Below are 72,089 nucleotides of genomic sequence, written 5' to 3'. Positions count from 1 at the left end.
CATGGTGCCATTTGTATTTAATTCCGATGCAATTTCTGTGTTTCATCGTCAATAAGAAGGTAAGAGGGATACAGTAAACCTGAAGTGAAGCATCGGAATTTATAACTAGTGTCACAAGAATGGTTCAAAACATAGACAATAGGAAGAGTCAGTCTTCTTGTACTTAAGTCGGCATTGTGCCTTTTGTATTTAATTCCGATGCAATTTTAGTGTTTCATCGTCAATAAGAAGGTCCAACAGATACAGTAAACCTAAGTGAAGCATCGGAAACTATAACTAGTGTCACCGGAATGGTTCAAAACATAGACAGTAGGAAGAGTCAGTCTTCTTGTACTTAAGTCGGCATTGTGCCTTATGTATTTAATTCCAAAGCAATTTCTGTGTTTCATCGTCAATACGAAAGTCCAAGGGAAACAGTAAACCTGAAATGAAGCATCGGAATCTATAACTAGCGTCACAGGAATGGTTCAAAACATAGTCAGTAAGAAGAGTCAGTCTTCTTGTACTTAAGTCGGCATTGTGCCTTTTCTCTTTAATTCCGATGCAATTTCTGTGTTTCATCGTCAATAAGAAGGTCAGAGGGATACAGTAAAACTGAAGTGAAGCATCGGAATCTATAACTAGTGTCACAGGAATGGTTCAAAAGTTAGACAATTGGAAGAGTCAGTCTTCTTGTACTTAAGTCGGCATTGTGCCTTTTTTATTTAATTCCGATGCAATTTCTGTGTTTCGTCGTCAATAAGAAGGGTCATGGGATGCAGTAAACCTGAAGTGAAGCATCGGAATCCATAACTAGTGTCACAGGAATGGTTCAAAACATAGACAGTAAGAAGAGTCAGTCCTCTTGTACTTAAGTCGGCATTGTGCTTTTTGTATTTAATTCCGATGCAATATCTGTGTTTCATCGTCAATAAGAAGGTCAGAGGGATACAGTAAACCTGAGGTGAGGCATCGGAATGTATAACTAGGGTCACAGGAAAGGTTCGAAACATAGACAGTTGGAAGAGTCAGACTTCTTGTATTTGAGTCGGCATTGTGCCTTTTGTATTTATTTCAGATGCAATTTCTGTGTTTCATCGTCAATAAGAAGGTCAGAAGGATACAGTAAACCTGAAGTGAAGCATCGGAATCTATAACTAGTGTCAGAAGAATGGTTCAAAACATAGCCAGTAGGAAGAGTCATTCTTCTAGTACTTAAGTCGGCATTGTGCCTTTTCTATTTAATTCCGATGCAATTTCAGTGTTTCATCCTCAATAAGAAGGTCAGAGGGATACAGTAAACCTGTAGTGAAGCATCAGAATGTATAACTAGTGTCACAGGAATGGTTCAAAACATAGACAGTAGGAAGAGTCACTCTTATTGTACTTAAGTCGGCATTCTGCCTTATGTATTTAATTCCAAAGCAATTTCTGTTTTTCATCGTCAATAAGAAGGACCAAGGGAAACAGTAAACCTGAAGTAAAGCATCGGAATCTATAACTAGTGTCACCGGAATGGTTCAAAACCTAGTTAGTAAGAAGAGTCAGTATTCTTGTACTTAAGTCGGCATTGTGCCTATTCTATTTAATTCCGATGCAATTTCTATGTTTCATCGTCAATAAGAAGGTCTGAGGGATACAGTAAACCTGAAGTGAAGCATCGGAATCTCTAACTAGTGTCACAGGGATGGTTCAAAACATAGACAGTAGGAAGAGTCAGTCTTCTTGTACTTAAGTCGTCATTGTGCCTTTTGTATTTAATCCCGATGCAATTTCTGTGTTTCATCGTCAATAAGAAGGTCCAAGGGATACAGTACACCTGAAGTGAAGCATCGGAATCTGCAACAAGTGTCACAGGAATGGTTCAAATCATAGACAGTAAGAAGTGTCAGTCTTCTTGTACTTAAGTCGGCATTGTGCCTTTTCTATTTAGTTCCGATGCAATTTCTGTGTTTCATCATCAAGAAGAAGGTCGGAGGGATGCAGTAAACCTGAAGTGAAACATCGGAATCTGTATCTAGTGTCCCAGAAAAGGTTAAAACATAGGCAGTAAGAAGAGTCTGTCGTCTTGTACTTAAGTCGACATTGTGCCTATTCTATTTAATTCCGATGCAATTTCTGTGTTTCATCGTCAATAAGAATGTCCAAGGGATACAGTAAACCTGACGTGATGCATCGGAATCTATAACTAGGGTCACAGGAATTTTTCAAAACATAGACAGTAGGATGAGTCAGTCTTCTTGTACTTAAGTCGGCATTGTGCCTTTTCTATTTAATTCCGATGCAATTTCTGAGTTTCGTCGTCATTAAGAAGGTCCAAGGGATACCGCAAACCTGAAGTGAAGCATCGGAATCTAAAACCGGTCTCACAGTAAAGGTTCAAAACATAGAGAGTAAGAAGAGTGTGTCATCTTGTATTTGAGTCGGCGTTGTGCCTTTTGTATTTAATTCCGATGCAATTTCTGTGTTTCATCGTCAATAAGAAGTTCAGAGGGATATAGTAAAACTGAAGTGAAGCATCGGAACCTGAAACTAGTGTCACAGGAATGGTTAAAACACAGACAGTAGGAAGAGTCAGTCTTCTTGTACTTAAGTCGGCATTGTGCCTTTTCCACTTAATTCCGACGCAATTTCTGTGTTTCGTCGTTAACAAGAAGGTCCACGGGATACAGTAAACCTGAAGTGAAGCATCGGAATTTAAAACCGATCTCACAGGAAAGGTTCAAAACATAGAGAGTAAGAAGAGCCAGCCATCTTGTATTTGAGTCGGCATTGTGCCTTTTGTATTTAATTTCGATCAAATTCTGTGTTTCATCGTCAACAATAAGGTCAGAGGTATACAGTAAACCTGAAGTGAAGCATCGGAATCTATGTCACAGGAATGGTTAAAACATAGACAGTAGGAAGAGTCAGTCTTCTTGTACTTAAATCGGCATTGTGCCTTTTGTATTTAATTCCGATGCAATTTCTGTGTTTCATCGTTAATAAGAAGGTCCAAGGGATACAGTAAACGTATAGTGAAGCATCGGAATCTAAAACTGGTCTCACAGGAAATGTTCATAACATAGTCAGTAAGAAGAGTCAGTCTTCTTGTACTTAAGTCGGCATTGGGCCTTTTGTATTTAATTCCGATGCAATTTCTGTGTTTCGTCGTCAATAAGAGGGTAAAAGGGATGCAGTAAACCTGAAGTGAAGCATCGGAATCTAAAACCGGTCTCACAGGAAAGGTTCAAAACATAGAGAGTAAGAAGAGAGAGCCATCTTGTAATAGACTCGGCATTGTGCATTTTGTATTTAATTCCGATGCAATTTCTGTGTTTCATCGTCAATAAGATGGTCAGAGGGATACAGTAAACCTGGAGTGAAGCATCGGAACCTATAACTAGTGTCACAGGAATGGTTCCATACATAGACAGTGAGAAGAGTCAGTCTTCTTGTACTTAAGTCGGCATTGTGCCTTTTGTATTTAATTCCGATGCTAGTTCTGTGTTTCGTCGTCGATAAGATGATCCAAGGGATACAGTAAACCTGAAGTGAAGCATCGGAATCTATAACTAGTGTCACAGGAACGGTTCAAGACATAGACAGTAAGAAGAGTCAGTCTTCTTGTACTTAAGTCTGCATTGTGCCTTTTGTATTTAATTCCGATGCTAATTCTGTGTTTCGTCGTCGATAAGATGGTCCAAGGAATACAGTAAACCTGAAGTGAAGCATCGGAATCTATAACTAGTGTCACAGGAATTGCTCAAAACATAGTCAGTAAGAAGAGTCAGTCTTCTTGTACTTATGTCGGCCTTGTGCCTTTTGTATTTAATTCCGATGCAATTTCTGTGTTTCACCGTCAATAAGAAGGTCCAAGGGATACAGTAAACATATAGTGAAGCATCGGATTCTAAAACTGGTCTCACAGGAAATGTTCAAATCATAGTCAGTAAGAAGAGTCAGTCTTCTTATACTTAAGTCGACATTGTGCCTTTTCTACTTAATTCCGCTGCAATTTCTGTGTTTCGTCGTCAATAACAAGGACCACGGGATACAGTAAACCTGAAGTGAATCATCGGAATCTAAAACCGGTCTCATAGGAAAGGTTCAAAGCATAGAGTGTAAGTAGAGCCAGTCATCTTGTATTTGAGTCGGCATTGTGCGTATTGTATTTAATTCCGATGCAATTTCTGTGTTTCATCGTCAACAAGAAGTTCAGAGGGATACAGTAAACCTGAAGTGAAGCATCGGAATCTATAAGTAGTATCACAGGAATGGTTCAAAACATAGACAGTTGGAAGAGTCAGTCTTCTTGTACTTATGTCGGCATTGTGCCTTTTCTATTTAATTCCGATGCAATTTCTGTGTTTCGTCGTCCATAAGAAGGTCCAAGGGATACAGTAAACCAGAAGTGAAGCATCGGAATTTATATCTAGTGTCACAGGAATGGTTGAAAACATAGACACGGAAGAGTCAGTCTTCTTGTACTTAAGTCGGCATTGTGCTTTTTGTATTTAATTATGATGCAATTTCTGTGTTTCGTCGTCAATAAGACGGTTCAAGGGATACAGTAAACCTGAAGTGAAGCATCGGAATCTATAACTAGTGTCACAGGAGTGGTTCAAAACACACTCAGCAAGAAGAGTCAATCTTCTTGTACTTAAGTCGGCCTTGTGCCTTTTGTATTTAATTCCGATGCAATTTCTGTGTTTCATCGTCAATAAGAGAGTCCAAGGGATACAGTAAACATATAGTGAAGCATCGGAATCTAAAACTGGTCTCACAGGAAATGTTCAAATCATAGTCAGTAAGAAGAGTCAGTCTTCTTATACTTAAGTCGGCATTGTGCCTTTTCTACTTAATTCCGATGCAATATCTGTGTTTCGTCGTCAATAAGAAGGTCCACGGGATACATAATCCTGAAGTGAAGCATCGGAATCTAAAACCGGTCTCACAGGATAGGTTCAAAACATAGGGAGTAAGAAGGGCCAGTCACCTTATATTTGAGTCGGCATGGTGCCATTTGTATTTAATTCCGATGCAATTTCTGTGTTCCATCGTCAATAAGAAGGTAAGAGGGATACAGTAAACCTGAAGTGAAGCATCGGAGTTTATAACTAGTGTCACAAGAATGGTTCAAAACATAGACAATAGGAAGAGTCAGTCTTCTTGTACTTAAGTCGGCATTGTGCCTTTTGTATTTAATTCCGATGCAATTTTAGTGTTTCATCGTCAATAAGAAGGTCCAACAGATACAGTAAACCTAAGTGAAGCATCGGAAACTACAACTAGTGTCACCGGAATGGTTCAAAACATAGACAGTAGGAAGAGTCAGTCTTCTTGTACTTAAGTCGGCATTGTGCCTTACGTATTTTATTCCAAAGCAATTTCTGTGTTTCATCGTCAATACGAAAGTCCAAGGGAAACAGTAAACCTGAAATGAAGCATCGGAATCTATAACTAGTGTCACAGGAATGGTTCAAAACATAGTCAGTAAGAAGAGTCAGTCTTCTTGTACTTAAGTCGGCATTGTGCCTTTTCTCTTTAATTCCGATGCAATTTCTGTGTTTCATCGTCAATAAGAAGGTCAGAGGGATACAGTAAAACTGAAGTGAAGCATCGGAATCTATAACTAGTGTCACAGGAATGGTTCAAAAGTTAGACAATTGGAAGAGTCAGTCTTCTTGTACTTAAGTCGGCATTGTGCCTTTCCTATTTAATTCCGATGCAATTTCTGTGTTTCGTCGTCAATAAGAAGGGTCATGGGATGCAGTAAACCTGAAGTGAAGCATCGGAATCCATAACTAGTGTCACAGGAATGGTTCAAAACATAGACAGTAAGAAGACTCAGTCCTCTTGTACTTAAGTCGGCATTGTGCCTTTTGTATTTAATTCCGATGCAATATCTGTGTTTCATCGTCAATAAGAAGGTCAGAGGGATACAGTAAACCTGAGGTGAGGCATCGGAATGTATAACTAGGGTCACAGGAAAGGTTCGAAACATAGACAGTTGGAAGAGTCAGACTTCTTGTATTTGAGTCGGCATTAAGCCTTTTGTATTTATTTCAGATGCAATTTCTGTGTTTCATCGTCAATAAGAAGGTCAGAAGGATACAGTAAACCTGAAGTGAAGCATCGGAATCTATAACTAGTGTCAGAAGAATGGTTCAAAACATAGACAGTAGGAAGAGTCATTCTTCTAGTACTTTAGTCGGCATTGTGCCTTTTCTATTTAATTCCGAAGCAATTTCAGTGTTTCATCCTCAATAAGAAGGTCAGAGGGATACAGTAAACCTGAAGTGAAGCTTCAGAATGTATAACTAGTGTCACAGGAATGGTTCAAAACATAGACAGTAGGAAGAGTCACTCTTTTTGTACTTAAGTCGGCATTCTGCCTTATGTATTTAATTCCAAAGCAATTTCTGTTTTTCATCGTCAATAAGAAGGACCAAGGGAAACAGTAAACCTGAAGTAAAGCATCGGAATCTATAACTAGTGTCACCGGAATGGTTCAAAACATAGTTAGTAAGAAGATTCAGTATTCTTGTACTTAAGTCGGCATTGTGCCTATTCTATTTAATTCCGATGCAATTTCTATGTTTCATCGTCAATAAGAAGGTCTGAGGGATACAGTAAACCTGAAGTGAAGCATCGGAATCTCTAACTAGTGTCACAGGGATGGTTCAAAACATAGACAGTAGGAAGAGTCAGTCTTCTTGTACTTAAGTCGTCATTGTGCCTTTTGTATTTAATCCCGATGCAATTTCTGTGTTTCATCGTCAATAAGAAGGTCCAAGGGATACAGTACACCTGAAGTGAAGCATCGGAATCTGCAACAAGTGTCACAGGAATGTTTCAAATCATAGACAGTAAGAAGTGTCAGTCTTCTTGTACTTAAGTCGGCATTGTGCCTTTTCTATTTAGTTCCGATGCAATTTCTGTGTTTCATCATCAAGAAGAAGGTCGGAGGGATGCAGTAAACCTGAAGTGAAACATCGGAATCCGTAACTAGTGTCCCAGAAAAGGTTAAAACATAGGCAGTAAGAAGAGTCTGTCGTCTTGTACTTAAGTCGACATTGTGCCTATTCTATTTAATTCCGATGCAATTTCTGTGTTTCATCGTCAATAAGAAGGTCCAAGGGATACAGTAAACCTGAAGTGATGCATCGGAATCTATAACTAGGGTCACAGGAATTTTTCAAAACAAAGACAGTTGGATGAGTCAGTCTTCTTGTACTTAAGTCGCCATTGTGCCTTTTCTATTTAATTCCGATGCAATTTCTGAGTTTCGTCGTCATTAAGAAGGTCCAAGGGATACCGTAAACCTGAAGTGAAGCTTCGGAATCTAAAACCGGTCTCACAGTAAAGGTTCAAAACATAGAGAGTAAGAAGAGTCTGTCATCTTGTATTTGAGTCGGCATTGTGCCTTTTGTATTTAATTCCGATGCAATTTCTGTGTTTCATCGTCAATAAGAAGTTCAGAGGGATACAGTAAAACTGAAGTGAAGCATCGGAACTTATAACTAGTGTCACAGGAATGGTTAAAACACAGACAGTAGGAAGAGTCAGTCTTCTTGTACTTAAGTCGGCATTGTGCCTTTTCCACTTAATTCCGATGCAATTTCTGTGTTTCGTCGTTAATAAGAAGGTCCACGGGATACAGTAAACCTGAAGTGAAGCATCGGAATCTAAAACCGATCTCACAGGAAAGGTTCAAAACATAGAGAGTAAGAAGAGCCAGCCATCTTGTATTTGAGTCGGCATTGTGCCTTTTGTATTTAATTTCGATCAAATTCTGTGTTTCATCGTCAACAATAAGGTCAGAGGTATACAGTAAACCTGAAGTGAAGCATCGGAATCTATAACTAGTGTCACAGGAATGGTTAAAACATAGACAGTAGGAAGAGTCAGTCTTCTTGTACTTAAATCGGCATTGTGCCTTTTGTATTTAATTCCGGTGCTAGTTCTGTGTTTCGTCGTCGGTAAGATGATCCAGGGGATACAGTAAACCTGAAGTGAAGCATCGGAATCTATAACTAGTGTCACAGGAATGGTTCAAAACATAGACTGTAAGAAGAGTCAGTCTTCTTGTACTTAAGTCTGCATTGTGCCTTTTGTATTTAATTCCGATGCTAGTTCTGTGTTTCACCGTCAATAAGAAGGTCCAAGGGATACAGTAAACATATAGTGAAGCATCGGATTCTAAAACTGGTCTCAAAGGAAATGTTCAAATCATAGTCAGTAAGAAGAGTCAGTCTTCTTATACTTAAGTCGACATTGTGCCTTTTCTACTTAATTCCGCTGCAATTTCTGTGTTTCGTCGTCAATAACAAGGACCACGGGATACAGTAAACCTGAAGTGAATCATCGGAATCTAAAACCGGTCTCATAGGAAAGGTTCAAAGCATAGAGTGTAAGTAGAGCCAGTCATCTTGTATTTGAGTCGGCATTGTGCGTATTGTATTTAATTCCGATGCAATTTCTGTGTTCCATCGTCAATAAGAAGTTCAGAGGGATACAGTAAACCTGAAGTGAAGCATCGGAATCTATAAGTAGTATCACAGGAATGGTTCAAAACATAGACAGTTGGAAGAGTCAGTCTTCTTGTACTTATGTCGGCATTGTGCCTTTTCTATTTAATTCCGATGCAATTTCTGTGTTTCGTCGTCCATAAGAAGGTCCAAGGGATACAGTAAACCAGAAGTGAAGCATCGGAATTTATATCTAGTGTCACAGGAATGGTTGAAAACATAGACACGGAAGAGTCAGTCTTCTTGTACTTAAGTCGGCATTGTGCTTTTTGTATTTAATTCCGATGCAATTTCTGTGTTTCGTCGTCAATAAGACGGTCCAAGGGATACAGTAAACCTGAAGTGAAGCATCGGAATCTATAACTAGTGTCACAGGAGTGGTTCAAAGCACACACAGCAAGAAGAGTCAATCTTCTTGTACTTAAGTCGGCCTTGTGCCTTTTGTATTTAATTCCGATGCAATTTCTGTGTTTCATCGTCAATAAGAGAGTCCAAGGGATACAGTAAACTTATAGTGAAGCATCGGAATCTAAAACTGGTCTCACAGGAAATGTTCAAATCATAGTCAGTAAGAAGAGTCAGCCTTCTTACACTTAAGTCGGCATTGTGCCTTTTCTACTTAATTCCGATGCAATATCTGTGTTTCGTCGTCAATAAGAAGGTCCACGGGATACAGTTATCCTGAAGTGAAGCATCGGAATCTATAACCGGTCTCACAGGATAGGTTCAAAACATAGGGAGTAAGAAGGGCCAGTCACCTTACATTTGAGTCGGCATGGTGCCATTTGTATTTAATTCCGATGCAATTTCTGTGTTTCATCGTCAATAAGAAGGTAAGAGGGATACAGTAAACCTGAAGTGAAGCATCGGAAATTATAACTAGTGTCACAAGAATGGTTCAAAACATTGACAATAGGAAGAGTCAGTATTCTTGTACTTAAGTCGGCATTGTGCCTTTTGTATTTAATTCCGATGCAATTTTAGTGTTTCATCGTCAATAAGAAGGTCCAACAGATACAGTAAACCTAAGTGAAGCATCGGAAACTCTAACTAGTGTCACCGGAATGGTTCAAAACATAGACAGTAGGAAGAGTCAGTCTTCTTGTACTTAAGTCGGCATTGTGCCTTATGTATTTAATTACAAAGCAATTTCTGTGTTTCATCGTCAATACGAAAGTCCAAGGGAAACAGTAAACCTGAAATGAAGCATCGGAATCTATAACTAGTGTCACAGGAATGGTTCAAAACATAGACAGTAAGAAGAGTCTGTCCTCTTGTACTTAAGTCGGCATTGTGCCTTTTGTATTTAATTCCGATGCAATATCTGTGTTTCATCGTCAATAAGAAGGTCAGAGGGATACAGTAAACCTGAGGTGAGGCATCGGAATGTATAACTAGGGTCACAGGAAAGGTTCGAAACATAGACAGTTGGAAGAGTCAGACTTCTTGTATTTGAGTCGGCATTGTGCCTTTTGTATTTATTTCAGATGCAATTTCTGTGTTTCATCGTCAATAAGAAGGTCAGAAGGATACAGTAAACCTGAAGTGAAGCATCGGAATCTATAACTAGTGTCAGAATAATGGTTCAAAACATAGACAGTAGGAAGAGTCATTCTTCTAGTACTTAAGTCGGCATTGTGCCTTTTCTATTTAATTCCGATTCAATTTCTATGTTTCTTCGTCAATAAGAAGGTCTGAGGGATACAGTAAACCTGAAGTGAAGCATCGGAATCTCTAACTAGTGTCACAGGGATGGTTCAAAACATAGACAGTAGGAAGAGTCAGTCTTCTTGTACTTAAGTCGTCATTGTTCCTTTTGTATTTAATCCCGATGCAATTTCTGCGTTTCATTGTCAATAAGAAGGTCCAAGGGATACAGTACACCTGAAGTGAAGCATCGGAATCTGCAACAAGTGTCACAGGAATGGTTCAAATCATAGACAGTAAGAAGTGTCAGTCTTCTTGTACTTAAGTCGGCATTGTGCCTTTTCTATTTAGTTCCGATGCATTTTCTGTGTTTCATCATCAAGAAGAAGGTCAGAGGGATGCAGTAAACCTGAAGTGAAACATCGGAATCTGTAACTAGTGTCCCAGAAAAGGTTACAACATAGGCAGTAAGAAGAGTCTGTCGTCTTGTACTTAAGTCGACATTGTGCCTATTCTATTTAATTCCGATGCAATTTCTGTGTTTCATCGTCAATAAGAAGGTCCAAGGGATACAGTAAACCTGAAGTGATGCATCGGAATCTATAACTAGGGTCACAGGAATGGTTCAAAACGTAGGCAGTAAGAAGAGTCAGTCTTCCTGTACTTAAGTCAGCATTGTGTCTTTAGTATTTAATTTCGATGCAATTTCTGTAATTCATCGTCAATAAGAAGGTCCAAGGGATACAGTAAACACATAGTGAAGCATCGCAATCTTAAACTGGTATCACAGGAAGTGTCCAAATCATAGTCAGTAAGAAGAGTCAGTCTTCTTGTACTTAAGTCGCCATTGTGCCTTTTCTACTTAATTCCGATGCAGTTTCAGTGTTTCATCGTCAATAAGAAGGTCCAAGGGATACAGTAATCATATAGTGAAGCATCGGAATCTAAAAGTAATCTCACAGGAAATGTTCACAACATAGTCAGTAAGATGAGTCAGTCTTCTTGTACTTAAGTCGGCATTGTGCATTTTGTATTTAATTCAGATGCAATTTCTGTGTTTCATCATCAATAAGAATGTCAGAGGGCTACAGTAAACCTGAAGTGAAGCATCGGAATCTACAACTAGTGTCACAGGAGCGGTTCAAAACATAGTTAGTAAGAAGAGTCAGTCTTCTTGTACTTAAGTCGGCATTGTGCCTATTCTATTTAATTCCGATGCAATTTCTGTGTTTCATCGTCAATAAGAAGGTCAGAGAGATAAATTAAACCTGAATTGAAGCATCAGAATGTATAACTAGTGTCACAGGAATGGTTCAAAACATAGACAGTAGGAAGAGTCAGTCTTCTTGTACTTAAGTCGGCATTGTGCCTGATGTATTTAATTTCAAAGCAATTTCTGTGTTTCATCGTCAATAAGAAGGTCCAAGGCAATCAGTAAACCTGAAGTAAAGCATCGGAATCTATAACTAGTGTCACAGGAATGGTTCAAAACCTAGTTAGTAAGAAGGGTCAGTCTTCTTGTACTTAAGTCGGCATTGTGCCTATTCTATTTAATTCCGATGCAATTTCTGTGTTTCATCGTCAATAAGAAAGTCAGAGGGATACAGTAAACCTGAAGTGAAGCATCGGAATTTCTAACTAGTGTCACAGGGATGGTTCAAATCATAGACAGTAGGAAGAGTCATTCTTGTTGGACTTAAGTCGGCATTGTGCCTTTTGTAATTAATTCCGATGCTATTTCTGTGTTTCATCGTCAATAAGAAGGTCAGAGGGATACAGTAAACCTGATGTGAAGCATCGGAATCTATAACTAGTGTCACAGGAATGGTTCAAAGCATAGACAGTAGGAGGAGTCAGTCTTCCTGTACTTAAGTCGGCATTGTGTCTTTAGTATTTAATTACGATGCAATTTCTGTAATTCATCGTCAATAAGAAGGTCCAAGGGATACAGTAAACACATAGTGAAGCATCGCAATCTTAAACTGGTATCACAAGAAGTGTTCAAATCATAGTCAGTAAGAAGAGTCAGTCTTCTTGTACTTAAGTCGCCATTGTGCCTTTTCTATTTAATTCCGATGCAGTTTCAGTGTTTCATCGTCAATAAGAAGGTCCAAGGGATACAGTAATCATATAGTGAAGCATCGGAATCTAAAAGTGGTCTCACAGGAAATGTTCACAACATAGTCAGTAAGATGAGTCAGTCTTCTTGTACTTAAGTCGGCATTGTGCATTTTGTATTTAATTCAGATGCAATTTCTGTGTTTCATCATCAATAAGAATGTCAGAGGGATACAGTAAACCTGAAGTGAAGCATCGGAATCTATAACTAGTGTCACAGGAGCGGTTCAAAACATAGTTAGTAAGAAGAGTCAGTCTTCTTGTACTTAAGTCGGCATTGTGCCTATTCTATTTAATTCCGATGCAATTTCTGTGTTTCATCGTCAACAAGAAGGTCAGAGAGATACAGTAAACCTGAAGTGAAGCATCAGAATGTATAACTAGTGTCACAGGAATGGTTCAAAACATAGACAGTAGGAAGAGTCAGTCTTCTTGTACTTAAGTCGGCATTGTGCCTTATGTATTTAATTTCAAAGCAATTTCTGTGTTTCATCGTCAATAAGAAGGTCCCAGGGAAACAGTAAACCTGAAGTAAAGCATCGGAATCTATAACTAGTGTCGCAGGAATGGTTCAAAACATAGTTAGTAAGAAGAGTAAGTCTTCTTGTACTTAAATCGGCATTGTGCCTATTCTATTTAATTCCGATGCAATTTCTGTGTTTCATCGTCAATAAGAAGGTCAGAGGGATACAGTAAACCTGAAGTGAAGCATCGGAATGTCTAACTAGTGTCACAGGGATGGTTCAAAACATAGACAGTAGGAAGAGTCAGTCTTGTTGGACTTAAGTCGGCATTGTGCCTTTTGTAATTAATTCCGATGCTATTTCTGTGTTTCATCGTCAATAAGAAGGTCAGAGGGATACAGTAAACCTGAAGTGAAGCATCGGAATCTATAACTAGTGTCACAGGAATGGTTCAAAGCATAGACAGTAGGAAGAGTCAGTCTTCTTGTACTTTTCTCGGCATTGTGCATTTTCAATTTAATTCCGATGCAATTTCTGTGTTTCGTCATCAATAAGAAGGTCAGAGGGATACAGTAAGCCTGAAGTGAAGCATCGGAATCCATAACTAGTGTCACAGGAATGGTTCAAAACATACACAGCAAGAAGAGTCAGTCTTCTTGTACTTAAGTCGGCATTGTGCCTTTTGTATTTAATTCCGATGCAATTTCTGTGTTTCACGTCAATGAGAAGGTCCAAGGGATACAAGTAACCTGAAGTGATGCATCGGAATCTATAACTAGGGTCACAGGAATGGTTCAAAACATAGACAGTAGGAAGAATCAGTCTTCTTGTACTTAAGTCTTCATTGTGCCTTTTGTATTTAATTCCGATGCAATTTCTGAATTTCATCGTCAATAAGAAGGTCAGAGGGATACAGTAAATCTGAAAAGAAGCATCGGAATGTATAACTAGTGTAACAGGAATGGTTCAAAACATAGACAGTAAGAAGAGTCAGTCTTCTTGTACTTAAGTCGGCATTGTGCCTTTCCTATTTAATTATGGTGCACTTTCTGTGTTTCGTCGTCGATAAGAAGGTCCAAGGGATACAGTAAACCTGAAGTGATGCATCGGAATCTATAACTAGTGTCACAGGAATGGTTCAAAACATTGACAGTAAGAAGAGTCAGTCCTCTTGTACTTAAGTCTTCATTGTGCCTTTTGTATTTAATTCCGATGCAATTTCTGTGTTTCATCGTCAATAAGAAGGACAGAGGGATACAGTAAATCTGAAAAGAAGCATCGGAATGTATAACTAGTGTAACAGGAATGGTTCAAAACATAGACAGTAGTAAGAGTCAGTCTTTTTGTACTTGAGTCGGCATTGTGCCTTTTGTATTTAATTCCGATGCAATTTCTGTGTTTCATAGTCCATAAGAAGGTCCAAGTGATACAGTAAATCTGAAGTGAAGCATCGGAATCTAAAACTGGTCTCACAGGAAATGTTCACAACATAGTCAGAAAAAGAGGCAGTCTTCTTGTACCTAAGTCAGCATTGTGCCTTTTGTATTTAATTCCGATGCAATTTCTGTGTTTCATCGTCAATAAGAAGGTCAGAGGGATACAGTAAACCTGAAGTGAAGCATCGGAATCTATAACTAGTGTCACACGAATGGTTAATAACATTGACAGTAAGAAGAGTCAGTCTTCTTGTACTTAAGTTGGCATTGTGCCTTTTGTAATTAATTCCGATGCAGTTTCTGTTTTTCATCGTCAATACGAAGGTCAGAGGGAATCAATAAACCTGAAGTGAAGCATCGGAATCCATAACTAGTGTCACAGGAATGGTTAAAACATAGACAGTGGGAGGAGTCTGTCTTCTTGTACTTAAGTCGGCATTGTGCCTTTTCTATTTAATTACGATGCAATTTCTGTGTTTCATCGTCAATAAGAAGGTCCAAGGGATACAGTAATCATATAGTGAAGTATCGGAATCTAAAACTTGTCTCACAGGAAATGTTCACAACATAGTCAGTAAGATGAGTCAGTCTTCTTGCACTTAAGTCGGCATTGTGCATTTTGTATTTAATTCAGACGCACTTTCTGTGTTTCATCATCAACAGGAATGTCAGAGGGATACAGTAAACCTGAAGTGAAGCATCGGAATCTATAACTAGTGTCACAGGAATGGTTCAAAACATAGTTAGTAAGAAAAGTCAGTCTTCTTGTACTTAAGTCGGCATTGTGCCTATTCTATTTAATTCCGATGCAATTTCTGTGTTTCATCGTCAATAAGAAGGTCAGAGGGATACAGTAAACCTGAAGTGAAGCATCGGAATCTCTAACTAGTGTCACAGGGATGGTTCAAAACGTAGACAGTAGGAAGAGTCAGTCTTGTTGGACTTATGTCGGCATTGTGCCTTTTGTAATTAATTCCGATGCAATTTCTGTGTTTCATCGTCAATAAGAAGGTCAGAGGGATACACTAAACCTGAAGTGAAGCATCGGAATCTGTAACTAGGGTCACAGGAATGGTTAAAAGCATAGACAGTAGGAAGAGTCAGTCTTCTTGTACTTACGTCGGCATTGTGCCTTTTCTATTTACATCCAATGCAATTTCTGGGTTTCGTCATCAATAAGAAGGTCAGAGGGATACAGTAAACCTGAAGTGAAGCACCGGAATCCATAACTAGTGTCACAGGAATGGTTCAAAACACACGCAGCATGAAGTGTCAGTCTTCTTGTACTTAAGTCGGCATTGTGGCTTTTGTATTTACTTCCGATGCAATTTGTGTGTTTCATCGTCAATAAGAAAGTCCAAGGTATACAGTAAACCTGAAGTGATGCATCGGAATCTATAACTAGGGTCACAGGAATGGTTCAAAACATAGACAGTAGGAAGATCAGTCTTCTTGCACTTAAGTCGGCATTGTGCCTTATGTATTTAAATCCCATGCAATTTCAGTGTTTCGTCGTCAATAAGACGGTCCAAGTGATACAGAAAAACCTGAAGTGAAGCACCGGAATCTAAAACCGGGCTCACAGGAAATGTTCACAACATAGTCAGTAAGATGAGTCAGTCTTCTTGTACTTAAGTCGGCATTGTGCATTTTGTATTTAATTCAGATGCAATTTCTGTGTTTCATCATCAATAAGAATGTCAGAGGGATACAGTAAACCTGAAGTGAAGCCTTGGAATCTATAACTAGTGTCACAGGAATGGTTCAAAACATACACAGCAAGAAGAGTCAGTCTTCTTGTACTTAAGTCGGCATTGTGCCTTTTGTATTTAATTCCGATGCAATTTCTGTGTTTTACGTCAATAAGAAGGTCCAAGGGCTACAGGTAACCTGAAGTGAGGCATCGGAATCTATAACTAGTGTCACAGGAATGGTTCAAAACATAGACAGTAAGAAGAGTGAGTCTTCCTGTACTTAAGTCGGCATTGTGCCTTTTCTATTTAATTCCGATGCAGTTTCAGTGTTTCGTCGTCAATAAGACGGTCCAAGTGATACAGAAAAACCTGAAGTGAAGCACCGGAATCTAAAACCGGTCTCTCAGGAATGGTTCAAAATATAGAGAGTAACAAGGGCCAGTCATCTTGTATTTGAGTTGGCATTGTGCCTTTTGTAATTAATTCCGATGCAGTTTCTGTTTTTCATCGTCAATAAGAAGGTAAGAGGGAATCAGTAAACCTGAAGTGAAGCATCGGAATCTATAACTAGTGTCACCAGAATGGTTAAAACATAGACAGTGGGAGGAGTCTGTCTTCTTGTACTTAAGTCGGCATTGTGCCTTTTCTATTTAATTACGATGCAATTTCTGTGTTTCATCGTCAACAAGAAGGTCCAAGGGATACAGTAATCATATAGTGAAGCATCGGAATCTAAAACTGGTCTCGCAGGAAATGTTCACAACATAGTCAGTAAGATGAGTCAGTCTTCTTGTACTTAAGTCGGCATTGTGCCTATTCTATTTAATTCCGATACAATTTCTGTGTTTCATCGTCAATACGAAGGTCAGAGGGATACAGTAAACCTTAAGTGAAACATCGGAATCTCTAACTAGTGTCACAGGGATGGTTCAAAACATAGACAGTAGGAAGAGTCAGTCTTCTTGTACTTCAGTCGGCATTGTGCCTTTTGTATTTAATTCCGATGCAATTTCTGTGTTTCATCGTCAATAAGAAGGTCAGAGGGATACATTAAAACTGAAGTCAAGCATCAGAATCTATAACTAGTGTCACATGAATGGTTCAAAACATAGACAGTAAGAAGAGTCAGTCTACTTGTACTTATGTCGGCATTGTGCCTTTTGTATATAATCCCGATGCAATTTCTGTGTTTCATCGTCAATAAGAAGGTCCACGGAATACAGTACACCTGAAGTGAGGCATCGGAATCTATAACTAGTGTCACAGGAATGGTTCAAATGATAGACAGTAAGAAGAGTCAGTCGTCTTTTACTTAAGTCGGCATTGTGCCTTTTCTATTTAATTCCGATGCTATTTCTGTGATTCATCATCAAGAAGAAGGTCAGAGGGATGCAGTAAACCTGAAGTGAAGCATCGGAATCTATAACTAGTGTCACAGAAAAGGTTCAAAACATAGACAGTAAGAAGAGTCTGTCGTTTTGTACTTAAGTCGACATTGTGCCTTTTGTATTTAATTCCGATGCAATTTCTGTGTTTCATCGTCAATAAGAAGTTCTGAGGGATACAGTAAACCTGAAGTGAAGCATCGGAATCTATAACTAGTGTCACAGGAATGGTGCAATGCATAGACAGTAGGAAGAGTCAGTCTTCTTGTACTTCAGTCGGCATTGTGCCTTTTCTATTTAATACCGATGCAGTTTCTGCGTTTCGTCGTCAATACGAAGGTCAGAGGGATACAGTAAACCTTAAGTGAAGCATCAGAATCTATAACTAGTGTCACAGGAATGGTTCAAAACATACACAGCAAGAAGAGTCAGTCTTCCTGTACTTATGTCGGCATTGTGCCTTTTGTATTTATTTCCGATGCAATTTGTGTGCTTCATCGTCAATAAGAAGGTCCAAGGGATACAGTGAACCTGAAGTGACGCATCGGAATCTATAACTAGTGCCACAGGAATGGTTCAAAACATAGACAGGTGGAAGTGTCAGTCTTCTTGTACTTAAGTCGGCATTGTGCCTTTTGTATATAATTACGATGCAATTTCTGTGTTTCATCGTCAATAAGAAGGTCCAAGGGATACAGTAAACCTGAAGTGATGCATCGGAATCTATAACTAGGGTCACAGGAATGGTTCAAAACATAGACCGTAGGAAGAGTCAGTCTTCTTGTACTTAAGTCGGCATTGTGCCTTATGTATTTAATTCCGATGCAATTTCTGTGTTTCATCGTCAATAAGAAGGTCCAAGGGATACAGTAAACCTGAAGTGAGGCATCGGAATCTAAAACTAGTGTCACAGGAATGGTTCAAAACATAGACAGTGAGCAGAGTCACTCTTCCTGTACTTAAGTCGGCATTGTGTCTTGCGTATTTAATTTCGAAGCAATTTCTGTGTTTCATCGTCAATAAGAAGGTCTAAGGGATACAGTAAACACATAGTAAAGCATCGCAATCTAAAACTGGTCTCACAGGAAGTGTTCAAATCATAGTGAGTAAGAAGAGTCAGTCTTCCTGTACTTTAGTCGCCATTGTGCCTTTTCTATTTAATTCCGATGCAATTTCAGTGTTTCGTCTGCAATAAGACGGTCCAAGTGTTACAGAAAAACCTGAAGTGAAGCACCGGAATCTAAAACCGGTCTCTCAGGAATGGTTCAAAATATAGAGAGTAAGAAGGGCCAGTCATCTTGTATTTGAGTCGGCATTGTGCCTTTTGTATTTAATTCCGATGCAGTTTCTGTGTTTCATCGTCAATAAGAAGGACAGAGGGAATCAGTAAACCTGAAGTGAGGCATCGGAATCTATAACTAGTGTAACCGGAATGGTTAAAACATAGTTAGTGGGAGGAGTCTGTCTTCTTGTACTTAAGTCGGCATTGTGCCTTTTCTATTTAATTCCGATGCAATTTCTGTGTTTCATCGTCAATAAGAAGGTCCAAGGGATACTGTAATCATATAGTGAAGCATCGGAATCTAAAACTGGTCTCACAGGAAATGTTCACAACATAGTCAGTAAGAAGAGTCAGTCTTCTTGTACTTAAGTCGGCATTGTGTATTTTGTATTTAATGCAGATGCAATTTTTGTGTTTCATCATCAATAAGAATGTCAGAGGGATACAGTAAACCTGAAGTGAAGCATCTGAATCTATAACTAGTGTCACAGGAGCGGTTCAAAGCATAGTTAGTAAGAAGAGTCAGTCTTCTTGTACTTAAGTCGGCAGTGTGCCTATTCTATTTAAGTCCGATGCAATTTCTGTGTTTCATCGTCAATATGAAGGTCAGAGGGGTACAGTAAACCTGAGGTGAAGCATCGGAATCTCTAACTAGTGTCACAGGGATGGTTCAAAACATAGACAGTAGGAAGAGTGAGTCTTCATGTAATTAAGTCGGCATTGTGCCTTTTCTATTTACTTCCAATGCAATTTCTGTGTTTCGTCATCAATAAGAAGGTCAGAGGGATACAGTAAACCTGAAGTGAAGCATCGGAATCCATAACTAGTGTCACAGGATTGGTTAAAAACATACACAGCATGAAGTGTGAGTCTTCTTGTACTTAAGTCGGCATTGTGCCTTTTGTATTTACTTCCGATGCAATTTCTGTGTTTCATCGTCAATAAGAAGGTCCAAGGTATACAGTAAACCTGAAGTGATGCATCGGAATCTATAACTAGGGTCACAGGAATAGTTCAAAACGTAGACAGTAGGAAGAGTCAGTCTTCTTGTACTTAAGTCGGCATTGTGCCTTATGTATTTAATTCCGATGCAATTTCTGTGTTTCATCGTCAATAAGAATGTCCAAGGGATACAGTAAACCTGAAGTGAGGCATCGCAATCTATAACTAGTGTCACAGGTATGGTTCAAAACATAGACAGTAAGAAGAGTCAGTCTTCCTGTACTTAAGTCGGCATTGTGTCTTTCGTATTTAATTTCGATGCAATTTCTGTGTTTCATCGTCAATAAGAAGGTCTAAGGGATACAGTAAACCCATAGTAAAGCAACGCAATCTAAAACTGGTCTCACAGGAAGTGTTCAAATCATAGTCAGTAAGAAGAGTCAGTCTTCTTGTACTTAAGTCGCCATTTTGCCTTTTCTATTTAATTCCGATGCAATTTCAGTGTTTCGTCGTCAATAAGACGGTCCAAGTGATACAGAAAAACCTGAAGTGAAGCAACGGAATCTAAAACCGGTCTCTCAGGAATGGTTCAAAATATAGAGAGTAAGAAGGGCCAGTCATCTTGTATTTGAGTCGGCATTGTGCATTTTGTATTTAATTCCGATGCAGTTTCTGTGTTTCTTCGTCAATAAGAAGGTCAGAGGGAATCAGTAAACCTGAAGTGAAGCATCGGAATCTATAACTAGTGTCACAGGAATGGTTAAAATATAGACAGTGGGAAGAGTCTGTCTTCTTGCACTTATGTCGGCATTGTGCCTATTCTATTTCATTCCGATGCAATTTCTGTGTTTCATCGTCAATAAGAAGGTCCAAGGGATACAGTAATCATATAGTGAAACATCGGAATCTAAAACTGGTCTCACAGGAAATTTTCACAACATAGTCAGTAAGAAGAGTCAGTCTTCTTGTACTTACGTCGCCATTTTGCCTTTTCTATTTAATTCCGATGCAATTTCAGTGTTTCGTCGTCAATAAGACGGTCCAATTGATACAGAAAAACCTGAAGTGAAGCACCGGAATCTAAAACCGGTCTCACAGGAAATGTTCACAACATAGTCAGTAAGATGAGTCAGTCTTCTTGTACTTAAGTCGGCATTGTGCATTTTGTATTTAATTCAGATGCAATTTCTGTGTTTCATCATCAATAAGAATGTCAGAGGGATACACTAAACCTGAAGTGAAGCATCGGAATCCATAACTAGTGTCACAGGAATGGTTCAAAGCATACACAGCAAGAAGAGTCAGTCTTCTTGTAGTTAAGTCGGCATTGTGCCTTTTGTATTTAATTCCGATCCAATTTCTGTGTTTTACGTCAATAAGAAGGTCCAAGGGCTACAGGTAACCTGAAGTGATGCATCGGAATCTATAACTAGGGTCACAGGAATGGTTCAAAACATAGACAGTAGGAAGAATCAGTCTTCTTGTACTTCAGTCGACATTGTGCCTTTTGTATTTAATTCCGATGCAATTTCTGCGTTTCATCGTCATTAAGAATGTCCAAGGGGTAATAGTAAACCTGAAGTGAGGCATCGGAATCTATAACTAGTGTCACAGGAATGGTTCAAAACATAGACAGTAAAAAGAGTGAGTCTTCCTGTACTTAAGTCGGCATTGTGCCTTTTCTATTTAATTCCGATGCAGTTTCAGTGTTTCGTCGTCAATAAGACGGTCCAAGTGATACAGAAAAACCTGAAGTGAAGCACCGGAATCTAAAACCGGTCTCTCAGGAATGGTTCAAAATATAGAGAGTAACAAGGGCCAGTCATCTTGTATTTGAGTTGGCATTGTGCCTTTTGTAATTAATTCCGATGCAGTTTCTGTTTTTCATCGTCAATAAGAAGGTCAGAGGGAATCAGTAAACCTGAAGTGAAGCATCGGAATCTATAACTAGTGTCACAGGAATGGTTAAAACATAGACAGTGGGAGGAGTCTGTCTTCTTGTACTTAAGTCGGCATTGTGCCTTTTCTATTTAATTACGATGCAATTTCTGTGTTTCATCGTCAATAAGAAGGTCCAAGGGATACAGTAATCATATAGTGAAGCATCGGAATCTAAAACTGGTCTCGCAGGAAATGTACACAACATAGTCAGTAAGATGAGTCAGTCTTCTTGTACTTAAGTCGGCATTGTGCATTTTGTAGTTAATTCAGATGCAATTTCTGTGTTTCATCAGCAATAAGAATGTCAGAGGGATACAGTAAACCTGAAGTGAAGCATCGGAATCTATAACTAGTGACACAGGAGCGGTTCAAAACATAGTTAGTAAGAAGAGTCAGTCTTCTTGTACTTAAGTCGGCATTGTGCCTATTCTATTTAATTCCGATACAATTTCTGTGTTTCATCGTCAATACGAAGGTCAGAGGGATACAGTAAACCTTAAGTGAAACATCGGAATCTCTAACTAGTGTCACAGGGATGGTTCAAAACATAGACAGTAGGAAGAGTCAGTCTTCTTGTACTTCAGTCGGCATTGTGCCTTTTGTATTTCATTCCGATGCAATTTCTGTGTTTCATCGTCAATAAGAAGGTCAGAGGGATACATTAAAACTGAAGTCAAGCATCAGAATCTATAACTAGTGTCACATGAATGGTTCAAAACATAGACAGTAAGAAGAGTCAGTCTACTTGTACTTATGTCGGCATTGTGCCTTTTGTATATAATCCCGATGCAATTTCTGTGTTTCATCGTCAATAAGAAGGTCCACGGAATACAGTACACCTGAAGTGAGGCATCGGAATCTATAACTAGTGTCACAGGAATGGTTCAAATGATAGACAGTAAGAAGAGTCAGTCGTCTTTTACTTAAGTCGGCATTGTGCCTTTTCTATTTAATTCCGATGCTATTTCTGTGATTCATCATCAAGAAGAAGGTCAGAGGGATGCAGTAAACCTGAAGTGAAGCATCGGAATCTATAACTAGTGTCACAGAAAAGGTTCAAAACATAGACAGTAAGAAGAGTCTGTCGTTTTGTACTTAAGTCGACATTGTGCCTTTTGTATTTAATTCCGATGCAATTTCTGTGTTTCATCGTCAATAAGAAGTTCTGAGGGATACAGTAAACCTGAAGTGAAGCATCAGAATCTATAACTAGTGTCACAGGAATGGTTCAAAACATACACAGCAAGAAGAGTCAGTCTTCCTGTACTTATGTCGGCATTGTGCCTTTTGTATTTATTTCCGATGCAATTTCTGTGTTTCATCGTCAATAAGAAGGTCCAAGGGATACAGTAAACCTGAAGTGATGCATCGGAATCTATAACTAGGGTCACAGGAATGGTTCAAAACATAGACCGTAGGAAGAGTCAGTCTTCTTGTACTTAAGTCGGCATTGTGCCTTATGTATTTAATTCCGATGCAATTTCTGTGTTTCATCGTCAATAAGAAGGTCCAAGGGATACAGAAAACCTGAAGTGAGGCATCGGAATCTAAAACTAGTGTCACAGGAATGGTTCAAAACATAGACAGTGAGAAGAGTCAGTCTTCCTGTACTTAAGTCGGCATTGTGTCTTTCGTATTTAATTTCGAAGCAATTTCTGTGTTTCATCGTCAATAAGAAGGCCTAAGGGATACAGTAAACACATAGTAAAGCATCGCAATCTAAAACTGGTCTCACAGGAAGTGTTTAAATCGTAGTCAGTAAGAAGAGTCAGTCTTCCTGTACTTTAGTTGCCATTGTGCCTTTTCTATTTAATTCCGATGCAATTTCAGTGTTTCGTCTGCAATAAGACGGTCCAAGTGTTACAGAACAACCTGAAGTGAAGCACCGGAATCTAAAACCGGTCTCTCAGGAATGGTTCAAAATATAGAGAGTAAGGAGGGCCAGTCATCTTGTATTTGAGTCGGCATTGTGCCTTTTGAATTTAATTCCGATGCAGTTTCTGTGTTTCATCGTCAATAAGAAGGTCAGAGGGAATCAGTAAACCTGAAGTGAAGCATCGGAATCTATAACTAGTGTAACAGGAATGGTTAAAACATAGTTAGTAGGAGGAGTCTGTCTTCTTGTACTTAAGTCGGCATTGTGCCTTTTCTATTTAATTCCGATGCAATTTCTGTGTTTCGTCGTCAATAAGAAGGTCCAAGGGATACAGTAATCATATAGTGAAGCATCGGAATCTAAAACTGGTCTCACAGGAAATGTTCACAACATAGTCAGTAAGAAGAGTCAGTCTTCTTGTACTTAAGTCGGCATTGTGTATTTTGTATTTAATGCAGATGCAATTTCTGTGTTTCATCATCAATAAGAATGTCAGAGGGATACAGTAAACCTGAAGTGAAGCATCTGAATCTATAACTAGTGTCACAGGAGCGGTTCAAAGCATAGTTAGTAAGAAGAGTCAGTCTTCTTGTACTTAAGTCGGCAGTGTGCCTATTCTATTTAAGTCCGATGCAATTTCTGTGTTTCATCGTCAATATGAAGGTCAGAGGGGTACAGTAAACCTGAGGTGAAGCATCGGAATCTCTAACTAGTGTCACAGGGATGGTTCAAAACATAGACAGTAGGAAGAGTCAGTCTTCATGTAATTAAGTCGGCATTGTGCCTTTTCTATTTACTTCCAATGCAATTTCTGTGTTTCGTCATCAATAAGAAGGTCAGAGGGATACAGTAAACCTGAAGTGAAGCATCGGAATCCATAACTAGTGTCACAGGATTGGTTAAAAACATACACAGCATGAAGTGTGAGTCTTCTTGTACTTAAGTCGGCATTGTGCCTTTTGTATTTACTTCCGATGCAATTTCTGTGTTTCATCGTCAATAAGAAGGTCCAAGGTATACAGTAAACCTGAAGTGATGCATCGGAATCTATAACTAGGGTCACAGGAATAGTTCAAAACGTAGACAGTAGGAAGAGTCAGTCTTCTTGTACTTAAGTCGGCATTGTGCCTTATGTATTTAATTCTGATGCAATTTCTGTGTTTCATCGTCAATAAGAAGGTCCAAGGGATACAGTAAACCTGAAGTGAGGCATCGGAATCTATAACTAGTGTCACAGGAATGGTTCAAAACATAGACAGTAAGAAGAGTCAGTCTTCCTGTACTTAAGTCGGCATTGTGTCTTTCGTATTTAATTTCGATGCAATTTCTATGTTTCATCGTCAATAAGAAGGTCTAAGGGATACATTAAACCCATAGTAAAGCAACGCAATCTAAAACTGGTCTCACAGGAAGTGTTCAAATCATAGTCAGTAAGAAGAGTTAGTCTTCTTGTACTTAATTCGCCATTTTGCCTTTTCTATTTAATTCCGATGCAATTTCAGTGTTTCGTCGTCAATAAGACGGTCCAAGTGATACAGAAAAACCTGAAGTGAAGCACCGGAATCTAAAACCGGTCTCTCAGGAATGGTTCAAAATATAGAGAGTAAGAAGGGCCAGTCATCTTGTATTTGAGTCGGCATTGTGCATTTTGTATTTAATTCCGATGCAGTTTCTGTGTTTCTTCGTCAATAAGAAGGTCAGAGGGAATCAGTAAACCTGAAGTGAAGCATCGGAATCTATAACTAGTGACACAGGAGCGGTTCAAAACATAGTTAGTAAGAAGAGTCAGTCTGCTTGTACTTAAGTCGGCATTGTGCCTATTCTATTTAATTCCGATGCAATTTCTGTGTTTCATCGTCAATAAGAAGGTCAGAGGGATACAGTAAACCTTAAGTGAAGCATCGGAATCTCTAACTAGTGTCACAGGGATGGTTCAAAACATAGACAGTAGGAAGAGTCAGTCTACTTGTACTTATGTCGGCATTGTGCCTTTTGCATATAATCCCGATGCAATTTCTGTGTTTCATCGCCAATAAGAAGGTCCAAGGAATACAGTACACCTGAAGTGAGGCATCGGAATCTATAACTAGTGTCACAGGAATGGTTCAAATCATAGACAGTAAGTAGAGTCAGTCTTCTTGTACTTAAGTCGGCATTGTGCCTTTTCTATTTAATTCCGATGCAATTTCTGTGATTCATCATCAAGAAGAAGGTCAGAGGGATGCAGTAAACCTGAAGTGAAGCATCGGAATCTATAACTAGTGTCACAGAAAAGGTTCAAAACATAGACAGTAAGAAGAGTCTGTCGTCTTGTACTTAAGTCGACATTGTGCCTTTTGTATTCAATTTCGATGCAATTTCTGTGTTTCATCGTCAATAAGAAGGTCAGAGGGATACAGTAAAACTGAAGTCAAGCATCAGAATCTATAACTAGTGTCACAGGAATGGTTAAAAACATAGACAGTAAGAAGAGTCAGTCTACATGTACTTATGTCGGCATTGTGCCTTTTGTATATAATCCCGATGCAATTTCTGTGTTTCATCGTCAATAAGAAGTTCCAAGGAATACAGTACACCTGAAGTGAGGCATCGAAATCTATAACTAGTGTCACAGGAATGGTTCAAATCATAGACAGTAAGAAGAGTCAGTCTTCTTGTACTTAAGTCGGCATTGTGCCTTTTCTATTTAATTCCGATGCAATTTCTGTGATTCATCATCAAGACGAAGGCCAGAGGGATGCAGTAAACCTGAAGTGAAGCATCGGAATCTATAACTAGTGTCACAGGAATAGTTCAAAACATAGACAGTGAGAAGAGTCAGTCTTCCTGTACTTAAGTCGGCATTGTGTCTTTCGTATTTAAATTCGATGCAATTTCTGTGTTTCATCGTCAATAAGAAGGTCCAAGGGATACAGTAAACCTGAAGTGATGCATCGGAATCTATAACTAGTGCCACAGGAATGATTCAAAACATGCACAGGTGGAAGTGTCAGTCTTCTTGTACTCAAGTCGGCATTGTGCCTTTTGTATTTAATTACGATGCAATTTCTGTGTTTCATCGTCAATAAGAAGGTCCAGGGGATACAGTAAACCTGAAGTGATGCATCGGAATCTATAACTAGGGTCACAGGAGTGCTTCAAAACATAGACACTAGGAAGAGTCAGTCTTCTTGTACTTAAGTCGGCATTGTGCCTTATGTATTTAATTCCGATGCAATTTCTGTGTCTCATCGTCAATAAGAAGGACCAACGGTTACAGTAAACCTGAACTGAGGCATCGGAATCTATAACTAGTGTCACAGGAATAGTTCAAAACATAGACAGTGAGAAGAGTCAGTCTTCCTGTACTTAAGTCGGCATTGTGTCTTTCGTATTTAAATTCGATGCAATTTCTGTGTTTCATCGTCAATAAGAAGGTCCAAGGGATACAGTAATTATAGTGAAGCATCGGAACCTAAAACTGGTCTCACAGGAAATGTTCACATAATAGTCAGTAAGATGAGTCAGTCTTCTTGTACTTAAGTCGGCATTGTGCATTTTGTATTTAATTCAGATGCAATTTCTGTGTTTCATCATCAATAAGAATGTCAGAGGGATACAGTAAACCTGAAGTGAAGCATCGGAATCTATAACTAGTGTCACAGGAGCGGTTCAAAACATAGTTAGTTAGAAGAGTCAGTCTTCTTGTACTTAAGTCGGCATTGTGCCTATTCTATTTAATTCCGATGCAATGTCTGTGTTTCATCGTCAATAAGAAGGTCCAAGGGATACAGTAATAATAGTGAAGCATCGGAACCTAAAACTGGTCTCACAGGAAATGTTCACAACATAGTCAGTAAGATGAGTCAGACTTCTTGTACTTAAGTCGGCATTGTGCCTTTTGTATATATTCCCGATGCAATTTCTGTGTTTCATCGTCAATAAGAAGGATCAAGGGATACAGTAAACACATAGTGAAGCATCGTAATCCAAAACCGGTCTCACAGGAAATGTTCAAATCATAGTCAGTAAGAAGAGTCAGTCTTCTTGTACTTAAGTCGGCATTGTGCCTTTTCTATGTAATTCCGATGCAATTTCTGTGTTTCGTCGTCAATAACAACGTCCAAGGGATTCAGTAAAGCTGAAGTGAAGCACCGGAATCCAAAATCGGTCTCTCAGGAAAGGTTCAAAACATAGAGAGTAAGAAGAGCCAGTCATCTTGTATTGGAAAAGGCATTGTGCCTTTTGAATTTAATTCCGATGCAGTTTCTGTGTTTCATCGTCAATAAGAAGGTCAGAGGGAATCAGTAAGCCTGAAGTGAAGCATCGGAATCTATAACTAGTGTCACAGGAATGGTTAATACATAGACAGTAGGAAGAGTCAGTCTTCTTGTACTTAAGTCGGCATTGTGCCTTTTGTAATTAATTCCGACGCAAGTTCTGTGTTTCATCGTCAATAAGAGGGTCCATGGGATGCAGTAAACATATAGTGAAGCATCGGAATCTAAAACTGGTCTCACAGGAAATGTTCACAACATAGTCAGTAAGAAGAGTCAGTCTTCTTGTACTTGTGTCGGCATTGTGCCTCTTGTATTTCATTCCGATGCAATTTCTGTGTTTCATCGTCGATAAGAAAGTCCAAGGGATACAGTAAACCTGAAGTGAAGCAGCGGAATCTATAACTAGTGTCACAGGAATTGTTCAAAACATAGACAGTAAGAAGAGTCATTCTACATGTACTTATGTCGGCATTGTGCCTTTTGTATATAATCCCGAAGCAATTTCTGTGTTTCATCGTCAATAAGAAGTTCCAAGGAATACAGTACACCTGAAGTGAGGCATCGGAATCTATAACTAGTGTCACAGGAATGGTTCAAATCATAGACAGTAAGAAGAGTCAGTCTTCTTGTACTTAAGTCGGCATTGTGCCTTTTCTATTTAATTCCGATGCAATTTCTGTGATTCATCATCAAGAAGAAGGTCAGAGGGATGCAGTAAACCTGAAGTGAAGCATCGGAATCTGTAACTAGTGTCACAGAAAAGGTTCAAAACATAGACAGTAAGTAGAGTCTGTCGTCTTGTACTTAAGTCGACATTGTGCATTTTGTATTTAATTCCGATGCAATTTCTTTGTTGCATCGTCAATAAGAAGTTCTGATCGATACAGTAAACCTGAAGTGAAGCATCGGAATCTATAACTAGTGTCACAGGAATGGTGCAAAGCATAGACAGTAGGAAGAGTCAGTATTCTTGTACTTAAGTCGGCATTGTGCCTTTTCTATTTAATTCCGATGCCGATTCTGCGTTTCGTCGTCAACGAAGGTCAGAGGGATACAGTAAACCCTAAGTGAAGCATCGGAATCTATAACTAGTGTCATAGGAATGGTTCAAAACATACACAGCAAGAAGAGTCAGTCTTCCTGTACTTATGTCGGCATTGTGCCTTTTGTATTTATTTTCGATGCAATTTGTGTGTTTCATCGTCAATAAGAAGGTCCAAGGGATACAGTGAACCTGAAGTGATGCATCGGAATCTATAACTAGTGCCACAGGAATGGTTCAAAACATAGACAGGTGGATGTGTCAGTCTTCTTGTACTTAAGTCGGCATTGTGCCTTTTGTATTTAATTCCGATGCAGTTTCTGTGTTTCGTCGTCAATACGAAGGTCAGAGGGATACAGTAAAATATAAGTGAAGCATCGGAATCTATAACTAGTATCACAGGAATGGTTGAAAACATACACAGCAAGAAGAGTCAGTCTTCTTGTTTTTATCTCGGCATTGTGCCTTTTGTATTTATTTCCGATGCAATATGTGTGTTTCATCGTCAATAAGAAGGTCCAAGGGATACAGTAAACCTGAAGTGATGCATCGGAATCTATAACTATTGCCACAGGAATGATTCAAAACATAGACAGGTGGAAGTGTCAGTCTTCTTGTACTTAAGTCGGCATTGTGCTTTTGTGTTTAATTACGATGCAATTTCTGTGTTTCATCGTCAATAAGAAGGTCCAAGGGATACAGTAAACCTGAAGTGATGCATCGGAATCTATAACTAGGGTCACAGGAGTGGTTCAAAACATAGACAGTAGCAAGAGTCAGTCTTCTTGTACTTAGTCCGGCATTGTGCCTTATATATTTAATTCCGATGCAATTTCTGTGTTTCATCGTCAATAAGAAGGTCCAAGGGATACAGTAAACCTGAACTGAGGCATCGGAATCTATAACTAGTGCCACAGGAATAGTTCAAAACATAGACAGTGAGAAGAGTCAGTCTACCTGTACTTAAGTCAGCATTGTGTCTTTCGTATTTAAATTCGATGCAATTTCTGTGTTTCATCGTCAATAAGAAGGTCTAAGGGATACAGTAAACACATAGTAAAGCATCGCAATCTAAAACTGGTCTCACAGGAAGTGTTCAAATCATAGTCAGTAAGAAGAGTCAGTCTTCTTGTACTTAAGTCGCCATTGTGCCTTTTTTTTAAATTCCGATGCAATTTCAGTGTTTCGTCGTCAATAAGCCGGTCCAAGTGATACAGAAAAACCTGAAGTGAAGCACCGGAATCTAAAACCGGTCTCTCAGGAATGGTTCAAAATATAGAGAGTAAGAAGGGCCAGTCATCTTGTATTTGAGTCGGCATTGTGCCTTTTGTATTTAATACCGATGCAGTTTCTCTGTTTCATCGTCAATAAGAAGGTCCAAGGGATACAGTAATAATAGTGAAGCATCGGAACCTAAAACTGGTCTCACAGGAAATGTTCAAATCATAGTCAGTAAGAAGAGTCAGTCTTCTTGTACTTAAGTCGGCATTGTGCCTTTTCTATGTAATTCCGATGCAATTTCTGTGTTTCGTCGTCAATAACAACGTCCAAGGGATTCAGTAAACCTGAAGTGAAGCACCGGAATCCAAAATCGGTCTCTCAGGAAAGGTTCAAAACATAGAGAGTAAGAAGAGCCAGTCATCTTGTATTTGAGTCGGCATTGTGCCTTTTGAATTTAATTCCGATGCAGTTTCTGTGTTTCATCGTCAATAAGAAGGTCAGAGGGAATCAGTAAGCCTGAAGTGAAGCATCGGAATCTATAACTAGTGTCACAGGAATGGTTAATACATAGACAGTAGGAAGAGTCAGTCTTCTTGTACTTAAGTCGGCATTGTGCCTTTTGTAATTAATTCCGGTGCAAGTTCTGTGTTTTATCGTCAATAAGAAGGTCCATGGGATACAGTAAACATATAGTGAAGCATCGGAATCTAAAACTGGTCTCACAGGAAATGTTCACAACATAGTCAGTAAGAAGAGTCAGTCTTCTTGTACTTGTGTCGGCATTGTGCCTCTTGTATTTCATTCCGATGCAATTTCTGTGTTTCATCGTCGATAAGAAGGTCCAAGGGATACAGTAAACCTGAAGTGAAGCATCGTAATCTATAACTAGTGTCACAGGATTTGTTCAAAACATAGACAGTAAGAAGAGTCAGTCTTCTTCTACTAAAGTCGGCATTGTGCCTTTTCTATTTAATTCCGATGTAATTTCTGTGTTTCGTCGTCAATAAGAAGGTCAAAAGGATACAGTAAACCTAAAATTAAGCATCAGAATCTGTAACTAGTGTCACAGGAATGGTTCAAAACATAGACAGTAATAAGAGTCAGTCTTCTTGTACTTGTGTCGGCATTGTGCCTCTTGTATTTCATTCCGATGCAATTTCTGTGTTTCATCGTCGATAAGAAGGTCCACGGGATACACTAAACCTCAAGTGAAGCATCGGAATCTATAACTAGTGTCACAGGAATTTTTCAAAACATAGACAGTAAGAAGAGTCAGTCTTCTTGTACTAAAGTCGGCATTGTACCTTTTGAATTTAATTCCGATGCAATTTCTGTGTTTCATCGGCAATAAGAAGGTCCAAGTGATACAGTAAACCTGAAGTGAAGCATCTGAAACTATAACTAGTGTCACCGGAATGGTTCAAAATATTGACAGTAAGAAGAGTCAGTCTTCTTGTACTTAAGTCGGCATAGTGCCTTTTGTATTTAATTCCGATGCAATTTCTGTGTTTCATCGTAAATAAGAAGGTCAGAGGGATACAGAAAACCTGAAGTGAAGCATCGGAATCTATAACCAGTGTCACAGGAATGGTTCTAAGCATAGACAGTAAGAAGAGTCAGTCTTCTTGTACTTAAGTCGGCATTGTGCCTTTTGTATTTAATTCCGATGCAATTTCTGTGTTTCGTCGTCAATAAGATGGTCCAAGGGATACAATAAACATATAGTGAAGCATCGGAAGCTAAAACTGGTCTCACAGGAAATGTTCACAACATAGTCAGAAAGAAGTGACAGTCTTCTTGTACTTAAGTCGGCATTGTGCCTTTTGTATTTGATTCCGATACAATTACTGTGTTTCATCGTCAATAAGAAGGTCAGAGGGATACAGTAAACCTGAAGTGAGGCATCGGAATCTAAAACTAGTGTCACAGGAATGGTTCAAAACAGAGACAGTAGGAAGAGTCAGTCTTCTTGTACTTAAGTCGGCATAGTGCCTTTTCTATTTAATTCCGATGCAAATTCTGTGTTTCGTCGTCAATAAGAAGGTCCAAGGGATACAGTAAACCTGAAGTGAAGCATCGGAATCTATAACTAGTGTCACAGGAATGATTCAAAACATAGACAGTATGAAGAGTCAGTCTTCTTGTACTTAAGTCGGCATTGTGCTTTTTCTATTTAATTCCGATGCAATTTCTGTGTTTCATCGTCAATAAGAGGGTCAGAAGGATACAGTAAACCTGAAGTGAAGCATCGGATTCTATAACTAGTGTCACAGGAATGGTCCAAAACATAGACAATAGGAAGGGTCAGTTTTCTTGTACTTAAGTCGGCATTGTGCCTTTCCTATTATTTACGATGCAATTTCTGTGTTTCGTCGTCAATAAGAAGGTCCAAGGGATGCAGTAAACTTGAAGTGAAGCATCGGAATCGGTAACTAGTGTCACAGGTATTGTTCAAAAAGATAGACAGTAAGAAGAGTCAGTCTTCTTGCACTTAAGTCGGCATTGTGCTTTTGGATTTAATTCCGATGCAATTTCTGTGTTTCATCGTCAATAAGAAGGTCCAAGTGATACAGTAAACCTGAAGTGAATCATCGGAAACTATAACTAGTCTCACCGGAATCTTTCAAAACATAGACAGTAAGAAGAGTCAGTCTTCTTGTACTTAAGTCTGCATTGTGCCTTTTGTATTAAATTCCGATGCAATTTCTGTGTTTCATCGTAAATAAGAAGGTCAGAGGGATACAGTAAACCTGAAGTGAAGCATCGGAATCTATAACTAGTGTCACAGGAATGGTTCTAAACATAGACAGTAAGTAGAGTCAGTCTTCTTGTACTTATGTCGGCATTGTGCCTTTTGTATTTAATTCCGATGCAATTTCTGTTTTTCTTCGTCAATAAGAAGGTCCAAGGGATAGAATAAACATATAGTGAAGCATCGGAATCTAAAACTGGTCTCACAGGAAATGTTCACAACATAGTAGAAAGAAAAGACAGTCTTCTTGTACTTAAGTCGGCGTTGTGCCTTTTGTATTTAATTCCGATGCAATTTCTGTGTTTCATCGTCAATAAGAAGGTCAGAGGGATACAGTAAACCTGAAGTGAAGCATCGGAATGTATAACTAGTGTCCCAGGACTGGTTCAAATCATAGACAGTAGGAAGAGTCAGTTATCTTGTACTATAGTCGGCATTGTGCCTTTTGTATTTAATTCCGATGCAATTTCTGTGTTTCATCGTAATTAAGAAGGTCAGAGGGATACAGTAAACTTGAAGTGAAGCATCGGAATTTATAACTAGTGTCACAGGAATGGTTCTAAACATAGACAGTAAGAAGAGTCAGTCTTCTTGTATTAAGTCGTCATTGTGCCTTTTGTATTTGATTCCGATGCAATTTCTGTGTTTCATCGTCAATAAGAAAATCCAAGGGATACTATAAACATATAGTGAAGCATCGGACTCTAAAACTGGTCTCACAGGAAATGTTCACAACATAGTCAGAAAGAAGAGACAGTCTTCTTGTACTTAAGGGGAGTTGGAATGCCGGAAAATGGAAAAAATTCACATTTTCAGTTTTTAACCTTATAACTTAATTTGAAATTTTCTGCTTAAAATGGTGCAAAATTTGTTAAGAAATTCCAATTGGAAGTATTTTTATTTAATTTTTCAAAATTACATGTGCGCCCAGCAAAGTTACCCATCTTGTGATTTGTACACATTTAAATCTTCGCATTTCCGAAAACATTACATATAGAAGGCTGTGGATTTCACTCTTCAGTTGTAGAATCTTTGATCCTTCCATAGGTACCATTGTTTTTACGACTAGCTGTGTTTATTGTTCAGTTTTTGATCTGTGAGTGTTTGTTTTGAGCCTCGAGTTTAGTTTGTCGCTCATTTGGAGTTTGTTATCTGTCTTGTTTTGACTTTCAGTGGTGAGTGCGTAGTTTCTACGATGCCTAGGAGTGCATCATTATTTAAAAAGCGAAAGTTTCGCGGTAATAGATTTACAAATAACGTTTGTTCAAGTGATTCTGCTTCAGCACCTGTTGATGCTGGTGAAAGTTCTGACGTTTGTACAGCTGAGATGTGTGAAGGAGACACGCCCACCAGTGCATCAAAAAAGAAGTTATCAAACTGTGCAAGTGAAATTACAGATGAAGCTTCTAATGAACAATATGTTTTAGTCGACTTTCCTGTTTTTACTGAGTTTATGAAGAAATGTTTGTGTTGTAATCTTTGTGGAGGTTCTTTTGATATGAACATAACAAAATCTATAGGACTTTCCTGCAAAATTGCTATAGTTTGTGCCAGTTGTGAAAATGAGACCTGTTTTTGGAGCTCTAAAACATGCAGTAGCAATTTGTTTGAGAGTAATATCAGGCTAATGTATGCAATGAGAGCAATTGGTAAAGGACATACTGCTGCTCAAACATTTTGTGCCATAATGAATCTTCCACCTCCACCTGCTAAAATTGACAATTACACTGAAGTGATAGGAGATGCTGTTCAGTCTGTAGCAGATTTATCAATGAAAGCTGCTGCCAGTGAAGCAAAATATATAAATGAAGGAAACCCAGATATCCCTGTTGCTTTTGATGGAACCTGGCAGAAAAGGGGTCACACATCCAAAAATGCTGTTGCTACTGTTACTAGTGTGGACAGCGGTAAAGTTTTGGACTATGAAGTGCTCACTAAACATTGTTACCATTGTGCATCTGGTAAGATAGAAGCAGCTCACATATGTAGCAAGAATTATGAAGGTACGAGTGGAGGCATGGAGGCTGCCGCTGCTGTGAAAATGTTTAGCAGATCAGAAAAAGAACGGGGAGTATTTTACACAAAATTCCTTGGAGATGGGGACTCCAAGGCATACAAAAGTGTTACAGAATCCATGCCATATGTCAATAAGACAATAACTAAACTAGAATGTGTCGGTCATGTTCAGAAACGAATGGGCACTCGTCTAAGGAAACTGAAACAGAATCTGAAGGACAAAATTTTGTCAGATGGTAAAACCATTAGAGGTCGCCTGTCAGATAAAATTATAAATGAATTACAACAATACTATGGTATGGCAATAAGAAATAATGCAAATAATTTGCAGGAAATGAGACAAGCTGTATGGGCCACATATTTACATCGATCATCAACTGATGATAATCCTCAACATTTTGCTTGTCCAGATGGTCCTCAGTCATGGTGCAATTATAGAAAATCTCAAGCTACTGGGGATCCTTATCACCATAAAAATTATATTCCATTGGCTGTTATGGAAGTAATTAAACCAATATATAGAGACTTGGGGCATCCTGATCTTCTGCGAAAATGTCTTCATGGTTGTACCCAGAATCAAAACGAGTCGTTCAACAACCTCATTTGGACTCGTGTACCTAAGAATGTATTTGTTGGGATAAAAACATTGAAATGGGGAGTCAGTGATGCTGTTATTTCATTCAATGATGGTCATATGGGTAGGCTAAAGGTCATGGCAAGGCTCGGCATTGCTCCTGGTATCAACACCATCAGAGGTCTTCAGCTTCTGGACAGCGTGCGAGTAAGGAAGGCTCAGTATGCAGCTGAATTTAATACAAAAAAAGCAAGGGCAGCAAGGAGAAGAAAGCTTCTAGGTGAAGAAGAAGAACTAGAAGATGACCCTGATTACTCTGCTGGACACTTTTGATAATAGAATAAAAGGTATTTGTGAATTTTCATAATAAATTACTTTAATCGCATTTTCTGGCATTTGACATTTTTAGTGTTACATGTACCTTTATCTCATAAACCACTCAACCAACAACATTCAAATTTTCAGAAATGCTGCAAAACAGTTCAAAGAGGCCACTGAACTAGAATCATGACAAGAACTGGCTTATTCTCTGAACTAGGGAAGTTTATGTTATACTTTTTCCAATAAAAAATGGCTTAATGGTAAAAAATTCATAAATACTATACCAACAAAAAGAAAACATTGGTTCTAGTTCAGTGGGCTCACAATATATGCTGAAAACCTCTGCCAGAATTTCAAAGTTCTGAAGATAATAGTTCCAAAGAAAAAGGTACACAAAGTTAGCAAATTTAACATTGGCGAGATAGGGCATTCCAACTCCCCTTAAGTCGCATTGTGCATTTTGTATGTAATTCCGATGCAATTTCTGTGTTTCGTCGTCAATAAGAAGGTCAGAGGGATATAGTAATTCTGAAGTGAAGCATCGGAATCTATAACTAGTGTCATGGAATGGTTCAAAACAGAGACAGTAGCAAGAGTCAGTGTTCTTGTACTTAAGTCGGCATTGTGCCTTTTGTATTTAATTCCGATGCAAATTCTGTGTTTCATCGTCAATAAGAAGGTCCAAGGGATACAGTAACCCTGAAGTGAAGCATCGAAATCTGTAACTAGTGTCACAGGAATGGTTCAAATCATCGACAGTAACAAGAGTCAGTCTTCTTGTACTTAAGTCGGCATTGTGCCTTTTCTATTTAATTCCGATGCAATTTCTGTGTTTCATCGTCAATAAGAGGGTCAGAGGGATACAGTAAACCTGAAGGGAAGCATCGGAATCTATAACTAGTGTCACAGGAATGGTTCAAAACATAGACAATAGGAAGGGTCAGTCTTCTTGTACTTAAGACGGCATTGTGCCTTTCCTATTTAATTCCGACGAACATTCTGTGTTTCTCCGTCAATAAGAAGGTCCAAGGGATCCAGTAAACCTGAAGTAAAGCATCTGAATCTATAACTAGTGTCACAGGAAAGGTTCAAACATAGACAGTAAGAAGAGTCAGTCCTCTTGAACTTAAGTCGGCATTGTGCCTTTTGAATTTAATTCCGATGCAATTTCTATGTTTCATCGACAATACGAAGGTCAGAGGGATACAGTAACCCTGAAGTGAAGCATCGGAATCTATAACTAGTGTCACAGGAATGGTTCGAAACATAGACAGTTGGAAGAGTCAGTCTCCTTATACTTAAGTCTGCATTGTGCCTTTTCTATTTAATTCCGATGCAATTTCTGTGTTTCGTCGTCAATGAGAAGGTCCAAGGGATACAGTAAACCTGAAGTGAAGCCTCGGAATCTATAACTAGTGTCACAGGAATGGTTAAAAAAATAGACAGTATGATGAGTCAGTCTTCTTGTACGTAAGTCGGCATTGTGCCTTTTCTATTTAATTCCTAGGTAAATTCTGTGTTTCATCATCAAGAAGAAGGTCAGATGGATGCAGTAAACCTGAAGTAAAGCATCGGAATCTATAACTGGTGTCACAGAAAAGGTTCAAAACATAGACAGTAAGAAAAGTCTGTCGTCTTGTACTTAAGTCGACATTGTGCATTTTGTATTTAATTCCGATGCAATTTCTGTGTTTCATCGTCAATAAGAAGGTCTGAGGGATACAGTAAACCTGAAGTGAAGCATCGGAATCTATAACTAGTGTCACAGGAATGGTGCAAAGCATAGACAGTAGGAAGAGTCAGTCTTCTTGTGCTTAAGTCGGCATTGTGCCTTTTCAATTTAATTCCGATGCAGTTCCTGTTTTTCGTCGTCAATACGAAGGTGCGAGGGTTACAGTAAACCTTAAGTGAAGCATCGGAATCTATAACTAGTGTCACAGGAATGGTTCAAAACCTACACAGCAAGAAGAGTCAGTCTACTTGTACTTAAGTCGGCATTGTGCCTTTTCTATTTAATTCCGATGCAATGTATGTGTTTCATCGTCAATAAGAAGGTCCAAGGGATACAGTAAACCTGAAGTGATGCATCGGAATCTATAAATAGTGTCACAGGAATGGTTTAAAAACATAGTCAGTAGGAAGTGTCAGTCTTCATGTACTTAAGTCAGCATTGTGCCTTTTGTATTTAATTCCGATTCAATTTCTGTGTTTCATCGACAATAAGATGGTCCAAGGGATACAGTAAACCAGAAGTGAAACATCGGAATCTATATCTAGTATCACAGGAGTGGTTTAAAACAGAGACAGTAAGAAGAGTCAGTCTTCTTGTACTTAAATCGGCATTGTGCCTGTTGTATTTAATTTCGATGCAATTTCTGTGTTTCATCGTCAATAAGAAGGTCCAAGGGATACAGTAAACACATAGTGAAGCATCGAAATCTAAAACAGGTCTCACAGGAAATGTTCAAATGATAGTAAGTAATAGGAGTCAGTCTTCTTTTACATAAGTCGGCATTGTGGCTTTTCTATGTAATTTTGATGCAATTTCTGTGTTTCGTCGTCAATAAGAAGGTCCAAGTGATTCAGTAAACCTGAAGTGGAGCATCTGAAACTATAACTAGTGTCACCGGAATGGTTCAAAACATAGACAGTAAGAAGAGTCAGTCTTCTTGTACTTAAGTCGGCATTGTGCCTTTTGTATTTGATTCCGATGCAAATTTCTGAGTTTCGTCGTCAATATGAAGGTCCAAGTGATACAGTAAACCTGAAGTGAAGCATCGGAAACTATAACTAGTGTCACCGGAATGGTTCAAAACATAGACAGTAAGAAGTGTCGGTCTTCTTGTACTTAAGTCGGCATTGTGCCTTTTGTATTTAATTCCGATGCAATATCTGTGTTTCATCGTAAATAAGAAGGTCAGAGGGATACAGTAAACCTGAAGTGAAGCATCGGAATCTATAACTAGTGTCACAGGAACGGTTCTAAACATAGACAGTAAGTAGAGTCAGTCTTCTTGTACTTAAGTCGGCATTGTGCTTTTGTATTTAATTGCGATGCAATTTCTGTGATTCATCGTCAATAAGAAGGTCCAAGGGATACAATAAACATATAGTGAAGCATCGGAATCTAAAACTGGTCTCACAGGAAATGTTCACAACATAGTCAGAAAGAAGAGACAGTCTTTTTGTACTTAAGTGGGCATTGTGCCTTTTGTATTTAATTCCGATGCAATTTCTGTGTTTCATCGTCAATAAGAAGGTGAGAGGGATACAGTAAATCTGAAGTGAGGCATCGGAATATATAACTAGTGTCACAGGAATCGTTCAAGACATAGACAATAGGAAGGGTCAGTCTTCTTGTACTTAAGTCGGCATTGTGCCTTTCCTATTTTATTCCGATGCAATTTCTGTGTTTCGTCGTCAATAAGAAGGTCAAAGGGATGCAGTAAACCTGAAGTGAAGCATCGGAATCTATAACTAGTGTTACAGGAATGGTTCATAGCACAAACAGTAGGAAGAGTCAGTATTCTTGTACTTAATTCGGCATTGTGCTTTTTGTATTTGATTCCGATGCAATTTCTGTGTCTTATCGTCAAGAAGAAGTTCCATGTGATACAGTAAACCTAAAGTGAAGCATCGGAAACTATAACTAGTTTCACCGGAATGGTTCAAATCATAGACAGTAAGAAGTGCCAGTCTTCTTGTACTTAGGTCGGCATTGTGACTTTTGTATTTAATTCCGATGCAATTTCTGTGTTTCATCGTATATAAGAAGGTCAGAGGGATACAGTAAACCAGAAGTGAAGCATCAGAATCTATAACTAGTGTCACAGGAATAGTTCTAAACATAGACAGTAAGTAGAGTCAGTCTTCTTGTACTTAAGTCGGCATTGTGCCTTTTGTATTTAATTCCGAAGCAATTTCTGTGTTTCATCGTCACTAAGGTCAGAGGGATACAGTAAACCTGAAGTGAAGCATCGGAATCTATAACTAGTGTCACAGGAATGGTTCAAATCATAGAGATTAGAAAGAGTCAGTATTCTTATACTTCAGTCGGCACTGTGCCCTTTGTATTTAATTCCGATGCAATTTCTGTGTTTCATCGTCAATAAGAAGGTCAGAGGGATACAGTAAACCTTAAGTGAAGCATCGGAATGTATAACTAGTGACACAGGGATGGTTCAAAACATAGACAGTAGGAAGAGTCAGTCTTCTTGTACTTGTGTCGGCATTGTGCCTTTTGTTTTTATTTCCGATGCCTTTTCTGTGTTTCATCGTCAGTAAGAAGGTCAGAGGGATATTGTAAACCTGAAGTGAAGCATCTGAATCTATAACTAGTGGCAAAGGAATTGTTCAAAACATAGACAGTAGGAAGAGTCATTCTTCTTGTACTTACATCGGCATTGTGCCTTTTCTATTTAATTCTGAAGGAAATTCAGTGTTTCATCGTCAATAAGAAGGTCAACGGGATACAGTAAACGTAAAGTGAATCATCGGAATCTATAACTAGTGTCACAGGAATGGTTCAAAACATAGACAGTAGAAAGAGTCAGTCTTCTTGTACTTGTGTCGGCATTGTGCCATTTGTATTTAATTCCGATGCAATTTCTGAGTTTCATCGTCAATAAGGAGGTCAGAGGGATGCAGTAAAACTGAAGCGAAGCATCGGAATCTATAACTAGTGTTACAGGAATGGTTCAAAACACAGACAAAAGGAAGAGTCAGTATTCTTGTACTTATGTCGGCGTTGTTCCTTTTGTATTTGATTCCGATGCAATTTCTGTGTCTTATCGTCAATAAGAAGGTCCAAGTGATACAGTAAACCTGAAGTGAAGCATCGGAAACTGTAACTAGTGTCACCGGAATGGTTCAATACATAGACAGTAAGAAGTGTCAGTCTTCTTGTACTTAAGTCGGCATTGTGCCTTTTGTATTTAATTCCGATGCAATTTCTGTGTTTCATCGTATATAAGAAGGACAGAGGGATACAGTAAATCTGAAGTGAAGCATCAGAATCTATAACTAGTGTCACAGGAATGGTTCTAAATATAGACAGTAAGAAGAGTCAGTCTTCTTGTACTTAAGTCGGCATTGTGCTTTTGTATTTAATTGCGATGCAATTTCTGTGATTCATCGTCAATAAGAGGGTCCAAGAAATACAATAAACATATAGTGAAGCATCGGAATCTAAAACTGGTCTCACAGGAAATGTTCACAACATAGTCAGAAAGAAGAGACAGTCTTCTTGTACTTAAGTCGGCATTGTGCCTTTTGTATTTAATTCCGATCCAACTTCTGTGTTTCATCGTCAATAAGAAGGTCAGAGGGATACAGTACACCTGAAGTGAAGCATCGGAATGTATAACAAGTGTCACAGGATGGTTCAAAACATAGACAGTAGGAAGAGTCAGTCTTCTTGTACTTGAGTCGGCATTGTGCATTTTGAATTTAATTCCGATGCAATTTTTGTTTTTCATCGTCAATAAGAAGGTCAAAGGGATACAGTAAACGTAAAGTGAATCATCGGAATCAATAACTAGTGTCACAGGAATGGTTCAAATCATAGGCAGTAGGAAGAGTCAGTCCTCTTGTACTTAAGTCGGCATTGTGCCTTTTGTATTTAATTCCGATGCAATTTCTGTGTTTCATCGTCAACAAGAAGGTCCAAGGGATACAGTAAACCGGAAGTAAAGCATCGGAATCCATCACTAGTGTCACAGGGATGGTTCAAAGCATAGTCAGTAGGAAGAGTCAGTCTTGTTGTACTTACGTCGGCATTGTGCGTTTTGTATTTAATTCCGATGCTATTTCTGTGTTTCATCGTCAATGAGAAGGTCAGAGGGATACAGTGAAACTGATGTGAAGCATTAGAAACTATAACTAGTGTCACAGGAATGGTTCAAAACATAGACAGTAAGAAGAGTCAGTCTACCTTTACTTAAGTCGGCATTGTGCCTTTTGTATTTAATCCCGATGCAATTTCTGTGTTTCATCGTCAATAAGAAGGTCCAAGGGATACAGTACACCTGAAGTGAAGCATCAGAATCTATAACTAGTGTCACAAGAATGGTTCAAATCATAGACAGTCAGAAGAGTCAGACTTCTTGTACTTAAGTCGGCATAGTGCCTTTTCTATTTAATTCCGATGCAATTTCTGTGTTTCATCATCAAGAAGAAGGTCAGAGCGATACTGTAAACCTGATGTGAAGCATCGGAATGTATAACTAGTGTCACAGGAATGTTTCAAACATAGACAGTAGGATGTGTCAGTCTTCTTGAACTTGTGTCGGCATTGTGCCATTTGTATTTAATTCCGATGCAATTTCTGAGTTTCATCGTCAATAAGAAGGTCAGAGGGATGCAGTAAACCTGACGTGAAGCATCGGAATCTATAACTAGTGTCACAGGAATGGTTCAAAACACAGACAGTAGGAAGAGTCAGTATTCTTGTACTTAAGTCGGCATTCTGCCTTTTGTGTTTAATTCCGATGCAATTTCTCTGTTTAATCGTCAATAAGAAAGTCAGACTGATACAGTGAACCTGAAGTGAAGCATCGGAATCTAAAACTGGTCTCACAGGAAAGGTTCAAAGCATAGAGAGTGAGAAGAGCCAGTCATCTATTATTTGAGTCGGAATTGTGCCCTTTGTATTTAATTCCGATGCAATTTCTAAGTCTCATCGTCAATAAGAAGGTCAGAGGGATACAGTAAACCTGAAGTGAAGCATCGGAAACTATAACTAGTGTCACAGGAATGGTTAAAACATTGACAGTAAGAAGAGTCAGTCTTCTTGTACTTAAGTCGGCATTGTGCCTTTTGTATTCAATTCCGATGCAATTTCTGTGTTTCATCGTCAATAAGAAGTTCCAAGTGATGCAGTAAACCCAAAGTGTAGCATCGTAATCTATAACTAGTGTCTCAGGAATAGTTCAAAACATAGTGAGTAAGAAGAGTCAGTCTGCTTGTACTCAAGTCAGCATTGTGCCTTTCTATTTAATTCCGATGCAATTTCTGTGTTTTAACGTCAATAAGAAGGTCAGAGGGATACAATAAACCTGAATTGAAGCATCGGAATCTATAACTAGTGTTACAGGAATGATTCAAAACATAGACAGTGGGAAGGGTCAGTGTTCTTGTACTTGAGTCGGCATTGTGTCTTTTCTATTTAATTCCGATGCAAATTCTGTGTTTCGTCGACAATAACAAGGTCCAAGGGATACAGTAAACCTGAAGTGAAGCATCAGAATGTAAAACTGGTCTCACAGGAAATGTTCACAACATAGTCAGAAAGAAGAGACAGTCTTCTTGTACTTAAGTCGGCATTGTGCCTTTTGTATTTAATTCCGTTGCAATTTCTGTGTTTCATCGTCAATAAGAAGGTCAGAGGGATACAGTAAACCTGAAGTGAAGCATCGGAATTTATAACTAGTGTCACAGGATGGTTCAACACATAGACAGTAGGAAGAGTCAGTCTTCTTGTACTTGAGTCGGCATTGTGCATTTTGTATTTAATTCCGATGCAATTTCTGTTTTTCATCGTCAATAAGAAGGTCCAAGTGATACAGTAAACCTGAATTGAAGCATCGGAAACTATAACTAGTGTCACCGGAATGGTTCAAAACATAGACAGTAAGAAGAGTCAGTCTTCTTGTACTTAAGTCGGCATTGTGCCCTTTCTGTTTAATTCCGATGCAATTTCTGTGTATCATCGTGAATATGAATGTCAGAGGGATACAGTAAACCTGAAGTGAAGCATCGGAATCTATAACTAGTGTCACAGGAATGGTTTTAAACATAGACAGTAAGAAGAGTCAGTCTACTTGTACTAATGTCGGCATTGTGCCCTTTGTATTTAACTCCGAATCAATTTCTGTGTTTCATCGTCAATAAGAATGTCCAAGGGATACAATAAACATATAGTGAAGCATCGGAATGTAAAACTGGTCTCACAGGAAATGTTCACAACATAGTCAGAAAGAAGAGACAGTCTTCTTGTACTTAAGTGGGCATTGTGCCTTTTGTATTTAATTCCGATGCAATTTCTGTGTTTCATCGTCAATAAGAAGGTCAGAGGGGTACAGTAAACCTGAAGTGAAAGATCGGAATCTATAACTAGTGTCATAGGAATGGTTCAAAAAATAGACAGTAAGATGAGTCAGTCTTCTTGTACGTAAGTCGGCATTGTGCCTTTTGTATTTAATTCCGATGCAATTTCTGTGTTTCATCGTCAATAAGGTCAGAGGGATACAGTAAACCTGAAGTGAAGCATCGGAATCTATAACTAGTGTCACAGGAATGGTTCAAATCATAGAGATTAGAAAGAGTCAGTCTTCTTATACTTAAGTCGGCACTGTGCCCTTTGTATTTAATTCCGATGCAATTTCTGTGCTTCATCGTCAATAAGAAGGTCAGAGGGATACAGTAAACCTTAAGTGAAGCATCGGAATGTATAACTAGTGACACAGGAATGGTTCAAAACATAGTCAGTAGGAAGAGTCAGTCTTCTTGTACTTGTGTCGGCATTGTGCCTTCTGTATTTATTTCCGATGCCATTTCTGTGTTTCATCGCCAATAAGAAGGTCAGAGGGATACAGTAAACCTGAAGTGAAGCATCGGAATCTATAACTAGTGTCACAAGAATTGTTCAAAACATAGACAGTAGGAAGAGTCATTCTTCTTGTACTTCAATCGGCAACGTTGCCTTTTCTATTTAATTCCGAAGCAAATTCTGTGTTTCATCGTCAATAAGAAGGTCAAAGGGATACAGTAAACGTAAAGTGAATCATCGGAATCTATAACTAGTGTCACAGGAATGGTTCAAAACATAGACAGTAGGAAGAGTCAGTCTTGTTGTAATTATTTCGGCATTGTGCGTTTTGTATTTAATTCGGATGTTATTTCTGTGCTTCATCGTCAATGAGAAGGTCAGAGGGATACAGTGAAACTGATGTGAAGCATCAGAATCTATAAGAATCACAAGAATGGTTCAAATCATAGACAGTAAGAAGAGTCAGTCTTCTTGTACTTAAGTCGGCATAGTGCCTTTTCTATTTAATTCCGATGCAATTTCTGTGTTTCATCATCAAGAAGAAGGTCAGAGCGATACTTTAAACCTGAAGTGAAGCATCGGAATGTATAACCAGTGTCACAGGAATGTTTCAAACATAGACAGTAGGTAGAGTCAGTCTTCTTGTACCTGTGTCGGCATTGTGCCATTTGTATTTAATTCCGATGCAATTTCTGAGTTTCATCGTCAATAAGAAGGTCAGAGGGATGCAGTAAACCTGAAGTGATGCATCGGAATCTATAACTAGTGTCACAGGAATGGTTCAAAACACAGACAGTAGGAAGAGTCAGTATTCTTGTACTTAAGTCGGCATTGTGCCTTTTGTATTTTGTTCCGATGCAATTTCTCTGTATCATCGTCAATAAGAAAGTCAGAGGGATACAGTAAACCTGAAGTGAAGCATCGGAATCTAAAACTTGTCTCACAGGAAAGGTTCAAAACATTGAGAGTAAGAAGAGATAGACATCTATTATTTGAGTCGGCATTGTGCCTTTTGTATTTAATTCCGATGCAATTTCTAAGTCTCATCGTCAACAAGAAGGTCAGAGGGATACAATAAACCTGAATTGAAGCATCGGAATCCATAACTAGTGTTACAGGAATGATTCAAAGCATAGACAATAGGAAGAGTCAGTGTTCTTGTACTTGAGTCGGCATTGTTCCTTTTCTATTTAATTCCGATGCAAATTCTGTGTTTCGTCGACAATACGAAGGTCCAAGGGATACAGTAAACCTGAAGTGAAGAATCGGAATCTATAACTAGTGTCACAGGAATGGTTCAAAACATAGACAGTGGGAAGAGTCAGTCACCTTGTACATAAGTCGGCATTGTGCCTTTTCTATATAATTACGATGCAATTTCTGTGTTTCATCGTCAATAAGAAGGTCAGAGGGATACAGTAAACCTGAAGTGAAGCATCGGAATCTATAACTAGTGTCACAGGAATGGTTCAAACATAGACAGTAAGAAGAGTCAGTCTTCTTGCACTTAAGTCGGCACTGTGCATTTTCTATTTAATTCCGATGCAATTTCTGTGTGTCATCGTCAACAATAAAGTCCAAAGGATATAGTAAACCTGAAGTGAAGAATCGGAATCTATAACTAGTGTCACTGGAATGGTTCAAAACATAGTCAGTAGGAAGAGTCAGTCTTCTTGTACTTGTGTCAGCATTGTGCCTTTTGTATTTATTTCCGATGCCATTTCTGTGTTTCATCGTCAATAAGAAGGTCAGAGGGATACAGTAAACCTGAAGTGAAGCATCGGAATCTATAACTAGTATCACGGAAATGGTTCAAAACATAGAGAATAGGAAGAGTCAATCTTCTTATACTTAAGTCGGCACTGTGCCTTTTGTATTTAATTCCGATGCAACTTCTGTGTTTCATCGTCAATTAGAAGGCCAGAGGGATACAGTAAACCTGAAGTGAAGCATCGGAATGTATAACTAGTGTCACAGGAATGGTTCAAATCATAGACAGTAGGATGAGTCAGATTTCTTGTACTTGAGTCGTTATTGTGCCTTTTGTATTCAATTCCGATGCAATTTCTGTGTTTCATCGTCAATAAGAAGGACCAAGTGATACAGTAAACCTAAAGTGAAGCATCGGAAACTATAACTAGTGTCACCGGAATAATTCAAAACATAAACAGTAAGAAGAGTCAGTCTTCTTGTACTGAAGTCGGCATTGTGCTTTTTGTATTTAATTCCGATGCAATTTCTGTGTTTCATCGTAAATAAGAAGGTCAGAGGGATACAGTAAACCTGAAGTGAAGCATCGGAATCTGTAACTAGTGTCACAGGAATGGTTCTAAACATAGACAGTAAAAAGAGTCAGTCTTCTTGTACTTAAGTCGGCATTGTGCCTTTTGTATTTAATTCCGATGCAATATCTGTGTTTCATCGTCAATAAGAAGGTCCAAGGGATACAATAAACATATTGTGAAGCATCGGAATCTAAAACTAGACTCACAGGAAATGTTCACAACATAGTCAGAAAGAAGAGACAGTCTTCTTGTACTTAAGTCGGTATTGTGCCATTTGTATTTAATTCCGATGCAATTTCTGTGTTTCGTCGTCAATAAGAAGGTCAGAGGGCTACAGTATACCTGAAGTGAAGCATCGGAATCTATAGCTAGTGCCACAGGAATGGTTCAAAACATAGACAGTAAGAAAAGTCAGTCTTCCTGTACTTAAAACGGCATTGTGCCTTTTCTATCTAATTCCGATGCAATTTCTGTGTTTCATCATCAAGAAGAAGGTCAGAGGGATACAGTAAACCTGAAGTGAAGCATCGGAATGTATAACTAGTGTCACAGGAATGGATCAAAACATAGACAGTAGGTAGTGTCAGTTTTCTTGTACTTGAGTCGGCATTGTGCCTTTTGTATTTAATTCCGATGCAATTTCTGTGTTTCTTCGTCAATAAGAAGGTCAGAGGGATACACTAAACCTGAAGTGAAGCATCGGAATCTATAACAAGTGTCACAGGAATGGTTCAAAAAATAGACAGTAGGAAGAGTCAGTCTTCTTGTACTTAAGTCGGCATTGTGCCTTTTTTTATTTAATTCCGATGCAATTTCTGTGTTTCATCGTCAATAAGAAGGTCCAAGGGATACAGTAAACCTGAAGTGAGGCATCGGAATCTATAAGTAGTGTCACAGCAATGGTTCAAAACATAGACAGTAGGAAGAGTAAGTCTTCACGTACTTAAGTCGGCATTGTGCCTTTTGTATTTAATTCGGTTGCAATTTCTGTGTTTCATCATCAATAAGAAGGTCAGAGGGATACAGTAAACCTGAAGTGAGGCATCGGAAACTATAACTAGTGTCACAGGAATTGTTCAAAACATAGTCAGTAGGAAGAGTCAGTCTTCTTGTACTTAAGTCGGCATGGTACCTTTTGTATTTAATTCCGATGCAATTTCTGTGTTTCATCGTCAATAAGAAGGTCCAAGGGATACAGTAAACATATTGTGAAGCATCGGAATCTAAAACTGGTCTCACAGGAAATGTTCAAAACATAGCCAGTAAGAAGAGTCAGTCCTCTTGTACTTAAGTCGGCATTGTGCCTTTTCTATTTAATTCCGATGCAATTTCTGTGTTTCGTCATCAATAAGAAGGTCCAAGGGATACAGTAAACCTGAAGTGAAGCATCGGAATCTAATACCGGTCTCACAGGAAAGGTTCATAGCATAGAGAGTAAGAAGAGCCAGTCATCTTGTATTTGAGTCGGCATTGTGCCATTTGTATTTAATTCCGATCCAAGTTCTGTGTTTCATCGTCAATACGAATGTCAGAGGGCTAAAGTAAACCTGAAGTGAAGCATCGGAATCTATAGCTAGTGTCACAGGAATTGTTCAAAACATAGACAGTAGGAAGAGACAGTCTTCTTGTACTTAAGTCGGCATTGTGCCTTTTGTATTTTTATTCCGATGCAATTTCTGTGTTTCATCGTCAATAAGAAGGTCAGAGGGCTACAGTAAAACTGAAGTGAAGCATCAGGATCTATAACTAGTGTCACAGGAATGGTTCAAATCAGTGACAGTAAGAAAAGTCAGTCTACTTGTACTTAAGTCGGCATTGTGCCTTTTGTATTTAATCCCGATGCCATTTCTGTGTTTCATCGTAAATAAGAAAGTCCAAGGGATACAGTAAACCTGAAGTGAATCATCGGAATCCATAACTAGTGTCACAGGAAAGGTTCAAAACATAGTCAGTAAGAAGAGTCAGTCTTCTTGTACATATGTCGACATTGTGCCTTTTCTATTTATTTCCGATGCAATTTCTGTGTTTCTTCGTCAATAACAAGGTCAAAGGGATACAGTAAACCTGGAGTGAACCATCGGAATCTATAACTAGTGTCAATGGAATGGTTCAAATCATAGACAGTAAGAAGAGTCAGTCTTCTTGTACTTAAGTCGGCATTGTGCCTTTTGTATTTAATTCCGATGCAATTTCTGTGTTTCATCGTCAGTAAGAAGGTCCAAGGGATACAGTAATTCTGAAGTGAAGCATCGGAATCTATAACAAGTGTCACAGGAATGGTTAAAAAAATAGACAGTAGGAAGAGTCAGTATTCTTGTACTTAAGTCAGCATTGTGCCTTTTGTATTTAATTCCGATGCAATTTCTGTGTTTCATCGCCTATAAGAAGGTCCAAGGGATACAGTAAACCTGACGTGAGGCATCGGAATCTATAACTAGCGTCACAGGAATGGTTCTAAACATAGACAGTAGGAAGAGTCAGTCTTCATGTACTTAAGTCGGCATTGTGCCTTTTGTATTTAATTCCGATGCAATTTCTGTGTTTCATCATCAATAGGAAGGTCCAAGGGAAACAGTAAACCTGAAGTGAGGCATCGGAATCTATAACTAGTGTCACAGGAATGGTTCAAAACATAGTCAGTAAGAGGAGTCAGTCTTCTTGTACTTAAGTCGGCATGGTGCCTTTTGTATTTAATTCTGATGCAATTTCTGTATTTCATCGTCAATAAGAAGGTCCAAGGGATACAGTAAACATATAGCGAAGCATCGGAATCTAAAACTGGTCTCACAGGAAAAGTTCGAAGCATAGTCAGTAAGAAGAGTCAGTCTTCTTGTACTTAAGTCGGCATTGTGCCCTTTCTATTTAATTCCGATGCAATTTCTGTGTTTCGTCGTCAATAAGAAGGTCCAAGGGATACAGTAAACCTGATGTGAAGCATCGGAATCTAAAACCGGTCTCACAGGAAAGGTTCAAAACATATAGAATAAGTAGAGCCAGTCATCTTGTATTTGAGTCGGCATTGTGCCTTTTGTAGTTAATTCCGATGCAATTTCTAAGTTTCACCGTCAATAAGAAGGTCAGAGGGATACAGTAAACCAGAAGTGAAGCATCGGAATCTATAACTAGTGTCACACGAATGGTTAATAACATTGACAGTAAGAAGAGTCAGTCTTCTTGTACTTAAGTCGGCATTGTGCCTTTTGTATTTAATTCCGATGCAATATCTGTGTTTCATCGTCAATAAGAAGGTCCAAGGGATACATTTAACATATTGTGAAGCATCGCAATCTAAAACTAGACTCACAGGAAATGTTAACAACATAGTCAGAAAGAAGAGACACTCTTCCTGTACTTAAGTCGGCATTGTTCCTTTTGTATTTAATTCCGATGCTATTTCTGTGTTTCGTCGTCAATAAGAAGGTCAGAGGGCTACAGTAAACCTAAGTGAAGCTTCGGAATCTATAGCTAGTGTCACAGGAATGGTTCAAAACATAGTCAGTAAAAAGAGTCAGTCCTCTTGTACTTAAGTCGGCATTGCGCCTTTTGTATTTAAAACTGATGCAATTTCTGTGTTTCATCGACAATAAGAAGGTCAGAGGGATACAGTAAACCTGAAGTGAAGCATTGGAATCTATAACCAATGTCACAGGAATGGTTCAAAACATAGAAAGTTGGAAGAGTCAGTCTTCTTGTACTTAAGTCGGCATTGTGCCTTTTCTATTTAATTCCGATGCAGTTTTTGTGTTTCGTCGTCAATGAGAAGGTCCAAGGGATACAGAAACCTGAAGTGAAGCATCGGAATCTGTAACTAGTGTCACAGGAATGGTTCAAAACATAGACAGAAGAATGAGTCAGGCTTCTTGTACGTAAGTCGGCATTGTGCCTTTTGTATTTAATTCCGATGCAATTTCTGTGTTTCATCGTCAATAAGAAGGTCAGAGGGATACAGTAAACCTGAAGTGAAGCATCGGAATCTATAACTAGTATCACGGAAATGGTTCAAAACATAGAGATTAGGAAGAGTCAATCTTCTTATACTTAAGTCGGCACTGTGCCTTTTGTATTTAATTCCGATGCAACTTCTGTGTTTCATCGTCAATTAGAAGGCCAGAGGTATACAGTAAACCTGAAGTGAAGCATTGGAATGTATAACTAGTGTCACAGGAATGGTTCAAATCATAGACAGTGGGAAGAGTCAGATTTCTTGTACTTGAGTCGTTATTGTGCCTTTTGTATTCAATTCCGATGCAATTACTGTGTTTCATCGTCAATAAGAAGGACCAAGTGATACAGTAAACCTAAAGTGAAGCATCGGAAACTATAACTAGTGTCACCGGAATAATTCAAAACATAAACAGTAAGAAGAGTCAGTCTTCTTGTACTGAAGTCGGCATTGTGCTTTTTGTATTTAATTCCGATGCAATTTCTGTGTTTCATCGTAAATAAGAAGGTCAGAGGGATACAGTAAACCTGAAGTGAAGCATCGGAATCTGTAACTAGTGTCACAGGAATGGTTCTAAACATAGACAGTAAAAAGAGTCAGTCTTCTTGTACTTAAGTCGGCATTGTGCCTTTTGTATTTAATTCCGATGCAATATCTGTGTTTCATCGTCAATAAGAAGGTCCAAGGGATACAATAAACATATTGTGAAGCATCGGAATCTAAAACTGGACTCACAGGAAATGTTCACAACATAGTCAGAAAGAAGAGACAGTCTTCTTGTACTTAAGTCGGTATTGTGCCTTTTGTATTTAATTCCGATGCAATTTCTGTGTTTCGTCGTCAATAAGAAGGTCAGAGGGCTACAGTATACCTGAAGTGAAGCATCGGAATCTATAGCTAGTGCCACAGGAATGGTTCAAAACATAGACAGTAAGAAAAACCAGTCTTCCTGTACTTAAAACGGCATTTTGCCTTTTCTATCTAATTCCGATGCAATTTCTGTGTTTCATCATCAAGAAGAAGGTCAGTGGGATACAGTAAACCTAAAGTGAAGCATCGGAATGTATAACTAGTGTCACAGGAATGGATCAAAACATAGACAGTAGGAAGTGTCAGTTTTCTTGTACTTGAGTCGGCATTGTGCCTTTTGTATTTAATTCCGATGCAATTTCTGTGTTTCTTCGTCAATAAGAAGGTCAGAGGGATACACTAAACCTGAAGTGAAGCATCGGAATCTATAACAAGTGTCACAGGAATGGTTCAAAAAATAGACAGTAGGAAGAGTCAGTCTTCTTGTACTTAAGTCGGCATTGTGCCTTTTTTTATTTAATTCCGATGCAATTTCTGTGTTTCATCGTCAATAAGAAGGTCCAAGGGATACAGTAAACCTGAAGTGAGGCATCGGAATCTATAAGTAGTGTCACAGCAATGGTTCAAAGCATAGACAGTAGGAAGAGTAAGCCTTCATGTACTTAAGTCGGCATTGTGCCTTTTGTATTTAATTCGGTTGCAATTTCTGTGTTTCATCATCAATAAGAAGGTCAGAGGGATACAGTAAACCTGAAGTGAGGCATCGGAAACTATAACTAGTGTCACAGGAATTGTTCAAAACATAGTCAGTAGGAAGAGTCAGTCTTCTTGTACTTAAGTCGGCATGGTACCTTTTGTATTTAATTCCGATGCAATTTCTGTGTTTCATCGTCAATAAGAAGGTCCAAGGGATACAGTAAACATATTGTGAAGCATCGGAATCTAAAACTGGTCTCACAGGAAATGTTCAAAACATAGCCAGTAAGAAGAGTCAGTCCTCTTGTACTTAAGTCGGCATTGTGCCTTTTCTATTTAATTCCGATGCAATTTCTGTGTTTCGTCATCAATAAGAAGGTCCAAGGGATACAGTAAACCTGAAGTGAAGCATCGGAATCTAATACCGGTCTCACAGGAAAGGTTCATAGCATAGAGAGTAAGAAGAGCCAGTCATCTTGTATTTGAGTCGGCATTGTGCCATTTGTATTTAATTCCGATCCAAGTTCTGTGTTTCATCGTCAATACGAATGTCAGAGGGCTAAAGTAACCCTGAAGTGAAGCATCGGAATCTATAGCTAGTGTCACAGGAATTGTTCAAAACATAGACAGTAGGAAGAGACAGTCTTCTTGTACTTAAGTCGGCATTGTGCCTTTTGTATTTTTATTCCGATGCCATTTCTGTGTTTCATCGTCAATAAGAAGGTCAGAGGGATACAGTAAAACTGAAGTGAAGCATCAGGATCTATAACTAGTGTCACAGGAATGGTTCAAATCACTGACAGTAAGAAAAGTCAGTCTACTTGTACTTAAGTCGGCATTGTGCCTTTTGTATTTAATCCCGATGCAATTTCTGTGTTTCATCGTAAATAAGAAAGTCCAAGGGATACAGTAAACCTGAAGTGAATCATCGGAATTCATAACTAGTGTCACAGGAAAGGTTCAAAACATAGTCAGTAAGAAGAGTCAGTCTTCTTGTACTTATGTCGACATTGTGCCTTTTCTATTTATTTCCGATGCAATTTCTGTGTTTCTTCGTCAATAACAAGGTCAAAGGGATACAGTAAACCTGGAGTGAAACATCGGAATCTATAACTAGTGTCAATGGAATGGTTCAAATCATAGACAGTAAGAAGAGTCAGTCTTCTTGTACTTAAGTCGGCATTGTGCCTTTTGTATTTAATTCCGATGCAATTTCTGTGTTTCATCGTCAGTAAGAAGGTCCAAGGGATACAGTAATTCTGAAGTGAAGCATCGGAATCTATAACAAGTGTCACAGGAATGGTTAAAAAAATAGACAGTACGAAGAGTCAGTATTCTTGTACTTAAGTCAGCATTGTGCCTTTTGTATTTAATTACGATGCAATTTCTGTGTTTCATCGTCAATAAGAAGGTCCAAGGGATACAGTAAACCTGACGTGAGGCATCGGAATCTATAACTAGCGTCACAGGAATGGTTCTAAACATAGACAGTAGGAAGAGTCAGTCTTCTTGTACTTAAGTCGGTATTGTGCCTTTTGTATTTAATTCCGATGCAATTTCTGTATTTCATCATCAATAAAAAGGTCCAAGGGAAACAGTAAACCTGAAGTGAGGCATCGGAATCTATAACTAGTGTCACAGGAATGGTTCAAAACATAGTCAGTAAGAGGAGTCAGTCTTCTTGTACTTAAGTCGGCATGGTGCCTTTTGTATTTAATTGTGATGCAATTTCTGTGTTTCATCGTCAATAAGAAGGTCCAAGGGATACAGTAAACATATAGCGAAGCATCGGAATCTAAAACTGGTCTCACAGGAAAAGTTCGAAGCATAGTCAGTAAGAAGAGTCAGTCTTCTTGTACTTAAGTCGGCATTGTGCCCTTTCTATTTAATTCCGATGCAATTTCTGTGTTTCGTCGTCAATAAGAAGGTCCAAGGGATACAGTAAACCTGATGTGAAGCATCGGAATCTAAAACCGGTCTCACAGGAAAGGTTCAAAACATATAGAATAAGTAGAGCCAGTCATCTTGTATTTGAGTCGGCATTGTGCCTTTTGTATTTAATTCCGATGCAATTTCTAAGTTTCACCGTCAATAAGAAGGTCAGAGGGATACAGTAAACCTGAAGTGAAGCATCGGAATCTATAACTAGTGTCACACGAATGGTTAATAACATTGACAGTAAGAAGAGTCAGTCTTCTTGTACTTAAGTCGGCATTGTGCAATTTGTATTTAATTCCGATGCAATTTCAGTGTTTCATCGTCAATAAGAAGGTCCACGTGATACAGTAAAACTAAAGTGAAGCATCGGAATCTATTACTAGTGTCACAAGAATGGCTCAAAACATAGACAGTATGAAGAGTCAGTCTTCTTGTACTTTAGTCGGCATTGTGCCTTTCCTATGTAATTCCGATGCAATTTCTGTGTTTCGTCGTCAATAAGAAGGTCCAAGGGATGCAGTAAACCTGAAGTGAAGCATCGGAATCTATAACTAGTGTCGCAGGAATGGCTCTAATTATAGTCAGTAAGAAGAGTCAGTCCTCTTGTACTTAAGTCGGCATCGTGCCTTTTGTATTTAATTCCGATGCAATTTCTGTGTTTCATCGACAATAAGAAGGTCAGAGGGATACAGTAAACCTGAAGTGAAGCATCGGAATCTATAACTAGTGTCACAGGAATGGTTCAAAACATAGACAGTTTGAAGAGTCAGTCTTCTTGTACTTAAGTCGGCATTGTGCCTTTTGTATTTAATTCCGATGCAATTTCTGTGTTTCATCGTCAATAAGAAGGTCAGAGCGATACAGTAAACCTGAAGTGAAGCATCGGAATATATAACTAGTGACACGGGAATGGCTCAAAACATAGAGATTAGGAAGAGTCAGTCTTCTTATACTTAAGTCGGCACTGTGCCTTTTGTATTTAATTTCGATGCAATTTCTATGTTTCATCGTCAATTAGAAGGTAAGAGGGATACAGTAAACCTGAAGTGAAGCATCGGGACGTATAACTAGTGTCACTGGAATGGTTCAAATCATAGACAGTAGGAAGAGTCAGATTTCTTGTACTTGAGTCGGCATTGTGCCTTTTGTATTTAATTCCAATGCAATTTCTGTGTTTCATCGTCAATAAGAAGTTCCAAGTGATACAGTAAACCTAAAGTGAAGCATCGGAAACTATAACTAGTGTCACCGGAATGGTTCAAAACATAGACAGTAAGAAGAGTCAGTCTTTTTGTACTTAAGTGGGCATTGTGCCTTTTGTATTTAATTCCGATGCATTTTCTGTGTTTCATCGTAAATAGGAAGGTCAGAGGTATACAGTAAACCTGAAGTGAAGCATCGGAATTTGTAACTAGTGTCACAGGAATGGTTCTAAACATAGACAGTAAGAAGAGTCAGTCTTCTTGTACTTAAGTCGGCATTGTGCCTTTTGTATTTAATTCCGATGCAACTTCTGTGTTTCATCGGCAATAAGAAGGTCCAAGGGATACAGTAAAACTAAAGCGAAGCATCGGAATCTATAACTAGTGTCACAGGAATGGTTCAAAACATAATCAGTAAGAAGAGTCAGTCTTCTTGTACTTTAGTTATCATTGTGCCTTTTCTATTTAATTCCGATGCAATTTCTGTGTTTTATCGTCATTAAGAAGGTCAGAGGGATACAGTAAACTTGAAGTGAAGCATCGGAATCAATAACTAGTCTCACAGGGATGGTTCAAAACGTAGACAGTAGGAAGAATCTGTCATCTTCTACTTATGTCGGCATTGTGATTTTTGTATTTAATTCCGATGCAATTTCTGTGTTTCATTGTCAATAAGAAGGTCAGAGGCATACAGTAAAACTGAAGTGAAGCATCAGAATCTATAACTAGTGTCACAGGAATGGTTCAAAACATAGACAGTAAGAAGAGTCAGATTTTTTTTGTACTTAAGTCGGCATTGTGCCTTTTGTATTTAATTCCGATGCAACTTCTGTGTTTCATCGTCAATAAGAAGGTCCAAGGGATACAGTACACCTGAAGTGAGGCATCGGATTTATAACTAGTGTCACAGGAATAGTTCAAAACATAGACAGTAAGAAGAGTCAGTCTTCTTGTACTTAAGTCAGCATTGTGCCTTTTCTATTCAATTCCGATGCAATTTCTGTGTTTCATCGTCAATAAGAAGGTCAGAGGGATACAGTAAACCTGAAGTGAAGCATCAGAATCTATAACTAGTGTCACAGGGATGGTTCAAATCTTAGACAGTAGGAAGAGTCAGTCTCCTTGTACTTAAGTCGGCATTGTGCCTTTTGTATTTAATTCCGATGCAATTTCTGTCTTTCAACGTCAATAAGAAGGTCCAAGGGATACAGTAAACCTGAAGTGAGGCATCGGAATCTATAAGTAGTGTCACAGGAGTGGGTCAAAACATAGACAGTAGGAAGAGACAGTCTTCTTGTACTTATGTCGGCATTGTGCCTTTTGTATTTAATTCCGATGCAATTTCTGTGATTCATCGTCAATAAGAAGGTCAGAGGGATACAGTAAACCTGAAGTGAAGCATCGGAATCTAAAACAAGTGTCACAGGAATGGTTCAAATCATAGTGAGTAAGAAGAGTCTGTCTTCTTGTACTTAAGTCGGCATGGTGCCTTTTGCATTTAATTCCGATGTAATTTCTGTGTTTCATCGTCAATAAGAAGGGCCGAGGGATAGAGTAATCATATAGTGAAGCATCGGAATCTAAAACTGGTCTCACAGGAAATGTTCAAAATATAGTCAGTAAGAAGAGTCAGTCTTCTTGTACTTAAGTCGGCATTGTGCCTTTTCTATTTAATTCCGATGCAATTTCTGTGTGTCATCGTCAATAAGTGGGTCCACGGGATACAGTAAACCTGAAGTGAAGCATCGGAGTCTAAAACGGGTCTCACTGGAAAGGTTCAAACCATAGAGAGTAAGAAGAGCCAGTCATCTTGTATTTGAGTCGGCATTGTGCCTTTTGTATTTAATTCCGAGGCAATTTCTAAGTTTCATCGTCAATAAGAAGGTCAGAGGTATACAGTAAACCTGAAGTTAAGCATCGTAATCCATAACTAGTGTCACAGGAATGGTTAAAAACATTGACAGTAAGAAGAGTCAGTCTTCTTGTACTTAAGTCGGCATTGTGCCTTTTGTATTTAATTCCGATGCAACTTCTGTGTTTCATCGTCAATAAGTAGGTCCAAGGGATACAGTAAACCTGAAGTGTGGCATCGGAATCTATAGCTAGTGACACAGCAATGGTTCAAAACATAGACAGTCTTCTTGTACTTAAGTCAGCATTGTGCCTTTTCTAATTAATTCCGATGCAATTTCTGTGTTTCATCGTCAATAAGATGGTCCAAGGGATACAGTAAATATATAGTGAAGCATCGGAATCTAAATCTGGTCTCGCAGGAAATGTTCAAAACATAGTCAGTAAGAAGAGTCAGTCTTCTTGTACTTAAGTCGGCATTGTGCCTTTTCTATTTAATTCCGATGCAATTTCTCTGTTTTGTCGTCAATAAGAAGGTCCAAGGGATACAGTACACCTGAAGTGAAGCATCGGAATCTAATACCGGTCTCACAGGAACGGTTCAAAACATAGAGATTAAGAAGAGCCAGTCATCTTGTATTTGAGTCGGCATTGTCGCTCTTGTATTTAATTCCGATGCAATTTCTAAGATTCATCGTCAATAAGACGGTCAGAGGTATACAGCAAACCTGAAGTGACGCATCGGAATCTATAACTAGTGTCACAGGAATGGTTAAAAACAATGACAGTAAGAAGAGTCAGTCATCTTGTACTTAAGTCGGCATTGTGCCTTTTGTATTTAATTACGATGCAATTTCTGTGTTTCATCGTCAATAAGAAGGTCCATGTGATACAGTAAACCTGAAGTGAAGCATCAGAATGTATAACTAGTGTCACAGGAATGGTTCGAAACATAGACAGTAGGAAGGGTCAGTCTTCTTGTACTTGAGTCGGCATTGTGCCTTTTCTATTTAATTCCGATGCAATTTCTGTGTTTCACCGTCAATAAGAAGGTCAGAGGGATACAGTAAACCTGAAGTGAAGCATCGGAATCTATAACAAGTGTCACAGGAATGGTTCAAAAAATAAACAGTAAGAGGAGTCAGTCTTCTTGTACTTAAGTCGGCATTGTGCCTTTTGTATTTAATTCCGATGCAATTTCTGTGTTTCATCGTCAATACGAAGGTCCAAGGGATACAGTAAACCTGAAGTGAGACATCGGAATCTAAAACTAGTGTCACAGGAATGGTTCAAAACATTGACAGTAGGAAGAGTCAGTCTTCTTGTACTTAAGTCGGCATTGCGCCTCTTGTATTTAATTCCGATGCAATTTCTAAGTTTCATCGTCAATAAGAAGGTCGGTGGGATACAGTAAACCTGAAGTGAAGCATCGGTATCTATAACTAGTGTCACAGGAATGGTTAAAAACTTTGACAGTAAGAAGAAGCAGTCTTCTTGCACTTAAGTCGGCATTGTGACCTTTCTAATTAATTCCGATGCAATTTCTGTGTCTCATCGTCAATAAGAAGGTCCAAGTTATACAGTAAACCTAAAGTGAAGCATCGGAATATCTAACTAGTGTCACAGGAATGGTTCAAAACATTGTCAGTAAGAAGAGTCAGTCTTCTTGTACTTATGTCAGCATTGTGCCTTTTCTATTTAATTCCGATGCAATTTCTTTGTTTTATCGTCAATTAGAAGGTCAGAGGGATACAGTAAACTTGAAGTGAAGCATCGGAATCTATAACTAGTGTCACAGGAATGGTTAAAAACTTTGACAGTAAGAAGAGTCAGTCTTCTTGCACTTAAGTCGGCATTGTGCCTTTTGTATGTAATTCCGATGCAACTTCTGTGTTTCATCGTCAATACGTAGGTCCAAGGGATACAGTAAACCTGAAACGAGGCATCGGATTCTATAACTAGTGACACAGGAATGGTTCAAAACATAGACAGTAAGTAGAGTCGGTCTTCTTGTACTTAAGTCAGCATTGTGCCTTTTCTAATTGATTCCGATGCAATTTCTCTGTTTCGTCGTCAATAAGAATGTCAGAGGGATACAGTAAACCTGAAGTGAAGCATCGGAATCTATAACAAGTGTCACAGGAATGGTTGAAAACATAGTCAGTAAGATGAGTCAGCCTTCTTGTACTTAAGTCGCCATGGTGCCTCTTGTATTTAATTCCGATGCAATTTCTGTGTTTCACCGTCAATAAGAAGGTCCAAGGGATACAGTAAATATATAGTGAAGCATCGGATTCTAAATCTGGTCTCACAGGAAATGTTCAAAGCATAGTCAGTAAGAAGAGTCAGTCTTCTTGTACTTAAGTCGGCAATGTGCCTTTTCTATTTAATTCTGATGCAATATCTGTGTTTCGTCGTCAATTAGAAGGTCCAAGGGATACAGTAAACCTAAAGTGAAGCATCGGAATCTGAAACCGGTCTCACAGGAACGGTTCAAAACATAGAGATTAAGAAGAGCCAGTCATCTTGTATTTGAGTCGGCATTGTCCCTCTTGTATTTAATTTCGATGCAATTTCTAAGATTCATCGTCAATAAGACGGTCAGAGGTATACAGCAAACCTGAAGTGACGCATCGCAATCTATAACTAGTGTCACAGGAATGGTTAAAAACATTGACAGTAAGAAGAGTCAGTCATCTTGTACTTAAGTCGGCATTGTGCCTTTTGTATTTAATTCCGATGCAATTTCTGTGTTTCATCGTCAATAAGAAGGTACATGTGATACAGTAAACCTAAAGTGAAGCATCGGAATGTATAACTAGTGTCACAGGAATGGTTCGAAACATAGACAGTAGGAAGAGTCAGTCTTCTTGTACTTGAGTCGGCATTGTGCCTTTTGTATTTAATTCCGATGCAATTTCTGTGTTTAATCGTCAATAAGAATGTCAGAGGGATACAGTAAACCTGAAGTGAAGCAGCGGAATCTATAACAAGTGTCACAGGAATTGTTGAAAACATAGTCAGTAAGATGAGTCAGCCTTCTTGTACTTAAGTCGCCATGGTGCCTTTTGTATTTAATTCCGATGAAATTTCTGTGTTTCGTCGTAAATAAGAAGGTCCAAGGGATACAGTAAACCTGAAGTGAAGCATAGGAATCTAATACGGGTCTCACAGGAAAGGTTCAAAGCATAGTGAGTAAGAAGAGCCAGTCATCTTGTATTTGAGTCACCACTGTGCCTTTTGCATTTAATTCCGATGCAATTTCTGTCTTTCGTCATCAATAAGAAGGTCCAAGGGATACAGTAAACCTGAAGTGAAGCATCGGAATCTAAAACCGGTCTCACAGGAAAGGTTCAAAGCATAGAGAGTAAGAAGAGCCAGTCATCTTGTATTTGATTCGGCATTGTGACTTTTCTATTTAATTCCGATGCAATTTCTGTGTTTCCTCATCAATAAGAAGGTCCAAGGGATACAGTACACCTGCAGTGAAGCATCGGGATCTATACCAAGTGTCACAGGAATAGTTCAAATCATAGACAGCAAGAAGAGTCAGTCTTCTTGTACTTAAGTCGGCATTGTGCCTTTTCTATTTAATTCCGATGCAATTTCTGGGTTTCTACGTCAAGAAGAAGGTCCGAGGGATACAGTGAACCTGAAGTGAAGCATCGGAATGTATAACTACTCTCACAGGAATGGTTCAAACATAGACAGTAGGAAGAGTCAGTCGTCTTGTACTTGAGTCGGCAATGTGCCTTTTGTATTTAATTCCGATGCAATTTCTGTGTTTCATCATCAATAAGAAGGTCACAGGGATACAGTAAACCTGAAGTGAGGCATCGGAATCTATAACTAGTGTCACAGGAATGGTTCAAAACTTTGTCAGTAGGAAGAGTCAGTCTTCTTGTACTTAAGTTGCATTGTGCCTTTTGTATTTAATTCCGATGCAATTTCTAAGTTTCATCGTCAATAAGAAGGTCAGTGGGATACAGTAAACCTGAAGTGAAGCATCGGAATCTATAACTAGTGTCACAGGAATGGTTAAAAACTTTGACAGTAAGAAGAGTCAGTCTTCTTGCACTTAAGTCGGCATTGTGACTTCTCTATTTAATTCCGATGCAATTTCTGTGTCTCATCGTCAATAAGAAGGTCCAAGTGATACAGTAAACCTAAAGTGAAGCATCGGAATCTATAACTAGTGTCACAGGAATGGTTCAAAACATAGTCAGTAAGAAGAGTCAGTCTTCTTGTACTTAAGTCAGCATTGTGCCTTTTCTATTTAATTCCGATGCAATTTCTGTTTTCTATCGTCAATAAGAAGGTCAGAGGGATACGGTATACTTGAAGTGAAGCATCGGAATCAATAACTAGTGTCACAGGAATGGTTACAAACTTTGACAGCAAGAAGAGTCAGTCTTCTTGCACTTAAGTCGGCATTGTGACATTTCTATTTAATTCCGATGCAATATCTGTGTCTCATCGTCAATAAGAAGGTCCAAGTGATACACTAAACCTAAAGTGAAGCATCGGAATCTATAACTAGTGTCACAGGAATGGTTCGAAACATAGTCAGTAAGAAGAGTCTGTCTTCTTGTACTTAAGTCAGCATTGTGCGTTTTCTGTTTAATTCCGATGCAATTTCTTTGTTTTATCGTCAATAAGAAGGTCAGAGGGATACAGTAAAATTGAAGTGAAGCATCGGAATCTATAACTAGTGTGACAGGGATGGTTCAAATCATAGACAGTAAGAGGAGTCAGTCTTCTTTTAATTAAGTCGGCAATGTGCCTTTTCTATTTAATTCCGATGCAATTTCTGTGTTTCATCATCAATACGAAGGTCCAAGGGATACAGTAAACCTGAAGTGAGGCATCGGAATCTATAACTAGTGTCACAGGAATGGTTCAGAACATAGTCAGTAAGAAGAGTCAGTCTTCTTGTACTTAAGTCGGCATTGTGCCTTTTGTATTTAATTCCGATGCAATTTCTGTGTTTCATCATCAATACGAAGGTCCATGGGATACAGTAAACCTGAAGTGAGGCATCGGAATCTATAACTAGTGTCACAGGAATGGTTCAAAACATAGTCAGTAAGAAGAGTCAGTCTTCTTGTACTTAAGTCGGCATGGTGCCTTTTGTATTTAATTCCGATGCAATTTCTGTGTTTCATCGTCAATAAGAAGGTACAAGATATACAGTAAACATATAGTCAAGCGTCGGAATCTAAATCTGGTATCACAGGAAATGATCAAAGCATACTCAGTAAGAAGAGTCAGTCTTCTTGTACGTAAGTCGGCATTGTGCCTTTTCTATTTAATTCCGATGAAATTTCTGTGTTTCGTCGTCAATAAGAAGGTACAAAGGGATACAGTAAACCAGAAGTGAAGCATCGGAATCTAATACCGGTCTCACAGGAAAGGTTCAAAGCATAGTGAGTAAGAAGAGCCAGTCATCTTGTAATTGAGTCGGCATTGTGCCTTTTGTATTTAATTCCGATGCAATTTCTAAGTTTCATCGTCAGTAAGAAGGTCAGGGGGATACAGTAAACCTGAAGTGAAGCATCGGAATCTATAACTAGTGTCACAGGAATGGTTCAATACATAGACAGTAGGAAGAGTCAGTCTTCTTGTACTTGAGTCGGCATTGTGCCTTTTGTATTTAATTCCGATGCAATTTCTGTGTTTCATCGTCAATAAGAAGGTCCAAAGGATACAGTAAACCTGAAGTGAGGCATCGGAATCTATAACTAGTGTCACAGGAATGGTTCAAAACATAGACAGTACGAAGAGTCAGTCTTCTTGTACTTTAGTTGGCATTGTGCCTTTTGTATTTAATTCCGATGCAATTTCTGTGTTTCATCGTCAATAAGAAGGTCAGAGGGATACAGTAAACCTGAAGTGAACCATCGGAATCTATAACTAGTGTAACAGGTATGGTTCAAAACATTGACAGTAGGAAGAGTCAGTCTTCTTGTACTTACGTCGGCATTGTGCCTTTTCTATTTAATTCCGATGCAATATCTCTGTTTCATCGTCAATAAGAAAGTCAGAGGGATACAGTAAACCTGATGCGAAGCATCGGAATGTATAACAAGTGTCACAGGAATGGTTCAAAACATAGTCAGTAAGAAGAGTCAGTCTTCTTGTACCTAAGTCGGCATGGTGCCTTTTGTATTTAATTCCGATGCAATTTCTGTGTTTCATAGTCAATAAGAAGGTCCAAGGGATACAGTAAACATATAGTGAAGCATCGGAATCTAAAACTGGTCTCACAGGAAATGTTCAAAGCATAGTAAGTAAGATGAGTCAGTCTTCTTGTACTTAAGTCGGCAATGTGCCTTTTCTATTTAATTCTGATGCAATATCTGTGTTTCGTCGTCAATTAGAAGGTCCAAGGGATACAGTAAACCTGAAGTGAAGCATCGGAATCTAAAACAGGTCTCACAGGAAAGGTCCAAATCATAGAGAGTAAGAAGAGCCAGTCTTCTTGTACTTAAGTCGGCATTGTGCCTTTTCTATTTAATTCCGATCCAATTTCTGTCTTTCATCGTCAATAAGAAGGTCCAAGGGATACAGTAAACCTGAAGTGAGGCATCGGAATCTGTTACTACTGTCACAGGAATGGTTCACAACATAGACAGTAGGAAGAGTCAGTCTTCTTGTACCTGAGCCGGCATTGTGCCTTTTGTATTTAATTCCGATGCAACTTCTGTGTTTCATCGTCAATAAGAAGGTCCAAGGGATACAGTGAACCTGAAGTGAGGCATCGGAATCTGTTACTACTGTCACAGGAATGGTTCAAAACATAGACAGTAAGAAGAGTCAGTCATCTTGTACATAAGTAAGCATTGTGCCTTTTCTATTAATTTCCGATGCAATTTCTGTGTTTCATCGTCAATAAGAGGGTCAGAGGGATACAGTAAACCTGAAGTGAGGCATCGGAATCTATAACTAGTGTCACAGGAATGTTTCAAAACATAGAGAGTAAGAAGAGTCCGTCTACTTGTACTTAAGTCGGCATTGTGCCTTTTGTATTTAATTCCGATGCAATTTTTGTGTTTCATCGTCAATAGGAAGGTCCAAGGGATACAGCACACATGAAGTGAAGAATCGGAATCTATAACTAGTGTCACAGGAATGGTTCTAATCATAGACAGTGAGAAGAGTCAGTCTTCTTGTACTTATGTCGGCATTGTGCCTTTTGTATTTAAATCCGATTCAATTTCTGTGTTTCACAGTCAATAAGAAGGTCAGTGGGATACAGAAAACCTGAAGTGAAGCATAGGAATCTATTGCTAGTGTCACAGGGATGGTTCAAAACGTAGACAGTAGGAAGAGTCAGTCTTCTTGTACTGAAGTCGGCATTGTGCCTTTTGTATTTAATTCCGATTCAATTTCTGTGTTTCATCGTCAATAAGAAGGTACAAGATATACAGTAAACATATAGTGAGACATCGGAATCTAAATCTGGTCTCACAGGAAATGTTCAAAGCATAGTCAGTAAGAAGAGTCAGTCTTCTTGTACGCAAGTCGGCATTGTGCCTTTTCCATTTAATTCCGATGCAATTTCTGGGTTTCATCATCAAGAAGAAGGTCAGAGGGATACGGCAAACCTGAAGTGAAGCATCGGAATGTATAACTAGACTCACAGGAATGGTTCAAAACATAGACAGTAGGAAAAGTCAGTCTTCTTGTACTTTAGTCGGCATTGTGCCTTTTGTATTTATTTTCGATGCAATTTCTGTCTTTCATCGTCAATAAGAAGGTCAGAGGGATACAGTAAACCTGAAGTGAACCATCGGCATCTATAACTAGTGTCACAGGTATGGTTCAAAACATTGACAGTAGGAAGAGTCAGTCTTCTTGTACTTAAGTCAGCATTGTGCCTTTTCTTTTTAATTCCGATGCAATATCTCTGATTCATCGTCAATAAGAAAGTCAGAGGGATGCAGTAAACCTGACGTGAAGCATCGGAATCTATAACAAGTGTCACAGGAAATGTTCAAAGCATAGTTAGTAAGAAGAGGCAGTCTTCTTGTACTTAAGTCGGCAATGTGCCTTTTCTATTTAATTCCGATGCAATATCTGTGTTTCGTCGTCAATAAGAAGGTCCAAGGGATACAGTTAACTTGAAGTGAAGCATCGGAATCTATAACTAGTGTCACAGGAATGGTTCAAATCATAGACAGTAAGAAGAGTCAGTCTTCTTGTACTTATGGCGGCATTGTGCCTTTTCTATTTAATTCCTATGCAATTTCTGTGTTTCATCGTCAATTAGAAGGTCAGAGGGATACAGTAAACCTGAAGTGAAGCATCGAAATCTGTAACTAGTGTCACAGGGAAGGTTCAAAACGTAGACAGAAAGAAGAGTCAGTCTTCTTGTACTAAGGTCGGCATTGTGCCTTTTCTATTTAATTCCGATGCAATTTCTGTCTTTCATCCTCAATAAGAAGGTCCAAGGGATACAGTAAACCTGAAGTGAGGCATCGGAATCTATAACTAGTGTCACAGGAATGGTTCAAAACATAGACAGTAGGAAGAGACAGTCTTCTTGTACTTAAGTCGGCATTGTGCCTTTTGTATTTTATTGCGATGCAATTTCTGTGTTTCATCGTCAATAAGAAGGTCAGAGGGATACAGTAAAACTGAAGTGAAGCATCAGAATCTGTAACTAGTGTCACAGGAATGGTTCAAAACATAGACAGTAAGAAGAGTCAGTATACTTGTACTTTAGTCGGCATTGTGCCTTTTGTATTTAATTCCGATGCAATTTCTGTGTTTCATCGTCAATAAGAAGGTCAGAGGGATACAGTAAACCTGAAGTGAACCATCGGAATCTATAACTAGTGTAACAGGTATGGTTCAAAACATAGACAGTGGGAAGAGTCAGTCTTCATGTACTTACGTCGGCATTGTGCCTTTTCTATTTAATTCCGATGCAATATCTCTGTTTCATCGTCAATAAGAAAGTCAGAGGGATACAGTAAACCTGATGTGAAGCATCGGAATGTATAACAAGTGTCACAGGAATGGTTCAAAACATAGTCAGTAAGAAGAGTCAGTCTTCTTGTACCTAAGTCGGCATGGTGACTTTTGTATTTAATTCCGATGCAATTTCTGTGTTTCATAGTCAATAAGAAGGTCCAAGGGATACAGTAAACATATAGTGAAGCATCGGAATCTAAAACTGGTCTCACAGGAAATGTTCAAAGCATAGTAAGTAAGATGAGTCAGTCTTCTTGTACTTAAGTCGGCAATGTGCCTTTTCTATTTAATTCTGATGCAATATCTGTGTTTCGTCGTCACTTAGAAGGTCCAAGGGATACAGTAAACCTGAAGTGAAGCATCGGAATCTAAAACAGGTCTCACAGGAAAGGTTCAAATCATAGAGAGTAAGAAGAGCCAGTCTTCTTGTACTTAAGTCAGCATTGTGCCATTTCTATTTAATTCCGATGCAATTTCTGTGTTTTATCGTCAATAAGAAGGTCCAAGGGATACAGTAAACCTGAAGTGAGGCATCGGAATCTATAACTAGTGTCACAGGGATGGATCAAAACGTTGACAGTAGGAAGAGTCAGTCTTCTTGTACTGAAGTCGGCATTGTGCCTTTTCTATTTAATTCCGATGCAATTTCTGTCTTTCATCGTCAATAAGAAGGTCCAAGGGATACAGTAAACCTGAAGTGAGGCATCGGAATCTGTTACTACTGTCACAGGAATGGTTCACAACATAGACAGTAGGAAGAGTCAGTCTTCTTGTACTTGAGCCGGCATTGTGCCTTTTGTATTTAATTCCGATGCAACTTCTGTGTTTCATCGTCAATAAGAAGGTCCAAGGGATACAGTGAACCTGAAGTCAGGCATCGGAATCTGTTACTACTGTCACTGGAATGGTTCAAAACATAGACAGTAAGAAGAGTCAGTCATCTTGTACATAAGTAAGCATTGTGCCTTTTCTATTAATTTCCGATGCAATTTCTGTGTTTCATCGTCAATAAAAGGGTCAGAGGGATACAGTAAACCTGAAGTGAGGCATCGGAATCTATAACTAGTGTCACAGGAATGTTTCAAAACATAGAGAGTAAGAAGAGTCAGTCTACTTGTACTTAAGTCGGCATTGTGCCTTTTGTATTTAATTCCGAAGCAATTTTTGTGTTTCATCGTCAATAGGAAGGTCCAAGGGATACAGCACACATGAAGTGAAGAATCGGAATCTATAACTAGTGTCACAGGAATGTTTCTAATCATAGACAGTGAGAAGAGTCAGTCTTCTTGTACTTATGTCGGCATTGTGCCTTTTGTATTTAAATCCGATTCAATTTCTGTGTTTCATAGTCAATAAGAAGGTCAGAGGGATACAGAAAAGCTGAAGTGAAGCATAGGAATCTATTGCTAGTGTCACACGGATGGTTCAAAACGTAGACAGTAGGAAGAGTCAGTCTTCTTGTACTGAAGTCGGCATTGTGCCTTTTGTATTTAATTCCGATTCAATTTCTGTGTTTCATCGTCAATAAGAAGGTACAAGATATACAGTAAACATATAGTGAGACATCGGAATCTAAATCTGGTCTCACAGGAAATGTTCAAAGCATAGTCAGTAAGAAGAGTCAGTCTTCTTGTACGCAAGTCGGCATTGTGCCTTTTCCATTTAATTCCGATGCAATTTCTGTGTTTCCTCATCAATAAGAAGGTCCAAGGGATACAGTACACCTGCAGTGAAGCATCGGGATCTATACCAAGTGTCACAGGAATAGTTCAAATCATAGACAGCAAGAAGAGTCAGTCTTCTTGTACTTAAGTCGGCATTGTGCCTTTTCTATTTAATTCCGATGCAATTTCTGGGTTTCTACGTCAAGAAGAAGGTCCGAGGGATACAGTGAACCTGAAGTGAAGCATCGGAATGTATAACTACTCTCACAGGAATGGTTCAAACATAGACAGTAGGAAGAGTCAGTCGTCTTGTACTTGAGTCGGCAATGTGCCTTTTGTATTTAATTCCGATGCAATTTCTGTGTTTCATCATCAATAAGAAGGTCACAGGGATACAGTAAACCTGAAGTGAGGCATCGGAATCTATAACTAGTGTCACAGGAATGGTTCAAAACTTTGTCAGTAGGAAGAGTCAGTCTTCTTGTACTTAAGTTGCATTGTGCCTTTTGTATTTAATTCCGATGCAATTTCTAAGTTTCATCGTCAATAAGAAGGTCAGTGGGATACAGTAAACCTGAAGTGAAGCATCGGAATCTATAACTAGTGTCACAGGAATGGTTAAAAACTTTGACAGTAAGAAGAGTCAGTCTTCTTGCACTTAAGTCGGCATTGTGACTTCTCTATTTAATTCCGATGCAATTTCTGTGTCTCATCGTCAATAAGAAGGTCCAAGTGATACAGTAAACCTAAAGTGAAGCATCGGAATCTATAACTAGTGTCACAGGAATGGTTCAAAACATAGTCAGTAAGAAGAGTCAGTCTTCTTGTACTTAAGTCAGCATTGTGCCTTTTCTATTTAATTCCGATGCAATTTCTGTTTTCTATCGTCAATAAGAAGGTCAGAGGGATACGGTATACTTGAAGTGAAGCATCGGAATCAATAACTAGTGTCACAGGAATGGTTACAAACTTTGACAGCAAGAAGAGTCAGTCTTCTTGCACTTAAGTCGGCATTGTGACATTTCTATTTAATTCCGATGCAATATCTGTGTCTCATCGTCAATAAGAAGGTCCAAGTGATACACTAAACCTAAAGTGAAGCATCGGAATCTATAACTAGTGTCACAGGAATGGTTCGAAACATAGTCAGTAAGAAGAGTCTGTCTTCTTGTACTTAAGTCAGCATTGTGCGTTTTCTGTTTAATTCCGATGCAATTTCTTTGTTTTATCGTCAATAAGAAGGTCAGAGGGATACAGTAAAATTGAAGTGAAGCATCGGAATCTATAACTAGTGTGACAGGGATGGTTCAAATCATAGACAGTAAGAGGAGTCAGTCTTCTTTTAATTAAGTCGGCATTGTGCCTTTTCTATTTAATTCCGATGCAATTTCTGTGTTTCATCATCAATACGAAGGTCCAAGGGATACAGTAAACCTGAAGTGAGGCATCGGAATCTATAACTAGTGTCACAGGAATGGTTCAGAACATAGTCAGTAAGAAGAGTCAGTCTTCTTGTACTTAAGTCGGCATTGTGCCTTTTGTATTTAATTCCGATGCAATTTCTGTGTTTCATCATCAATACGAAGGTCCATGGGATACAGTAAACCTGAAGTGAGGCATCGGAATCTATAACTAGTGTCACAGGAATGGTTCAAAACATAGTCAGTAAGAAGAGTCAGTCTTCTTGTACTTAAGTCGGCATGGTGCCTTTTGTATTTAATTCCGATGCAATTTCTGTGTTTCATCGTCAATAAGAAGGTACAAGATATACAGTAAACATATAGTCAAGCGTCGGAATCTAAATCTGGTATCACAGGAAATGATCAAAGCATACTCAGTAAGAAGAGTCAGTCTTCTTGTACGTAAGTCGGCATTGTGCCTTTTCTATTTAATTCCGATGAAATTTCTGTGTTTCGTCGTCAATAAGAAGGTACAAAGGGATACAGTAAACCAGAAGTGAAGCATCGGAATCTAATACCGGTCTCACAGGAAAGGTTCAAAGCATAGTGAGTAAGAAGAGCCAGTCATCTTGTAATTGAGTCGGCATTGTGCCTTTTGTATTTAATTCCGATGCAATTTCTAAGTTTCATCGTCAGTAAGAAGGTCAGGGGGATACAGTAAACCTGAAGTGAAGCATCGGAATCTATAACTAGTGTCACAGGAATGGTTCAATACATAGACAGTAGGAAGAGTCAGTCTTCTTGTACTTGAGTCGGCATTGTGCCTTTTGTATTTAATTCCGATGCAATTTCTGTGTTTCATCGTCAATAAGAAGGTCCAAAGGATACAGTAAACCTGAAGTGAGGCATCGGAATCTATAACTAGTGTCACAGGAATGGTTCAAAACATAGACAGTACGAAGAGTCAGTCTTCTTGTACTTTAGTTGGCATTGTGCCTTTTGTATTTAATTCCGATGCAATTTCTGTGTTTCATCGTCAATAAGAAGGTCAGAGGGATACAGTAAACCTGAAGTGAACCATCGGAATCTATAACTAGTGTAACAGGTATGGTTCAAAACATTGACAGTAGGAAGAGTCAGTCTTCTTGTACTTACGTCGGCATTGTGCCTTTTCTATTTAATTCCGATGCAATATCTCTGTTTCATCGTCAATAAGAAAGTCAGAGGGATACAGTAAACCTGATGCGAAGCATCGGAATGTATAACAAGTGTCACAGGAATGGTTCAAAACATAGTCAGTAAGAAGAGTCAGTCTTCTTGTACCTAAGTCGGCATGGTGCCTTTTGTATTTAATTCCGATGCAATTTCTGTGTTTCATAGTCAATAAGAAGGTCCAAGGGATACAGTAAACATATAGTGAAGCATCGGAATCTAAAACTGGTCTCACAGGAAATGTTCAAAGCATAGTAAGTAAGATGAGTCAGTCTTCTTGTACTTAAGTCGGCAATGTGCCTTTTCTATTTAATTCTGATGCAATATCTGTGTTTCGTCGTCAATTAGAAGGTCCAAGGGATACAGTAAACCTGAAGTGAAGCATCGGAATCTAAAACAGGTCTCACAGGAAAGGTCCAAATCATAGAGAGTAAGAAGAGCCAGTCTTCTTGTACTTAAGTCGGCATTGTGCCTTTTCTATTTAATTCCGATCCAATTTCTGTCTTTCATCGTCAATAAGAAGGTCCAAGGGATACAGTAAACCTGAAGTGAGGCATCGGAATCTGTTACTACTGTCACAGGAATGGTTCACAACATAGACAGTAGGAAGAGTCAGTCTTCTTGTACCTGAGCCGGCATTGTGCCTTTTGTATTTAATTCCGATGCAACTTCTGTGTTTCATCGTCAATAAGAAGGTCCAAGGGATACAGTGAACCTGAAGTGAGGCATCGGAATCTGTTACTACTGTCACAGGAATGGTTCAAAACATAGACAGTAAGAAGAGTCAGTCATCTTGTACATAAGTAAGCATTGTGCCTTTTCTATTAATTTCCGATGCAATTTCTGTGTTTCATCGTCAATAAGAGGGTCAGAGGGATACAGTAAACCTGAAGTGAGGCATCGGAATCTATAACTAGTGTCACAGGAATGTTTCAAAACATAGAGAGTAAGAAGAGTCCGTCTACTTGTACTTAAGTCGGCATTGTGCCTTTTGTATTTAATTCCGATGCAATTTTTGTGTTTCATCGTCAATAGGAAGGTCCAAGGGATACAGCACACATGAAGTGAAGAATCGGAATCTATAACTAGTGTCACAGGAATGGTTCTAATCATAGACAGTGAGAAGAGTCAGTCTTCTTGTACTTATGTCGGCATTGTGCCTTTTGTATTTAAATCCGATTCAATTTCTGTGTTTCACAGTCAATAAGAAGGTCAGTGGGATACAGAAAACCTGAAGTGAAGCATAGGAATCTATTGCTAGTGTCACAGGGATGGTTCAAAACGTAGACAGTAGGAAGAGTCAGTCTTCTTGTACTGAAGTCGGCATTGTGCCTTTTGTATTTAATTCCGATTCAATTTCTGTGTTTCATCGTCAATAAGAAGGTACAAGATATACAGTAAACATATAGTGAGACATCGGAATCTAAATCTGGTCTCACAGGAAATGTTCAAAGCATAGTCAGTAAGAAGAGTCAGTCTTCTTGTACGCAAGTCGGCATTGTGCCTTTTCCATTTAATTCCGATGCAATTTCTGGGTTTCATCATCAAGAAGAAGGTCAGAGGGATACGGCAAACCTGAAGTGAAGCATCGGAATGTATAACTAGACTCACAGGAATGGTTCAAAACATAGACAGTAGGAAAAGTCAGTCTTCTTGTACTTTAGTCGGCATTGTGCCTTTTGTATTTATTTTCGATGCAATTTCTGTCTTTCATCGTCAATAAGAAGGTCAGAGGGATACAGTAAACCTGAAGTGAACCATCGGCATCTATAACTAGTGTCACAGGTATGGTTCAAAACATTGACAGTAGGAAGAGTCAGTCTTCTTGTACTTAAGTCAGCATTGTGCCTTTTCTTTTTAATTCCGATGCAATATCTCTGATTCATCGTCAATAAGAAAGTCAGAGGGATGCAGTAAACCTGACGTGAAGCATCGGAATCTATAACAAGTGTCACAGGAAATGTTCAAAGCATAGTTAGTAAGAAGAGGCAGTCTTCTTGTACTTAAGTCGGCAATGTGCCTTTTCTATTTAATTCCGATGCAATATCTGTGTTTCGTCGTCAATAAGAAGGTCCAAGGGATACAGTTAACTTGAAGTG

Source organism: Schistocerca serialis, chromosome 6 (assembly GCF_023864345.2).
Source record: "Schistocerca serialis cubense isolate TAMUIC-IGC-003099 chromosome 6, iqSchSeri2.2, whole genome shotgun sequence".
NCBI classification, from domain to species: Eukaryota; Metazoa; Arthropoda; class Insecta; order Orthoptera; family Acrididae; genus Schistocerca; species Schistocerca serialis.
The sequence above is the reverse complement of the archived record's forward strand: the minus strand, read 5'-3'. Positions refer to the sequence as shown.